Source organism: Polistes fuscatus, unplaced genomic scaffold (assembly GCF_010416935.1).
Source record: "Polistes fuscatus isolate 324 unplaced genomic scaffold, CU_Pfus_HIC Scaffold21, whole genome shotgun sequence".
NCBI classification, from domain to species: Eukaryota; Metazoa; Arthropoda; class Insecta; order Hymenoptera; family Vespidae; genus Polistes; species Polistes fuscatus.
Genome location: NW_025113098.1, coordinates 2,696,203 through 2,768,291, shown reverse-complemented (window position 1 = coordinate 2,768,291; position 72,089 = coordinate 2,696,203). Strand labels below are relative to the sequence as shown.

At 33.4% G+C, this 72,089-nt stretch overlaps 2 protein-coding genes and 1 long non-coding RNA gene across 3 annotated transcripts; 1 reads left to right on the top strand and 2 right to left on the bottom strand.

The window, feature by feature from the left end:
- Positions 1-28,637: 28,637 nt before the first annotated feature.
- On the bottom strand, positions 28,638-29,970 carry LOC122517636. Its single transcript, XR_006303900.1, has 2 exons — positions 29,509-29,970; positions 28,638-28,981 (listed from the first exon to the last, which is right to left on the bottom strand). It is a non-coding gene; the product is annotated as an uncharacterized LOC122517636 (long non-coding RNA).
- Positions 29,971-32,247: 2,277 nt separating this feature from the next.
- On the bottom strand, positions 32,248-63,685 carry LOC122517658. Its single transcript, XM_043636169.1, has 5 exons — positions 63,293-63,685; positions 38,974-39,117; positions 35,040-35,374; positions 34,578-34,852; positions 32,248-34,376 (listed from the first exon to the last, which is right to left on the bottom strand). The coding sequence occupies exons 1-5, from the start codon at positions 63,603-63,605 to the stop codon at positions 33,587-33,589; spliced, it is 1,857 nt and encodes a 618-aa protein (XP_043492104.1). The 5' UTR covers positions 63,606-63,685; the 3' UTR covers positions 32,248-33,586.
- Positions 63,686-69,070: 5,385 nt separating this feature from the next.
- LOC122517862 (piggyBac transposable element-derived protein 4-like) lies at positions 69,071-70,312 on the top strand. The gene has a single exon (XM_043636459.1). The coding sequence runs from the start codon at positions 69,071-69,073 to the stop codon at positions 70,310-70,312; it is 1,242 nt and encodes a 413-aa protein (XP_043492394.1).
- Positions 70,313-72,089: the final 1,777 nt, after the last annotated feature.

Here is a 72,089-nt window from a genome sequence, read left to right as displayed (position 1 = left end):
TATTTTATATTGCTTGAATTATATTGATTGTTTATGATAAAATATCTTTGAAAGTGTGCAATGCCTTCAGGAATGATTTACAGGGAATATTGTACTATAATATAATCTTTAGTATGTTTCAGCTTCTCAGATTTTTTATTTTATTTTATTTTATTCATCGTCATCCTAAGGGTAGGATACCCATCCTGCAGTCATCAATGAAGACTAAAAGTAAGTATATTTTTTTATCGAACACTTCTATGATAACTTTAATGGATTTTTATTATAACGATGATATTAATTGTTCTTTTTCTTTTCTGTTTCAGAACATCATTGCAATCGAGCGCGTAGGCAATGAGGTACTCGTGTGTTGCATCGTAAAAATAAAATATAAAAGAATCGGAAAGTAGAATCAGTGTTGTACGCCGTATGTAAAAGTTTCGTTTGCTCGGTTAAGAACTCCGTAAGTTTCTTTTATTCGGTTTAAAAGTGTGCTCATCGTCATCCTAAGGGTAGGATACCCATCATGCATTCATCACTGAAGAATAAACGTAAGTCAATTTTTATATTAAACATTTTCTCAATACTTATAATAATTTATTAAACTTATAAAAAATTATAATGTTTTTATATCAATGGTCTATATAATCTTGTTTTTATTTTTGTTTCAGATCATCGTTGGAATAGTGTTACAATTTATTAATTAAATTCATTTGGAAATTCGTTTAACACTAGATTTTTTCATTATTGTTTTATTTACTATTTTTTAAAAACTTACAAAAAATGTTTGCATGAAGAAATGGGTAGAGGGGAGAAATTAATATTTACATATATTTCATTATGGTATTAAAAATCAACGTATATTTTAAAAAAATAATATTTAAATTTTATATATATATAGCATATGTAGCAAAGAAATTTGATATTAGTCAAATTGGTTTATTGTTAGTTCATTTATCTAGTGTTAATTGAATTAACTGCATGTAATGCAGTTGTAGAATCAGTGTTGGTGCATTGTCATCGTCATCCTAAGGGTAGGAGACCCATCGTGCATTCATCGAAGAATATTCGAAGTGAGTATATTTTTCTATCCAATATTTCCACAAACATTTTAATTGTTTTCAGTAATAGTAATGATATTAATGGTATTGTCTTTTATTTCTGTTTCAGATTGCAATCGTGCGCGAAGCAATATTCGGGAGTGTTGTATCGCTTAAATATATAATTAAAATCACGGAATAGAAGCACGTTCGTTCGTTAATTTAAATTCGGTCGCGTTCGCGTTATTTTTTAAATTCATATATTAAATTAACTGCGACCAAAGCAGTAATTGTATTAGAATTTGTACGATCAAAGTTGTATTTTTATCTAAAAACAGTCGCACAGACTGTTCGCGTATTAAAGTCAGTGCATCAATGAAGATTTTTAAACTTGATATGACTGTGTGCAAAGCAGTCTTTGAATTAGTTGTGTAGAATCAGTGATCGGGCGTAAAACAAATTAAAATCAAACGCGAATTAGAATCAGTGTTGTTCGCCGTATAATAAAATTTCGGTTTCGCGATAAGAAACTCATCTATAGTTTCTTATTTTCGTTAATAACGCGTTATTAGATTCACGCGAGGTGCATTGCCATGATGCAATTGAGTTTCATCCCATTGGAATGCATTGTAAGTATCTATTTTTATTAATATTTTATTTGATTTTATTTGAAATGATTTTTGATCATATTGCAGATAACTTAATTTTTATTTCTATTTTATTTTACAGATATGACCACGGATTGTCTTCCTTTTCTTCGATGGATCTTCGATGGATCTTCGATGGATCTTCGATGGATCTTCTATGGGTCTTCTATGGGTCTTCTATGGGTCTTCTTCAATAGCATACCGAGGAACTTTCCGATCATTAGACTGCTATACTTGCTACGAAGTAGGAGTGTTTTGGAGCCATCGTAGAACTTCTTACGCAGTGAGTCAAAAAATTTAAAGTCCCTCCAGTGCTCAATCATGCCGAGGATGAAAGGTCCCAATCGGCACGAGCTACTGGTTGTAATTATTTAAATAAATTATTGACGAGCACATGATAATTCCTTTCTAGGAGTTATACATGAAAATTGTATATTTTATTGTATATTGTATTGTTATTTTATATTAGTTCAGGATAGGTTTTCTTGTCTCACCGGTTAAATTCATTTTTTAATAATGCAATTAATTAATGCACTTTTGTTTTCATTACGTGTTTTGTTCGTGGTTAGTAGTGGTGAAAACGAGCATTTATTTACTCGTTTCGTCCAGAGAAGCATGTAATAAATGTCTTACATGCGTTGCTTCGTACTTAGTTTATCTAATCGCGATTAATTTCGATATATCGATACTTCGATATTATAAATAAATGAGCAAGAAGACAAACTCATTCGCGACGGACAGATTCTAGCAGTTAAGTGGTGGCTCAAAGCCCAGTTCTTTTATAAGAACAGCCAACTTAATGAAAGGAGTCGTCCGAGGTTTTTAAATATATTAAAAGATATTAAAAGAGATATTAAAAGTTATTTTTATCAAATAAATTGTAGAGTCCTTAGCCGCTTAGATAAATTTTTATTAAAATATATTTATGTGTTATATACTTATGTGTCTTAATCATATTTTTTAGATCAGGATTTTCAGCTTCTAATGTACTAATCTCCCGTTTCTCCCCCTATACTTTCTGCGTTCTCATCTATGCGTGTGCCCAGGTGCTACTCGTATGGGTGAGAAACGGTTAGTATGGGTTTAGTTTTAAGTTTTTCTCCCCTATTGGCGGCTGTCATTGTGCTAGTGATTGCACGATGTACTTTACACCTGTGTGTGCGTATTAGGTAAAGTGTTTTGTACATCGTTTCGCGATATTTTTTAATTAATACATCATTTAATACTGAGAACACTACTTCTACATATCACGTGTGATATGACAAATACGAGTATTTCTATATTTTTATATTTATATTAAATTTTTCTACTTTTTTTTTGTAATAAAATCGTTTTGAATTGTAGAGTTACCGCATTTATTTGTGGAAACTATGATATACTCGTATATAACTAGTATGCAATATATACTAGTATATACTTGTATTTTTTCATTAGTCATTTTTGCAATAATCACTAGCCTTGACAGACGATTACAGCATTGGTACGTACTCCCTTAAGTTTAGAAAACACGCGTTTGAACTAGGGTGTCGGAGGTGCCCCGGGGCATGCTCTCTAGTTTAGGCTTTTGCACCCTGGTGGTATGTGAGAGAATCGTGGAGTGAGTGGGTGGGTACGTATGTGTATTTGCTCTTTTAAATATGGGTAATCGACAGGCAGGTAGCATACTTATTTGAGCGAATGTGAAAATTTTAATTTTAAGTAGGTAGGATCCAGGAAAGGCACTAGGCTTGCTTCCACTCCGGAGTGGAAATTCCGCCACCTGGTTTATACAGAATTGTTACAAAAATGTTTTTTTTTTTTTTTATTAATTCAATTATGCTCCCTTTGTAAATTTATTTTGTAACTCTTCTGTAATCTTTATTATGTATCATTAGATTCAAAGGAATTTGCAACGATTTGAAGGATTCATTTCTATTTCGATTCTATCTCGAACGAGATATAGTCGAACAAATTCGCAAATACTTTGATGAATTTGATACTTAGTTTTAAGTATAACTAGCACTTCGCACTGTCGCGATCTAGTCTTTAAAATATTGGATATAATTCAGTATAAAGAATAGATTGAATAAAAATATTGCAAGAAAATGCATAACATTTATTGCATTGATTATTTCAATTCTATTTTATTTTTTGACATTACAAGTGCGACGTGTCATTAGGTCATCGATAATTATCTGCTTGGACATCCGTTTAATTGTGCTCGTGTATATGTCAATGAACTCTAAGTTCATTGATACTTCACGAGCTTTACTATAATGATCAGAGAATATAAATTAATTTTGTAATAATTGAGAATTAGAATCGTAACATAATACGAGTTAATTTGCAAAAATAGTATGAAATATCTCTTATTGCTGGCACGTAGAAAATGTCCAATGCAGTTTTCAGGGAATGAAGAAAGAAGAGGCTAAATGCCGAAGAGGCTAATGCCGAAGAGGCCCCCACTTAATTGTGGCTGAAGAGGGCAACTACATAGACTATTGAGTTATTTTCAAAGGTTCAACAGCAAGTTCGAACTTTTCGAGAATAGCTCTCTAGTCATATTTTATATTTTATTATATATATATATTTTCTTGCTCGTCATTAATTTGTAGTTGTAATTGGAGATGATGGACCATTCCATCTCCTTGGGACACCAAATTTGTGTCCATCAAAATCGTCAAAAAGATGCATATGTGTTTAGTTAGAATCAGAAATATTTAAATTTTTGTATTATTAAATTTTAAAGCCTAAATAACGTTCGGTAAATATTACAGTAATTTCTCTTTGAGTGTTTCGTCTTAAAGATTTTTCACTGCAATCGTATTTTATTTAATTAACAATTTTCTTTTATATATTCATAACGTATAGTTTAAAAGTATTTTATGAGAATTAATAGATATTATTTTAATTAGTAACTTGTTATTTTGACTTTTCCTATTCTTTATTATATTACATTTTATAATTTAAAATCGCGCTTTTAAATTTAATTTTTTTTTCTACGGTAAATAAAGATTTAATAAAAATAAATATAGAATTCAATTGAGAAAAATGCATCTCCTTACTGGACGATTTATATGTTAGGCTTTTTTATCACTTGATTGTATGATTAATATATTTTTCTTTTTGTTACAGGTGACCATCGTTGGATTAAACATCAACCTTGTCTGATTGATTTTTACTCCAGTGTTTTAAATGACTGTTTTTTAATATATATGTATATATGCATTTCTGAAGGCACACACATAACTATATAAAATACTAAATATAATGATTAAAAATAATTAAAAGAGATATATCTCACAATTTGAAATATTTGTGAAATGTATCAATGATTTTAAAGATTTTTGTTGATAAAATATTTAATTTTGGTTAGTATTTGTTTCAGGTCTACAAATTCGATGCATCTGCATTTAATTTTCTTCAGGTAATAATAATATTAACAAACACAGAATAATATTGCTTACTTCTGTAATTTTACTCCGTTTATTTCCACGATTTATTATTTTATTGCGCTTTTACATTATATATATTTAATAATATATATCTTTATTTTTATATACATTTTTATTATGGTTACTAATAATTTAAAATTAAAGTAACAATCCTTAAATAACGTGATTCTTTAGTCTATCTAACAATGATATATTTTGTCCATTCTTGCGTATATTTCCGAGATTGTAAATGAACGGGAAAATATTAGGATTGAAAAATAGATAAAAAGAAGAGTAGAAACAGAAAGTTTGTTAGAGAGGAAGAGAAATAGAGAAAGAAAGAAAGAAACTGTTATATAGGAAGAACGAGTAAGGAAAAAGCAGGAATAGAGGAAAGGAATAAACGTTCGGAAAGAGAAACAGGACGAAGGATATATTCGATTAGACTTTTTGCTGTGGTTAGCTTTGGTTTAACAGTAACAGAGTCCGTAACAGGATTACTGTTTTATAACGTCTTGCGCGAGAACACGTGTAACTCTACGTCCGGTTTGCTATTCGTTCAATAATCGCAACGGTTGTTTTCTCTTTCTCTTGGTTTCTCGATGTTAGGAAAATACGAACATCAATCTGGAGTAATATAAGTTCAAGAGCGATCATTATGTGGTTATCGTAAATAGTTTCCGTAAGTACGATTGTTTCTTCCATTCGTTATTTTATTTTTCCTCTAACATTTTGAAAACATTTTTACGTACGCATCGTTAAGCTTAATTCGTTCCAATCGTCATAAATTTTCGATAGAATCAAGATTAGTAATATTAATCGTAATCTTTGTTTTATGAACTTTTTTAAGAGTGCAATAAAAACTGTTAGAAATGTTTCTACGAAAGTGAAAATCACGGTTGTTCGCGGAACAAGTGGATTTATCGTTCCACTTTCTAAAGATTTGTAGAACGATTAATCGATTGATCGATCTAGTAGCACCTATCGTCTCGATTTATTCTCTACATCTTTGTACTTTTTATTAACTTGTGTATTTCCGTTCGATTCCTAGATACTTCTTATACTTCAGGAAATTTCGTGAAAATATCATGCGATGATTGAAATGATAGTATCGAGAGAAAGAAATAAAACAAAATTAAACAAGAATAAAATTATTTCCGTTTCTTGTAATTTATCGGACAAGAACGAAAGAGATTTTATTTTGAATGAATTTAAAAGCAACAAGATAATCGAATCGCAATTCTTTTTAAGCGAATCACCCTTTATTTTTAAAATTAAAATGCTTATCGTTACTCCTTGAAGAAACATAAAATAAAAATAATCTTCGTGGCAAGTAATGCGTTAATAATTTAATTACTTCGTGCCGACTGTAAATACGTCGTAGTTTTGTTTCCAAGATAAAGAAAAACGGAAGAACATTTTTTTTAAAGAATATTATGAAAAAAAAAAAAAAAGAGATGAAGGGTACTAACGTATTTTGCGTCATCCGTTTTATGTACCTACGATAGGATCGTGCGAAACGTGACTTAATTATTATCACCTTCTTACGATCGTCTTGTAGAAGCATAGTTATCTTTGAAAGTCTACAAAACGTGCGAAAAGGCAGACTTGTAAGAGGCAAATGAAGTTGTCGGTGACCCAGCGGCAACGCATACACTACCTTAGAGTCAAAGTAGTTAGACAGTTATCTCGCCACGTTCAATTTATAGTTCGCTATTTTGTGATCCCCACGTATGCCCGGAGTCTCTATTTAAGAGCTTGATCGGTCTATTATTTCGACAAGATAACTTGACTCCTCTTACGAACGATACAGGTTTGTTACGATTTATGCGTTGAACGGGTCAAACAGATCGTTTATATCCATTTTACTTATGTTCCAATCGATCATCTTTGTTAGATAATTATACGCATTGAAAATTATTTATTTGACTTTATTTTAACGTTAGATAATTATACAGATTGAAAATGATTTAATTGTGATTTTATTTTAATAGGTATTATTTGATATCGTTCTATTTAATTTAAATTTTATTTTATAATAATTTTTGTAACGATTAATATTAGATATACAGATTGAAAATGATTTATTTGTGATTTTATTTTAATAGATATATTATATCATTAGATATCATTCTATTGAATTTATATTTACAAATTTTATTTTATAATAATTTTTGTAACGATTAATATTAGATATACAGATTGAAAATTATTAATTTGACTTTATTTTAACGTTAGATAATTATACAGATTGAAAATGATTTATTTGTGACTTTATTTTAATAGATATATCATTAGATATCATTCTATTTAATTTATATTTAAACATTTTATTTTATATTAATTTTTATAACGATTAATATTAGATATACAGATTGAAAATTATTTATTTGACTTTATTTTAACGTTAGATAATTATACAGATTGAAAATGATTTATTTGTGATTTTATTTTAATAGATATATCATTAGATATCATTCTATTTAATTTATATTTACAAATTTTATTTTATAATAATTTTTGTAACGATTAATATTAGATATACAGATTGAAAATTATTTATTTGACTTTATTTTAACGTTAGATAATTATACAGATTGAAAATGATTTAATTGTGATTTTATTTTAATAGATATATCATTAGATATCGTTCTATTGAATTTATATTTACAAATTTTATTTTATAATAATTTTTGTAACGATTAATATTAGATATACAGATTGAAAATTATTTATTTGACTTTTTTTAACGTTAGATACTTATACAGATTGAAAATGATTTATTTGTGACTTTATTTTAATATAGATATTATTAGATATCATTCTATTTAATTTAAATTTTATTTTATAATAATTTTTGTAACGATTAATATTAGATATACAGATTGAAAATTATTTATTTGACTTTATTTCAACATTAGATAATTATACAGATTGAAAATGATTTAATTGTGACTTTATTTTAATAGATATATCATTAGATATCATTCTATTTAATTTAAATTTTATTTTATAATAATTTTTGTAACGATTTATATTAGATATACAGATTGAAAATTATTAATTTGACTTTATTTTAACGTTAGATAATTATACAGATTGGAAATGATTTAATTGTGACTTTATTTTAATAGATATCATTAGATATCGTTCTATTTAATTTATATTTACAAATTTTATTTTATAATAATTTTTGTAACGATTAATATTAGATATACAGATTGAAAATTATTTATTTGACTTTATTTTAACGTTAGATAATTATACAGATTGAAAATGATTTATTTGTGACTTTCTTTTAATAGATATATCATTAGATATCATTCTATTTAATTTATATTTAAAAAATTTATTTTATAATAATTTTTGTAACGATTAATATTAGATATACAGATTGAAAATTATTTATTTGACTTTATTTTAACGTTAGATAATTATACAGATTGAAAATGATTTAATTGTGACTTTATTTTAATAGATATCATTCTATTTAATTTATATTTAAAAAATTTATTTTATAATAATTTTTGTAACAATTAATATTAGATATACAGATTGAAAATTATTTATTTGACTTTATTTTAACATTAGATAATTATACAGATTGAAAATGATTTATTTGTGATTTTATTTTAATAGATATTATTAGATATCATTCTATTTAATTTAAATTTTATTTTATAATAATTTTTGTAACGATTAATATTAGATATATATAATACAATTTAAATATTTCACGTGCTACTAGAGCTATTATCAGTTGTTACATATAGTTTACATTGTCTATGAAAAATAATATGTAAAGAGTTTGTTAAAATTGAATTAAACGTAAATTATGAATGATATTTGTTTGTCAAGAGGAATCAAAAAAGGATGTTTTAAGTTGAAGACGTTTCTTTGAAGGTGAAGACGTTTCTTTGAGGGTGAAGAATACTTAAGTCACCTAAGAGTCGTGGGTCATCTCCATTATATTGGAATTTTGCAGACTAGAGGTTAGTGCCAAGAGCATGGACCTTAACCATCGTCTCGACAGCCGTGCACGACGATCACAATAGTTATTAACCTCGGTTAGGTCGTCACGGAGTTGCCGCAAGTGGTACACACGTCGTCGACTCGAACAATTTTTCTTTTCTTTTTTTTGTATTCTTTTTAATCGTCGATCGGTTACTCACGTGTCGTCGAGTTACTTTGCATTTTACCTTTTCCTTACTCTTCGTTAAATTTCGCGTAAGCGCGTTTCATGGATGATCGCGTGACCGACGAAAGTCGAAAGATTTAATCGATCGATACAAATTTATTCGGATTTTCGTAGCTCATGCGTGACGTTTCTCCTTTCTAACTTGTTTAAACTCTTACGAGCTATCATAAATCATCACATTAACGTTCGTTTTGATGTATTCCCAACATAATTTATTTTACGATAACGTTTTCATTACTTTAATAGCACTCAATAAGTTATAGTTTTGTCATTTTTCTTTTTTTAAATAATATTCAAACAAAATTCACATAGCAATTCTTGTTTCAATTCGCGTTACATTACATTAAAAAGAAACAAAAATTGATATAATATAAATGTATTTATAATAAATTACTTTATCGCAATATAACGTATAATTTGCAAAATCCAATTATCAAAGATATTCAATCCAATATATTAAAAATATAGAAAAATCTCGATAACGTATTTACACGAACATGAATGATATTGAAGTTGAATAAAACCCCCCCCCAAAAAAAAAGAAACGAAAGAGTTAGGAAATATCGAAGAAGAAAGAGGAAACATCGGAATCAATGATCTTCTCTTTCCGTTTCTTTCTTTTGGATAATTTAGTTTGATTTTGTTTTGGAAGTATAAGAAGAAAAATAAGAGGATCGAAAGGTAAGAAGGAATCCACGTCGTTCTCTCGAGCAGTTGGTTCGTTTGTACGTTCGTTTATACGTTCGTTCGAGTAGCTGCTTAGCCTCGAGGCCATCGATGGGGCCCAGTCCTTCGGCAAACGATATATCAGAACCGAAAGATCGGGGCAGGTGAGCAGCGCGTTGCGCCTTACCAATACATTCCTCGTAATACCGTGTCCTACGTACTTTCATACACACATACGTACATTCATACATACATATATACGTTAGCTATAGAAAGAAGCATATCCGCGCCTTGCGGATAACACGCGCGAGCGCACCATCTCGTGTACTCTCTAACACGACGCCTTAACAACGCAATTTATCAAACGCTCCTTTCATCCGAACCGTTCTACGTAGCAATTAACGTGTCCATCGCGGGAACATCGTATTTTAAGCTTTATGGCATTGCTACGCCCATACAAAATTCACTAGGCGTAGTCTACTATAAGCCCTTTGCTTTTTATATCCTTACTCCCTTTTTCATTCTTTCCATCTTTCCATATATTTTCCTTCTCCTTAGACTTCTTCTTCTTTAATATATTATTCTTCTTATCGCGGCGAGAGTGTGTTTGAGTGAGAGAGAGAGAGTGTAACTTAGACAGAACCTCTCCTCGTGTTTTCGAGTTATATTATATCTCTTTGTATTATTTGAAGATAAAAATGAGATAGATAAGGAATAACCGTATAAGGGATAGACGAAGTAACTAGATCTTTCCATTAGTTTTTTTCAAGTATTTCGAATTTGTAGAAAAATGTTCTTGCGTGAGCGTCTCTACGGGTAATGTAATAATACCGTTCGTTTGTTTCAATCTTAAAGAGAACAAATATAAACGTTATTATCGCTTTTATTTCCTTACGCAAAGAATACACACACACACACACACACACATATATATACACCACCTATTAAAGGTTTTAATCGTGTCGTATCTTATCCGTTTTTAGCATTAAAACAAAACGGTATTCGTAACGTTCTTCCGATAAGTTTTAACCGCGGTGCTATTGAATAGCTTAGGTATGAAAGAGGGAATGAGAAAGAGAGAAGATAGTACCCACGCTTTTCTCTCTGTTAGACCGACGAAATAAATCGATGCCCTCTGTTTTACACTGCGACGAAGGCGCAGCAGCATTTACAAAGGTGCAGCAGCAGCATCGTCTAACGTTCGACCACGAGCTTCTTCTATCTCTTTCTCTTCCAGTTTAGGATCGACGGCCATTAAGCGGTACGCTTCCAGAGGAAACATACTTTAGACATTAACATTGCAGTCGTTTAGCGTCTATACGCGTTAGGAGAACAATTTTTAGCATCTTCGACGAGCTCACGCTTCGTTCCTTTTCCTAATGGCGCCCCATGCCAAAGGACAATGAGAAGGAAAGATAGAAAATAAGAAAAATAATGAGAGAGAGAGAGATATAGAAAGAAGCAAATAGTATTGCATTCGAATGCATTGAATTCCTATTGCATTCGTTCTCTTTATTCTCTCTCTCTTTCTCTCCCCCTCTCATTCTTTTTATCCTTATTTTTCTATCCTTCTCTTTCTATTTCTTTCAAACATGTTTCGCGTAAACGTTATCAATGAGACGCCGAGTTCCAATGAGAAAGGCACTTCGTTCCTGGATTCCTTCTTAACGCGTCCACGACTCACCAATTACCGAGTTTATTCTGTGGACTCGAGGACTCCATGAAAACTGGGATTTCACGAGCTAGCGTTCCTACATTGGTGCAATTACTTCGAACCTCGATTTACTCTTAGCCATTCTCAAACGGTTCTCATGAGACGATAGAAGGTTCTACGTGACACGAGAGACACGAAGTTACTTGAAGGTTTCAAATCTATCACGATTATCATTAACCATCTATAGTCAGTCCCGTGTAATTTTGAAATAGCATACCGATGTATCGATTTTTTTATTACAAATGTAGCGTATACTTTTGTTCTATAATTTACATTTATAGTTAAATTATTAATCGAGTTAAAGTGACGATTAATTACAATTTTTTGTTTTTATTGGAATAATAAATACACGATAAAAGTGATCAAATCATTTTGCACGGAATACTTAATTTTTTTATCTGCTAAGGGTTTAACGAGGTGATTCAACTACACGCGGAGAAAAAGGGTTTACAATTTCAGTTTCGTTATACAGCGATCCACGGAGGTCTTCATCCGCAGTGTCTTTGCAGTGAAGCATCATTCACCATTGCCGAAGTAGATCTCTTGGGCGAGGTAAATTCACGAGAAAGGAAGCATTGAAAAGTCGATCCGAGAAGAATGTTAACGAATCGTGGAATCATGAATCCATCGAATAACGGCTTTGTGTCGGCTGCTGTAGGGGATTCGTGGGGCTCGACAACACGGGTGCTGCTGTTTGGTTGATCCTTCCATCTCTCTTTTGGCTCCTTTATTCGTCTTTCTTGCAAGTACCGAAGGAGCCGGTGAATAAGAAGGGAACGTGTAAGTCTTGACATGTAAGGTCGTCGAACTCACGGAACGTTCGAATCCTTCTTCGTGGTTCGATGATGCCAATGGGATACGGAGGATTGGTAGTTGTAGTGGTAATACCTCCGTACGCGGAAAGAAACCACTGAATATAAGTGGAATACGAACGGGGAACACAAAGTAGTAGCTGGGAACCATTCAGAGCGATTCGCGTTGTCTCCAAAACTTGCTCAGATAAGGTTGATACCCTCTCTCGGGCAAAGACCAGAGAAAAAACTCGCCTTACGATTCGATGTAGGATATATACACCGAGATGTACTCCCAATGTACCTTTTCTCTCTTACCTAACCTTACTTATTTCTCTTCGTTAGCTCTTTTCTTCTTTTTTTTATTCTCCCCCCCATCTCTCTCTCTTCTGTCCGTCCTCCTCCTCCTCCTCCTCCTTTTTCTTTTTTTTCTACTACTCTTCTCTCTACTATCGTAATTTTCACACACGGCACGCATACGCGAGAATTTTTCAAGTAACACAGGTGTCGAACGAAGAGATGTAAATCACCTTAATCTTACCAACTCTAAACTCGTTCTGTCACAACTATAATAATCACCATTAATTTGCAATCTCGTGGAAAAACATCGAGGAGACCTTCTTCGACTACACCTTGGAATGAATCTTAAAAGGATAGGTATAATTATTCTTGATGATCCCCTATGCGCGATCATACGAAAGTGGAACGTCTCAAATTGGTGCATTAAATGGAACACGTGTTATAGAACGACGATTCATTTATCGCAAACCTAAACACCTCGATTTATTTAGATTTTTATTTCCTTTTTTTTCTCTTATTCATACTTTATTACTTTATTTTCTTTTATATCTATCATTTTTACTTTTCTTTCTCGTTATCTTATATTCTCTCTCTCTCTCTTTCACTTTCAAGTATCCGGTTATTCAGGAGTGTAACGCGAGTTCTTTCGATATCTTTCCTGGGCCGTCGTTTCTTTACTATTTCAGTCTACCCCTTGACCATAGACACGAATCCGATCGGCATTGCACTCTCTCTCTCTCTCCCACTCACTCTCGAAGAAAATAAAGTTATTGTTTATGCACGACGGCGAGAAATTTAACGAGCGAACCGACTATATCTCTGTAATACTGGCACAATATAATTAGCATAACCAGACGCGCGTACTAGTGAGAGGATCAACCCAGCATGATCTCTCCTTTTCGTATTACTCTCTCTCCCTGAAACGATCGAAAGGGAGGGAGAAAGAGAGAGAAAGAGAGAGTCAATGGTTTTAAACATTTTTCCTAAGTATTCTCACTTCCAACCTCCGCATGTTCGGGCATAAAAAGATATCTCTTACAATCGAATGTGGATCATTATATCGAATCGAGTTGCCAGACATTCCTTCTACTCGATCGATTCTCCTCCCCCTTTTTATTAAAAAATATTCGATAAAATTCCGTGACGAATGAAACATCAAAATAAAGAACAAATCCTGTTTGTGTTATTAGTTTATTTTTCGATATGCAGAAATTCATTTCCCACTTCCTTCTTTGTATTTTTGTAATTCCTTCATCTTTCATCTTTCCAAAGAAGATAACATTCTCTCTCTCTCTCTCTCACTCTCGTTGAGCTTGTTAAAGCGTTGCCGCAAGTTATGCAGGAATTCGCGGTTCGGATTACGCGGTACGCAATTTCGTTGGTCAAAGGTTCTTCTGGTAAAAGAAAAAAAAAAGTAAGTATTTTTGTTGTTGTTGTTGTTGTTGTTTCTTGCATATTTCTTTTTCCGATGATCCAGGGAGACGCGTGATCGTGCCGATCGTTCCGATATCGCGTGTTATCGATTGGTAACGCCTGCTTTGCTTCAGTAGGTAACTGTAACTTGATGGATGGACGGATGAACGATCGGCACTCGATCGTGTATCATAGACACGGGAACGTAGAAGTTAGCTCGAGGGGGGATTCAGTTCGAACAGGATGTTCCCATGTCGATAGTAGTCACCTTCTTCCATTTCACCTTTTCCTTTTTTTACCTAGAGTACTAGCTATATAAGACTACATATATGAAGAAGAAGAAGAAGAAGAAGAAAAAAAGACTAGAAAAGTAGAAAAAAATTCTATACTCACGTGGATGTCTTATTGCGGATAACCGTAAAGCTGAATATCTGTGAACATTACGTTCACGAACTCTTCTATATCGGATAAGAACGATAACCCTTCTCTAAAGTCTAAGTTTATTTCCTCGTTTACTTAGAGAAACGTAAGATTTTTGTATCTTTCATTCGAATACTCCATTATTCATGTCCAATTGATATCAAAAATAGAATTAACGAAACTCGGATATACGGTATGCATATACATTTTTCCTTTTTGAAGTTATAGTTCTTTTGGCGCGTTGGGGAAAATGTAATGGGGAGTGATTTTTTTCCGAGCGACACGAAAAAACGACACCATGAAGTTTGTCGGTATTTACGACGCGCGGCAAAGCGATTTCAAATATACGGCATGAAGTTGTCTTCTTTTCTTCTTCCCGCCTTTTTTTCTCAAGCGGGTCACCCATCCAAATACTAATCGTACTCAGCGCCGCTTTACTTAAATGATCGAAGCGAGAACTAATGCTGTAACCGCGCCATGACAGTTGACGCGTGAATTAATTCGATATATCTTTGTTATATTTAGCGTGGACTGATATCTATATTTTCATATTTTCTTTTTCTTTTTTTATTCTTTTATATATATATATATATATAATAATAATTGTTTTTTCTTTTTAAAGTTTTTTTTTGAAGTTATTTTTGAGGTTATTGAGGTTATGTTCGTTTTGGTACGGCAAAGAAGTATAACTTCATAAGTACACATACCAGTTTTTTTTTTCTTCTTCTTTTCTTTTCTTTTCTTTTCAAATGTTACTCGATAATAATATAGTCGAAGAAAATCTAAGGATCGATTCCCGTGTCTCTTACAAACGTCGAAGAACCTATTTTAAGTCGAACTATCGTATCTCTTCTAACGTTAGTTCAACAGTCAGTCTTTCCAAACGTGATCTATTGCTAAACTCAAGACGGAAATAGACGTGCGAGGAGGCTCATTATGCCACGACGCGTTATGTATCATTTCGAAGAGTGGTCCACTCCACTCTTGTGAGGACTTCGTTCAGACCATATGGTAAAGTAACGATGGGAAAACGTATGGCAGAACAGTACCGTTGCACTTTGATGCATGATCTAGCATCGAGCGTACATTCTCGTTGTATCGGCAGGTTACTGGTCAGTAGTACACATTGAAGAGGATCTTTGCTAAGGATAAAATATATATATATATGTGTGCATACATATATGCATAGCACACATGCACACACATGTATAAAAACATCAAGGATGAAGTTATATGTATTCACACTAGTGTACAAAGTGTAGATATCAAGCACTCAAATATATTCCTTACAAATTCAAACGAGCGTGCCGCTAGGAAGGGCAACGGTGCGAATCGATAAATAGGAAAAAATTTATTCCTACGAGCGTTCTCGAATAGAATTTATGGTATGAGATTTTCGAGCACCATCTTGACGGAGAGCATACGATACTCTTTATGCGATTATAAACTCAGCGAGATAAGACTTCATTCGCGATAAATTAGAAAATAGTATTCAAAGTTATTCATACATCGTTTAACAACGACATAAATATAAGTACTTCGTGTAAATCTTTCGTCATAATTCTTCCAACGATTTCGTTTGGAGATATTCAAAGATATGTGTGTGTATATATATATACTTAAACTAACAGTAGGTATAAGTAGATACTTAACGTGAGTAATTCCAATTACATTTGAAATTTTTGTTTTCTATCGATAAAATTAGTCATCGTGGTGTTGAAATTTGATCATTCATCGAACTACTACGTCACACGCTCGAGTAATTGGGCGATGACGATGACAACAACGACTAATAAAATTCTCGATTACGCTTACGCGTACGCAAACATGCATGACGTTGGTTGATACGTGCTCTCATGTGTGTCAAGGAGCACAGGTTTTCCCAGACCGCATTCCACGATGAAAAAAAAAAAAAGAAAAGAAAAGAAGTTAAATGTATCGTATTGCACAATGTCTCCTTAAACTCTCATCTCTCTCTCTCTCTCTCTCTCAGTATTTGCATTTATTATTTATTTGCATTTATTAAATCTTATATTTTTAATCCAAGAAGAAGAAAAATAAAGTATAATTCCATAATTCTAATATCTCGTAAAATCGTTTCTGTACTAACCATGTAATTTAATCTAAATGATTACATTTCTCATTATAAGTTAAAATTAAGAACAACTATTTGATATAGTTTGCACGGACAATGAAACATTTCTTTTCTTTTCTTTTGAAGTTATACTTCTTTTGGCGCGTTTGGGAAAATGTAATGGGGAGTGATTTTGTTTTGAGTGTCTGTAAAAACGACACCATGAAGTTTGTCGGTATTTACGACGCGCGGCAAAGCGATTTCAAATATACGGCATGAAGTTGTCTTCTTTTCTTCTTCCCGCCTTTTTTTCTCAAGCGGGTCACCCATCCAAATACTAATCGTACTCAGCGCCGCTTTACTTAAATGATCGAAGCGAGAACTAATGCTGTAACCGCGCCATGACAGTTGACGCGTGAATTAATTCGATATATCTTTGTTATATTTAGCGTGGACTGATATCTATATTTTCATATTTTCTTTTTCTTTTTTTATTCTTTTATATATATATATATATATAATAATAATTGTTTTTTCTTTTTAAAGTTTTTTTTTGAAGTTATTTTTGAGGTTATTGAGGTTATGTTCGTTTTGGTACGGCAAAGAAGTATAACTTCTTACGTGCGTATTTTTTTTTCGATTACCCTTTACCGGAAGATGTTATTTGATCAAAAGTAAAGAATAATAATGAGAATTCGTAGAAGGGTGTTGTCTATTTACAATGGAACATAACTAGTCAATGTAAAACTGATTAGGGGGGTCACGTTGTGTCGATTGTTAGAAGATAAAAAAAAGAAATCTTTGAAGGCACGTGTCTCTTGGACGAATCCGTTATGTAGAAACGTGACCTACGTATTAGTCGTAGTCTAGTAGTAATATTAATAGTAATAGTAATAGTAGTAGTAGTAGTAGTAATAGTATTCTTAGTCGTATTTGTCGTTGTATTATTCGTAGGTTAACAAACTGGAGGAGAAGAAGAGGTAGGAGGATGAGAGCCAAGGATCAATGAGCGATCGCTTCTTGGAAGCTAGGATTATGCACGTTGCACTATGCATAATGCGCTCTATCGGCTTATAGTAGTGACTCATAACGGTCCTACTCGCATACTAGTGACCTGCAACCGTGCTTCGTTGAAAGCCCTCCTCCTACTCCTCTTTTCTCATCTTCCTTGTCTTCCACCTTCTTCTCATCCCCCTTCCCATTTCACCTTTTCATCCTCCTAATCGTCCACCTCCTTCAGGTCTTTATTCTCTCTCTCTTTCTTGCTATTTATTTCTTACATTAGTTTTTCTTTTTTAAATTGAAAAGAGGTAATGGGCTTAAGGGGATCTGGATCTCTTTCTTTTATCCATCTATCTCTTCATAGATCTATCAGATAAAATCTTTTGTTCGTTAGATTTGTTACCTCGAAGATTCCAACCAACTTCCTCGTTGTTGTAGACAAATTTTATTTATCTGTATTAACGTTAAATCTACACAGGGATAGTTTTTTATCTAAATTTATTATTTATGCATACAGTAATAGGTCAAATGAATTTTCTTTGCGACAATAGTTCTTCATAATTCGTTCCTAGATTTATGCGGATTATTTATTTCATGCAGTTTTGTTTCTTGGATATCTATACGATCAGATAAATAAATTGACATGTTAAAATTTAATCTTAGAACACGAGGCCTAAGATTTCTTCTAAAATACATTTTTTTATAATTTACCAAATACCATTAAGCCTAAATTTTAGTATACTAAACGAGAGGCGTCGTTCTGTCGGGCTATGAGAGATAAGACTTAGTTCTGAGTGCTAAGGAAAATTAGAAAAATGTGTTTATGTTTTAAAACATTTAGAAAATGTCATTTAAATTTGTATACTTTCGGTATACACCAGGTAGTAGTCGCCAGTTAATTGTCTAGGAAAGATAGGACATAATATGCTTTAACATAGATCCTAAGTGGAAGGAAAATATTATCACAGATACAGGACTTTGCATTTATGTTTTTTATGCATCCTACAAACTTGGGTTTCAAATGAATTTCGAATAGACAAAAATATCAGGAAAGGTAGGATAACATCGCAAAACGTTTGATAAGACTGATGCTTAGAGTATTTACACAATTTTGAAGTTACACTGTCTTCCTAAACAATTTTTTTTTTTAATTTATATTAATAATTTAAGTAAAGTGTCAAATCTGATATAAGCAGGCTTCATAATGTAAAGGTTTAAATAATTATTACAAATAATATTGGAAATATTTCATATAACAAATATCAATAATTGAATAAACATATTTATCATATCAGAATTGATACGATAATGAAAAATATGGTTTTAAATTACTTTTGATTTGAATTTATTTCAAAGTACCTGTTCGTGAAAAGACGAGACAGATTCACGGGTGAATGCACTTTGAAAGGTAGCCCGAAATGGATCATTGTGAAGAGGACGATGTCCCCGGGACGCCCACTCGAGCTTTGTCGTTTGTAATAAAAAGAAAAAAGAGAAAAGGGTAAAAGAAAAATTCTCCCATAGTCGGGAATGAAGGGGGGAGGGAGGGAATATCACTACATGCGCGTGCAAAGCGAATAAGGAGGTACACGTTTCAAAGAAGAATGCATGTAATCCTCGACAAATCCTTCTATAAAGCGATCTCGTTGATAGAAGAGACAGGTTTTCGGTTAATCGTACCCTAACGAGGAACACGATCCCGTACTCCTCTGGTATTTTTCGTTAAAGTAACATCGACTAATCCCGATTAGGTTTTGATAGTCGATCAATCAAGGAAATAGGTTTTCTTCTTCGTTTGCTGTATCGATTGGTAAAATAGTAAAAGCAATGACTCTCACCCGTATCATCGTGAATTATATTTCGATTTCTATAATAAAGGACTGGAAAATAAAATGATAGATATTTTGTTTGAATTCGCGAGTTATTTAAATACATCGCTACTCTTTGGAAAGACGGTAGGTAAGCCGGCACGGCACGCCAAATAAGGTTGCTCACCTCGGGCACAACCTTCGTTGCACCAGCCCGAAGAGAAAGAGAAAAAGAGAGATAGAAAGAAAGAAAGAAAGAAAGAAAGAGAAAGAGAAAAAGAAGGTTGACTGGCCCTTACGAGATATCCTTTGGGCCTTCCACAGGCTGTCCCTTATCTTAATCGGCGAATCTGACGAAGGACCGCGGATACGATGCGGGGAAAAAGAATAAAAAAAAAGGAATAAAAAGAGAAGAGAAGAGATTGGACGACGGGAAGAGAACGACAAGGAGGCGGTGGACGGATCCGGAGAGAGAAATAATAAAAAGAAATAAATATATATAAAAAAAAAAAGAAAGAGAGAGCAAGTTCGTTTACCGCGAGTACATCGAATTAGGTGGACACGTCCAATCGGAGAAATTCAGATAAGCAAAAAGGGAATATGAGGGATAGAAACGAGACTCTTGCGAATTTTGTGTTGTCGTTGTCGTTGTTGTTGTTGTTTTATTCTTCCTTTGATTCTTCTTCTTCTTCTTCTTTTTATATTTCCTTATCTCGTTCTGCTATGCAGTTCTCATATCGTCCAGCACGCGTTGTCTCGTCATACGTCTTGATTCATGCCTATCACACCATGTTGTAACATGAAAGCAAGCGTTGCGACTAACTTAAGAACCCGATCGTGATTACTATCAGTTCGTACAATGCCTTTCTTCGAACAACCTCGATCAAAGACCCAATGCCTCCGAGCATCGTTGCGTATATATGTATTCCCCCCATTGCTTACGCAAAATCTTACCAAATCTTGTCTCTACAGCGTGTATCAAAATTTACCGACACGTTTAACTATTTTTCCATTTTGATATTAAATCTGTATCACGTGCGCGTCCTGTAATTTGTATTATACAACATATAACAATACTTGATATTGCGAAAAGAACAATTTCTATCTAAAATTGTGATCCCTTAAAAATGATGATATAATATTTAATCTGCATATCGATTATATGGGTAGCGGGTAGACCCTCTCTGCGATCCTGGCAGAGATAGGTCTACTTCAGGGATGCACCCCTGCCCACACGCGAGCTATGATTCTTCTCCCACCTCCTTAACATGGGGGGGAGGAATCATATCCTATACCTTTTCCCTAACCTTTAACCCTACATCATTACCATTCCTATATATAAACCAATGTGCAGGAATATTCATACACCCAAACGACCCAACCAAACCAGATAGAAAGAACTTCAGCGAGCTTAAAGATTAAATAATCTCTAGAAACGTCTTTGATAAAATGCAAAGAGGAAATCACGGTACTACATTCTCCAAGAAAGATACTGTTGACGTTAACACAACGATCAGTCTGTTAAGAATCTAACGACTAAGAAAAGAAGATATCGATGATCCTTAAGGTGACCATAACATTAGAACAATCGGAATTCCTTAGGTAGGATAGTAAAACTTCATGAAAAAGTGGAATCCATTGACAATTAACTTGGTTAGTTCCTATATTTCTCAACGTGTTCCCGAAGATACAACTATATACCTAACGTGTAGCTGATACTCGTGGTGAGTTAGTCTGAAGGATCGTCGTCGTCGTCGTCGTAGCCACGATTATCCGTTCCGAGTTTCTCCTATATGGACATGCAGGGCAAGGCGAACGATGCAGTGGCACGTGTCGACATTCTGAAGTGTGGCACTCTTTTCCGGTTTGCTCTTGTCGGTTCCGTTAGATGCGTTAACTCGAGACGAACGAGACGAAGCTCTGTGTGATTGTGCTAATGGGTCAAATCGTGTCTGTCACAACACAATGACAACGAGTAAGAGAACGATCTCAAACCAGCCCCTCTCCCCCTTCCCCTACCCCCCCCTCCTTCATCCCGCGTTCGTCGTACTTTTCATTCATTCTTTTAGAAAATGAAAGCTGTTTCTCCATTCCATTTTATTACCAACGAAAGATTTTCGATCTTCGATCGAACATTCGATGCTTTTTCTAATTTATATTTTAGATTATCTTTTAGTTTTTTTTACTAATATTTCTATCTTGCTAGATTGCTCATGTAATTGTACATAATTATAATTTTGCTATTGGTAATGTAGTTTAACGTGATTTAACAATTTTAAACTGAGTAAATATTTTTGTATAAATTTTTTCACTTTTCTTCAATTTAAATAGTAGACTTTTGAAAATTGTACTTTTGATGTTGTGTGCTAAAAATCTCGATTCGAAATCGATGATATCGTGACAATGTTAACGCAATTTGAAACCGGATCAAATTAATTCAATTCGCAAATGAAGTGTTAACAAATGCAATTGGTTTGTTTGTTTGTTTGTTCGAATCGTTTCAAACGAAATGTGCGTTAAATTTATTTCTTTCGCAAATATACATCGAGAGGAAAAAATAACGGTGCGGTTGGTAGCACGAAAAGATATCGAATCAGAATATTGAAATCCCATTAAGATAAACCAGGAGAGCAAATAAGTACCGCCCTCTAGCTCGAACGAGGTTGCTGCTGCTGCTGCTGTTGCACTGCTGCTGTTGCACTGGTGCTCCTGCTGTTGCACTGTTGCCGTTGATCGGTTCGATCGTTCCCCCCTTCTTTTCCCCACCCCCTTTCCCCGACCCCCTTTTATTTCTCTCATTATTCACAGTCGCCTCTACCCGAAACGTTGTTGTTCTTCGTATATACAATTACCTCGCGTACGGTTGTGGTTTCGCTCCTTTATAAGGAGTATATATATATATATTCCTCCTTCTTTTTTTTCTTTTTTTAAAAACTTCTTTCGCGAACACGCGATGACGGTACTCCAAAGGTGTGTATCAATTTGTTTCGATACGAGCTGGTTTTCCCTTTTTTTCTAAATAATATAAATTCAATTTTGAAATAAAATTAGTATCAACTCTCTTTGAGGTATTAAAAGTGTCCCTTTTCCAGTATAATTATTTTTAATTTGTTTACTCGAAAGAAAGAAAAAAGATCAATACCCTGTTACAAGTTTTTAGAATCACCCTGTAGTATATCTACACCCACAGCCACCCCAAATTCAATTTCAAAGTCCTATTGTTTGTGAATATTGTATATAAGAATTATTGAATTTGATCTTTATTTATTAATTTGTTTAGCTATCCTGTTGTTTTTGGTTGAATAAAAAAAATAGTTATCTGTTATAAAACGTTAGGCCTCGAAGCAGAACTTTAAGATCTATCCTTAATCGAATAAATTCCGTAGAATGGAGAAAACAATGGCCCATGAAAATTCACGAGCCGAGTTAAAGAGTACTGAGGAGTACCGAGAGGAGGACTAGATAGATAGGTAAAGAAAGAGAGAACGAAAGAATGAGAAATAAGAAGAAGAAGAAGAAGAAGAAGAAGATCGTAGGTTTTGCTTTAGCGAATGGCTAATCGTGATCATGAATAAACATTAACCGTGGAAATTATGACATCTCCCGAGGTTAGAGAACCGATGTCGGTGGTTACGACGTTGCATCTCGTTGTACCAAATTCATTCGATTACCCATCTCGTAAAAATGCAACGAGAAGCTTAATTCCACCCTTCTTCTTACGAACGATCACAACTACTCCTCCTACTCACCTTCGAAGGATGATCCTTGCAACCGAAAGAGGATCGAGATGGAATGATGATCGTTTCGCGGAGGATGACGCGTAAGAAAATATATTAAAAGAAAAAGAAAACAAAAAAAAAACACGTATTTCTCTCCTACGACAGATGTTTTATTGAAAATTCAATTTACATCGTATAACAACGATCTTTAAGTTTATTTCATTTTATCTTAACGCGTTCGCAAACTTACTCCTTCGAATATTGTATATTCGATCGTGTTCTCATTTTACGAACAATTTACATTCAATATTAATTTAAAAATTGATACATATGTATTAAAACAAATGAATAATAATAATATTAATTACATAAGTTTCAAATTCATCCATCGTTTTCGTTAGTGGTATAAACGTACAGAGTGTGTTACTTGGATAGGACATAGAGGGTTAGAAGAGGTGGATAAAGGAATGGAGGATAACGCGGACATGTCGAAGGTGCAGCCAGAGTGAAACGACCGGTAGGTAGGCTGTAAAAGGTAAACTCGTCGTACCGGCACCGTTCGTGGTCCGCGGGCATTCCAGGCGACGCCAACATGCTCTCCTCCTCCTCCTCCCCCTCCTGGCCCCTTACCCTCTTACTACTCCTCCTCCTCTTCGCTCCTTTCCTCGTCTTTCCACCACCCCCTCCACCACCACCACCAGCATAGCCTGGCTGGGCCCCTCCGCCTCGCCCTTCGGGGCCTCACCCATCGTGGTATCGCAATAATGCACAACCGTGTGCTCTTGCGTTACCCCGACGAACCATTACGCGAGTACTCTCCAACAGACGCTGAAAATTTTCTGCTTCTTTCAATATATATATGTTACCAAGACCGAAATTGGAGAATATCAAGATTCGCATAGTGAAATTAGTAAATTTAGAAATTGACTTAATATATATTTTACATTCGTTTTAGTTATACATTTTGATATAATAATTATAGAATATTTTAACAAATTACAGGACGCGCATGGTTAGATTATGTGTTGATCCTTTGAGGCCACGGAAATTTAAAAAAATAAAAAGATCAACGTTGCACGAAGTTGGCTTACTTTTTTGATTTACAAAGGAATAACACATGATAAAAATTGTTTTGTATTAATAGGATAGGACTCCTTCTCGAATAGTCTCACAGTGCACATTTATGCATCGAAATAAGTTAGGGGGCTTTGAATACCATCGTGTCTCAAACATTTAAGTTAGATTATTACGATTGAAAATAAGATGCTGTAACGCGTTGGAACTCTCTAGTATTGGTAGACCTCAAGCGTAGAGACCTCAAGCGGAGACCTCAAACAGGGCCGGTTCAGCGTTCGCGCAAGGCCGCTTGAAGAGACCGGCTGATTCATTCGATTCTAGCGGATAGTAGCTCGGCTAGTAGCACGACTTACCGACTATCTAGTCTCTTAGATCGATTTCCCACAACTATAGTATTGGAAAGTATTAACTATGAGCAGAGTTAGGTGACTACTACAGTGTGAGAAGAAGTATGCTGTTTTTCTTCGAGATTTTGTATCAACCTTTTCCTTCGAATCTTTTTTATTTTTATTTTTGAAGTTATACTTCTTTTGGCGCGTTGGGGAAAATGTAATGGGGAGTGATTTTGTTCCGAGCGACTGGAAAAACGACACCATGAAGTTTGTCGCGGTATTTAACGACGCGCGGCAAACTTGATTTCAAGTATACGGCATGAAGTTGTCTTCTTTTCTTCTTCCCCCCCTTTTTTTCTCAAGCGGGTTACCCATCCAAATACTAATCGTACTCAGCGCTACTTCACTTAAATGATCGAAGCGAGAACTAATGCTGTAACCGCGCCATGGCTGTTGACGCGTGAATTAATTCAATATATCTCTCTTATATTAGTGTGGACTGATATCCATATTTTGATATTTTCTTTTCTTTTTTATTCTTTCTTATACATATATAATAATAATTATTTTTTTTTTAAGTTATTTTTTTCTTTGAAGTTATTTTTGAGGTTATTGAGGTTATGTTCGTTTTGGTACGCCAAAGAAGTATAACTTCTTCTTATTATTATTATTTATTATTGATAATAATTTTATATATTATATATTTATATTAACAATAATTTATTATATTATTTATTATTAATAATAATAATTATTTAATATTAATTATTTTTTTGAAGTTATTTTTGAGGTTATTGAGGTTATGTTCGTTTATTACGCCAAAGAAGTATAACTTCTTATTATTATTTATTTATTATTGATAATAATTTTATATATTTATATATTTAAATTAACAATAATTTTATTATATTATTTATTATTAATAATAATAATTATTTAATATTAATTATTTTTTTGAAGTTATTTTTGCGGTTATTGAGGTTAGGTTCGTTTTGGTATGGCAAAGAAGTATAACTTCTTACGTGCGTACACAAGTACACACACCAGTTTTATTTTTATTTTTATTTCTATTTCTTTTTACTTTCTCCTCCTCCGGTTCCTCTTTATTCCTATTTCATCGTCATCTAACGGGAATTTCTTCGATCCTGTCGTATCTTCAAGACTACTAGCACCCATTCTCTTCTTTCTTTCTCTCTCTCTCTCTTTCTTTTACTCTCTTTTTATATCTTTCTCTTTCTGTTTCAAACTCGTGGATTACATAGCACTCGATTATGTCATGCACATGCCTAGCGGGCTTCCCGTAATCGTATATGAACACACACACACACACACAAGTTTATATTCATCAAGATTATATACCTATGTATATGTTGTCATTTGTAACATTTATTTATTAAATAGAATTAATATTATAAATTTGAATAACATTTTTCCATAATAGGCAACTTTATGTTCGAGTGTTTTTAAAATCGATTATTATTAATTATATTAATAATAAATGATAAACGCGACGGTGAAAGAATCAAATGTTTAATTAAATAGTCGAGTTATGAGAAATATTAAATTAAAGGATAATCTAACAATTTATAATTCGTTTATTAATCGATATTGAGAAGTGCAATATTTATTATTTAAAAAAAACACTCGAGTATATTAAGTTGCCTGAAGGCAAGTTCAAATAAAATGAACGAAACGTTTGCATAATTAATAATTTGTCTTCATTGACTTAGCCAGAAACCTGTTGAATTATTAACTATATTATAACAATATATCGGGGACAATAATTAATAACAAAAATTATCAATTTTATTATTACAAAATAAAAGAAAAAACCAAGGACGTCCTAAAAACGTCGTCCTTAAAGGATTGTCAAGCTCATAAAAATATAAATTGTCCTTAAAAGTAAAGATAATAAACGATGATCGAAAAGGAGCCAGAGATGGAGGTGAAGGAGGAGGAGGAAAAGGGGTTTCTTTGGAGTTGGTGTAGGCGTAAACATTTCCTTTTTCGGTATCGCTTCTCTTCGTACCGATTTTCCGATCGAACTAACCGAACGTACGAAGTAACGAACGAAGGAACGAAGGTTGCGGGTTTCAAACAGGTACATACACACTCGACAGCGAAGAAGTTGTGCTATAAAATTGTAAAGGTTGCTTTGAAAGACTTCAAAGAACATAACTGGGAATAAGAAAGAGAAAGAGAAAGAGAAAGAGGTTTATTGTAATTCTCTTAGTCAACGAGCGTTTAATAAATTATCAGTAAGTACCAATTAAGATTCGTGTCCACTAATAGGTGCTCTTATTCTTGGAAAATATAAACCACACTGTTAACGATATTGGCCTAACTAGCCAACGGCTGGATAAACGGGGTAAGGTGGGGGGTGGGAGGTTAAGGGGGGGTAGAGGATAGAAGGGAGGGCAAAAGGGTGAAACCCTTTTTTTACTACACTTTGCTTTTATTATTCCGTACACGTCGTTTATGAAGCATGACGATTAACGTACGTCTCAGGTAATTTGAATAAACAAGATCTTTCTGTATTAAAGCAAAAGCCGACGACGCTTTTATTCGGTTAACACTTTTCTTCCCTTTCTTTTCCTCAAGTGTCCTAGGCGCACCGTGTGTACCTTCTTTTTTCTTCACATCGTTTTTATCCGTTCGTGCGTAAGCAAACGAACCGGAGAGTTAACTCGTTAACTCTGCTGCAACCAAAGTGTATCTGACATGGATGCATTTCTATATACTTCGTTCTCTCTCTCTGTCTCTTTTTTTTTTCTATTCAATGTTAGTCGAGAAAGAGAGAGAGAGAGAGTGTGAAAGTTAAGTATCTTACGTTATATCCTATGTTAACACATTCCCGTCCAATTACTTATATATGCGTAATGCGTGTAGTGTTTTCTATTAGAGACCGGATGACGCGAAAAAATAAATGAAGTAATTAAGATTTTCATATATATAATATTTATCTTATGTAATAAATAGATTATAAGTTGAAAAATCTCATAGAGATGATTGTATTTTATATATTACAATGTGATAAAAGTTAATTTACTATGTTCCAAGAAATAATCGTTAAATAAATTCATTCATACATAATAAAATATAAATATATGAGCCGTTTATTTTGAAAGTGGCCTAACTTCATATAACCTTAAATTGAGATATTTAAAGGTTTGCGTTTCAATGCAATTCAAAATTATACGTAAAGAATAACAATGATTTATGTTGCTTAAGTGTATCTAAAGGTATTAAATTTACAGTTAATATTAAAATAATGGCAATTATTAAGTGAATAATATGTGTCCAGAATGACCGTATTTACTCGGAATAGAAAAAATCTTAAATGCTTTATTGATAGATAATTTGAAGCTGTGTACATGTTACCGTGGGTAACCGGAAAATAATGAAAAATGGAGTTAGGCCACTTTCAAAATAAACGGCTCATATATATTATTTTATAAAGAAAAAATATTAGATCAATTAAAAGATCGTATTGAAAATAACATTTAGATAAACGATAAGATATAATTATTATATCATCACGAATAGACTCTCGTTAGTTTCGCTTCGCGTATTTTTTAACCGGATTTACACTTGTCAACTTTCCTCTTTACTCGTACATACTTCGAATGAAATAAGAAAAATAAGAGATTCTAAATGAAAGACAAGGTGTACTTGACACTTGGTCGTCCGTCCATTCGTTCGTTCGTTCGTTCGTTCGTCTGTCGTGTAACGCTCGAGTACCTCCGGTATTACCAGCGGTATCACCGGTACCATACCAGTCAACAACCATCACGTAGATCAGGACAAAAAGCTTGTCAGGAAAGAAGATGTTATCCGAGTTGCAGGCAAGAAGAAGAAGAAGAATACAAATAAAAAGGATAACGACGATCAACGATCTCGTTTCGTAGAAAAGGATAGGAGAATGCATCAGGATGCGGGGGTGTTCGGTTACCTTGTACTCGATACACGAGAATATCCTAGTCCTCCCTATATTGAGTCCCTTTGAACTACTTCTTCTTACCGCAAATACCTATTTTATTTTTCTTTCATCGTTTTTCCACAAGAGGAATCCTTTTGAATCTCATACGCGTTAGAAGTCTATCGTTTCTATTGAAAGACGACGACATCTTTATCGAATCATCTTGAATAACACTTAGGTTCGATCTTTTGTATCAATTCGTTGCACTCTAATAAGATCTTTTCTTCACAAACCTAATTATTCTTTTATTATATTTATATTAGGGAATGTAATGTCATTTATACGCATGTCAATATTTGTTTATCATTTATCTATTCATCGTGTACTTCAAAATCGTTTTTTAATAACACTTAGGTTCAATCTTTTGTACTAATTCGTTGCACTTTAATCAGATCTTTTCTTCACAAACCTAATTATTTTTTTATTATATATTATATTATATATTTTAGGGAATGTAATGTCATTTATACGCATGTCAATATTTGTTTATCATTTATCTATTCATCGTGTACTTCAAAATCGTTTTTTAATAACACTTAGGTTCAGTCTTTTGTACCAATTCGTTGCACTTTAATCAGATCTTTTCTTCACAAACCTAAATATTCTTTTATTATATATTAGGGAATGTAATGTCATTTCTACGCATGTCAATATTTGTTTATCATTTATCTATTCATCGTGTACTTCAAAATCGTTTTTTAATAACACTTAGGTTCAATCTTTTGTACCAATTCGTTGCACTTTAATCAGATCTTTTCTTCACAAACCTAATTATTTTTATTATATATTAGGGAATGTAATGTCATTTATACGCATATTAATATTTGTTTATCATTTATCTATTCATCGTGTACTTCAAAATCGTTTTTAATAACACTTAGGTTCAATCTTTTGTACCAATTCGTTGCACTTTAATCAGATCTTTTCTTCACAAACCTAATTATTCTTTTATTATATATTAGGGAATGTAATGTCATTTATACGCATGTTAATATTTGTTTATAATTTATCTATTCATCGTGTAGTTCAAAATCATGTTTTAATGTAATGTAAAACTTTCGAGTTCCTCTAATATATTATACATATTTAATTTTTGTGTTCTTTGAACGTAACACGTTATACATTTCAGACGAATGATCGATCGATCGATCATAAATATCATTTTTAATTTGATTCTCGTTCTACTTTTACAACAACGTCAGACGTTCATTACCTATTACCATTGTCCTCTTCTAAATAACGAAAGAAAGTGTACCAAGTTGATTCTCAAATATAACAGAACATCGTTATAGCGTGTAAGTGAGCAATCCGCATGATAAATATAACCCAGATATACTTACTTGGAGTAGTTACATGGGGACCGAACAGGGACAGGAGAAAGTAACACATATATGTAACGTGCAATACACCAACGATGGACATGCGAATATTAAACGATCTATTTATTCACGATATTGATGGATAACAATGTTAAACGTATCAACTTCGTACTAGAAACTTTCCTAAATCATAATTTAAATCGTTTAGAGAATTTATCTGTCTCAAAAAAAGAAAAGAAAAAAAACACACACACACACAGACACACATCATCTGTTCGATAAACCGGTACATCTCTGTTGTAAAAAACAAAAACGAAATAAATAAGATTAATAATAAAAATAGATTAGATATATTAAATCGTCGCGATAATAAATCGGTTTTACATTCATTTTTATGGAAAAAAGGGAAATACACATGGGACATAAATTCGAAGATTTACGAAGAATATGTCCTCTCCCCATATAGTATATCGGGTTCGGTTATAATTTCATGATATATATAAAAAAAGAAAAAATAATAGGTGTTGGCATTTAATCAAGATTAGAAGGGGGGCTTATATAGGATAGTTCTAAATCGTATTAGAGTACAAAATGGGCAAATAGAAATGTCGCGAGATGTTTAATAAGATAAGAAATATGATTTCAAAAAAAGGAAGAGAAAATAAGATGACAAAGAACGTAGATAGAATAAGAGAATAAAAATGAAAGAAAAAGAAAAAGAAATAGAGAGAAAGAGAGAGAGAAGGGGAATAAGGGGGTGAGGGGGTGAGAGAGTGAGTGAGAGAGAGAGAGAGAGAGGGCGCCGGTATATTTGCATTTTAATTTGCATATTAAAAACATGCCTCGTCGATCTGTGGACCATGGGCTGCTGCGAAATACGATAGCCTGCACTCCGCGCCCGTCGTATTAACGTTATAAACGTGAGTTACACGACCGCAAGGCAACCCGACGGCCATGAAATCGTTCACGCATGCCGATCTTGAAATATGCACCCGTGGACCAAGATTATCGTGCACAGATAGTAGGAGGAGGGGGGGGTGGGGACCCGTTGTCTTGTCTCGAACGATACCCAACGAAGATCGATTCGTTTGCCCATTTTCTACAAAACATTTTTCAACCATCAACAACCATTCTCTCTCTCTCTCTCTCTTTCTCTTGTCTCTTGGTATTTAAATTTTCATGGGGGGTTTTTTTTTTTTTAAATACTTTAAGTGATTTTACAAAAGAACTCTAATGATATGCGTGCGTGTGCGTGCGCGAGTGCATGCGTACTTGCAACATCTGTCGCGAATTTATTCTCACGGAATGAAATGGATTCTTATCTTCTTAACGTCACGATGCAATTTAATTAAGGATCTTTCTTTATCTCATCCCAAGTCATCGCGTATATCTATGTATATGTATTATACATTGTTCATATATTAGGTTGTAATGTAATGTAGTAATATAGGGAAAGTGGAATGTGTGATTTGAATGATGATGGATAATAAATATGCTACGAATGGGAGACTGTTGTGATAAAAAATATAAGTATATTTTGTTTTTTTTTTTTACTTTTATTTTCAATTCTTTTCTTTCTTTTTTTTCTTTCTCTATTTTTCGAAGTTATACTTCTTTTGGCGCGTTGGGGAAAACGTAATGGGGAGTGAGATTTTGTTCCGAGCGTCTGGAAAAACGACACCATGAAGTTTGTCGCGGTATTTACGACGCGCGGCAAAGCGATTTCAATTATACGGCGTGAAGTTGTCTTCTTTTCTTCTTCCCGCCTTTTTTTCTCAAGCGGGTCACCCATCCAATAATAATCGTACGCAGCGCTGCTTTACTTAAATGGTCGAAGCGAGAACTAATGCTGTAACCGCGCCATGGCTGTTGACGCGTCAAGTAATTCGATATATCTCTCTTATATTTAGCGTGGACTGATATTTTCATATTTTCTTTTTCTTTTTTTATTCTTTCTTATATATATATATATAATAATAATTGTTTTTTTTTTAAGTTATTTTTTGAAGTTATTTTTGAGGTTATTGAGGTTATGTTCGTTTTGGTACGGCAAAGAAGTATAACTTCTTACTTGCGTACATAAGTACACACACCAGTTTATTTTTTTTTCTTTTTCGTTTTCACTTCATCGATGATATATCTATCTATCTATCTATCTATCTATCTATTTATCTATATATCTATCTTCTCTAGACGCTCGGAATATACACAAAACATACAAATATTACAGTAATATTACAGCATTCGCGTATACGCGTACGTAGGAGAGAGGAACATCGAATTAGAGAAGATTACACATCTTCTTCGAAGCTTTAACTTTTCGATGCATATTTCTCTCTCTCTCTCTCTCTCTCTCTCTTTCGTATCTTCCCAGCGGGCTTTTTCTTCTCCCAGCCTTTTCATTCGACCTTCGTTCCACTCATTCTCTTTCTCTTTCTCTTTCTTTGCATCCTTTCTCTGTTCCCTTCTTCTTCTTCTTCTTCTTTCTTTTTTCGTTTCGTACCTTTTTTTTTTTTTTTCGTTATTGTCGTTTTTTTTCCACAATCTCCATTCCAACGTTTCATCATGCAAAGGGTTGGCAGTTTCCTCGAAGCGCTTGAAACTGTGATTCTAGAAGAAGAAGAAGAAGAAGAAGATGAAGAAGACCGAATAACACAAGCAAAGCAGCCGGGTTTGGCCTCTCTTCCTTCTTCCTTCGCGAAGTTATACGTTTGAAGAAACGAACTAACCAATCGCGAGCCGTCACGCGATAATACACTTCGGTTGTGTATAAGTGTACTTTCAATCGAGCAGCACGAACCAGAAGAAGAAAAGAGGAAGCTAACGTTCATCGAGCATGACGAGTTAATAGATTAATTGTCACCCTTATCCCCGGTTTTTTCTATCTCTCATTCGATTTACTCTCTCTCTCTCTCTCTTTCTATCTTATTTTTATTGAATTTTATTTAAATTTACTTTTCTTTCCTCTGAACGGATGATCATAAAATTTATTTTCTTTCGAACAAATCTTCCAACGAAAATAATACGTTGGATAATTCTAAATGCAATTAAAAATATTTGCAAAATCTTGTATCGTTAAAATTACTTTTTCAAACGGTTTCCTTTTCTTTTCTTTTCTTTTCTTTTCTTTTCTTCCCATTGGATGTAACGCGTTTTTCGCACGGACAAGAAATTCCCATAAACTAAAACGTAAATGCGCGTTATTCTCATTGAACTCTTATGAGGTAGTCTCTCTCGACGACAGTATCGCCGTAATACCGGAAGCCAGATTGCGAAAGCCATCTTCGGAGAAAACCGCTATATCCGTTGCGCTCGTCCGCGAGTCTGTAATTACAGGATGATTTTCTTCGGTCAACGGCCTTGCAAATCTTTCCTGTTCTTACTCTCGGACCATCTCTCTAGTCGAGGATGTCCACGTTTCTAGCAACAACCATCTCATCGACTATCCAATCTCATTATTAATTTCTCTCTCTTTCTATCTCTTTCCCATCCTTTTAGGGTTTTCTTCTATTTTCTATGTTCTGGCCAATCTTCGATTAGCTAACTCACTAACTCACTCAGTCATTCATTTACTCCACTCACTCACTCATTCTTCTTCTTCTTATTCTTCTTCTCGTAATATTCTACTTTACCGATTGTTAATCGAGGAAGAGAAAAATAATTATAAAAGAAAATGTTGTAAAGTTAGTATTATATCAACAGACAGTGTTGTAAATTCCTTCTTCGTCTCCGTTAATTGTATTCGTTGAAACGTCCGAATGTTCCGATCGCGTTGGTGCCAATTTAACATAACCCCTGTCTTTTTCCCTGGTACCACTACCACTGGAACCACCACAACCACCACCACCAGCACCCTGCGATTGATGTTTACTTATCGGCGGAGGTGGGGGTGGTTTTTCTTCTTTCGTAAAGTCACGAAAAATCTTTCTATCCGGTGGCTCGCAGATTTCAGCGTAGATGTCTTCGGTTCTCGGTGGTGGTGTAGGCGGTGGCAATGGGGTTAAACTATCCCTGACCTTGGAATAAGGAGGATCGGCATCAGCCTGTGACTGAACTTCTAGCACACTGGTCGAGATCGATCTTTGAACTTGGTGCCTGTTAGAAGCCGACGCGTGCGTGAGATTCGTTTCCGACTCGAGACTCGCGTATCTCTCTGGCGATCTCATGCCAATTTCCGGTCTCACGGCGAAGGTGAAGGACGCTGACTTTTTCGCTGGATTACGGCTTCTACCGCCTTGGGCTATCCTAGAGATTTTGTCGAGGAAACTGTGATTGTTGCCGGTATTAACGTTTCTACCATTGCTACGATCCCGTATCGTACTTCTTTTGATATTTTCTAAACCTTCTTTGAGACTTTGAAGTATCGGTTTAGGTTCGGGCTTAGATTTGATTTCCTTCAAGTGTAATTCTTTCAATTGGCCACCGTTGATGCAAGGTTTAGGCGGTGCCACTCGCGGTTCCGTTGCTCTCTGATCCAATGCTCTTCTGTAATAAGAATAAATAGCCGTGCGATATTTTGGGGTATTATTTGTTCAGCACATTATTTGTTCAGGATCGTGATTTCGTTTTTAAATGTTAAATGTTTAATAAGTTCCATCTGTTGTCTTTGCCGAATAATTTTTATTCGAGTCATTTGATCTTTTAATCGTGTTAATAATAAAAGATAATAAGTAACAATTTCATTACCTGCATGCCGATAACAATCGTTGCATTTTCGGAGAAGCCAATAGTCTCGCTTCGGAAGGACACCCTAATCGTGCTCTTTTCACCCTTGGCGCAGTTGGACCGGTAGCTACGAGTTCCAGTAATTCCGGTACCGTTGAATTTGGCAAAGGTCGTTCAGGCATTAACGGTACTGCACATCCCAATACTATTGGTCCCTTTGTTGCACCTTCCAATTGCATCAATCCACTATAATCTCGTGGCAATGGTATTGGTAAAGGCCCAGCTACTAAACGTACCTATGAAACAAAACAAAATGAGTGGTTAACATTGTTTCAAATTTGTTTAAGTTCAACTTGATATGAAACATTTGACAATAGAAAATAGGTTTTGTTTTTTATTCATTCAATCAGAATTTAATATATATATCTCTTCATAGTTTTAGTTCTTGTTATTGAGATCGAAATGTTGTGAAAAAAGGTTTACCCTAAGTGGTAGGTCTCTCCTAGCTAATTGATGAACTCTATAAAGAACTGCGTCACTTCCAGTATCAAGGGAACCACCTTGACAGGTGGCATAAAACTCTCCTCTTGCTGAGAGCTGTGCAAATAGCTCGTGTCCGTGAGAATCTAAACATTGGGCGTACTGATCTCTCTCAGACGATCTTGAGCTTTTGCCATCCGGAATGCCAGCTATCACACCGGATATGCCACTGTTGGAAACTGGTGCTCGTCGTGTGTCTTGAAAAACAGCGGTCAAACGTAGTACCTCGCCAGCCCTTACGGTGGTCTTCGTGTAATGTGCCCGTAAATTTCCATTTTCTGGATGGGGGACAAACAAACATACAAAAAAAAAACAATTCCTATCGTTTCTTTTGATAATAACAAATCAATCGTTTAAAAAAAAAGATTTAATTCATAAAATGTTGATTCATTTAGATATTTTGATTAACAAAATACACTAATAATCCCAATAAGGAATTCGTAATGCAATAAATAAATAAATAAATAAATAAAGAAGTACGTTATATATACAGGAGTTCTGGTGCATCGGGAAAAAATTAATCAACCCTTTTCTAATAATATTAATCGAATTATTCATATATATATGCACGGATAATTTAAAGTAGGAAACATTAAATTACTCGACACGTAAATAAAACATAAACAAAACGTTGAACCAGTATCAATAAATATAAATCTGACATTAGATTAGTACAACGAAGTGGTGTGTTGGATAAGTAAGGAAGATGCATGGAATAGAACGACCGTTCCTAATTCTTGCTTGTACACAACACCATCCTACTTGCAAGTGTGTAAGAAAATAAAAAAGAGAGAAAGAGAGAGAGGGAGAGGGAGAGAGAGATGAAAGAAGAATGGAGAGCAATTAACGGCAATAAACGCGCACGTAGGCGACGTGATAACGGACATCGAGACGACATCGAGGGAGAGTATGGTTGGAACACATGAACCAACACAGCAGCCACGAGAATATGTTCCACGCCCAGCTAAGAAACGTTCGAGAAAATAACTCGAGGCAATAACGCGATTCTCCACACATGGATATATTATGTATTATATTATATATATACTATATATATATATAGAATATAATGTAATATATTCTAAAGGAAAATTAATTCGTAAATATATTAGAATTTTTTTTTTAATTCTACCTTCTAGGGTTTTATGAAAATAATTACAATTTGTAATAAGTTATGTACATCTCTAAGTAAATCTATGGTATAAAAGATTGTTGTGTTAATAATAATAATGTTATAATAATATATAATATAATAATATATATAATATTATAATATATATTATAAATATAATATAATATAATAATAAGTTATAAATAATGTATTAAAATAAAAATATAAAATGTATTAAAATAAAAAAAATTATATTAATATAAATGTAATTATATTATTATATTAATATAAATTATGTATAAGAATTTTATATTATTATATTAATATAAATGTTATAAAATAATGTATTAAAATAAAAATATAAAATATATTAAAATAAAAAAAAATTATATTAATATAAATGTAATTATATTATTATATTAATATAAATGTATATGTATATTGTATCGTGAAGACCGAAATTGGATTGTAAGAAATATATCTCACATAATTTAGAAAATTTATAAACGCAGAACGAGAAATAGGAATAGAGCCCTTTAGAATTTTTCAATAATTGTTTTAATAATTAGCATGCAACATAAACATATGCACATAAGAAATTTATTTAATATATTAATATATATATAATGAAATTAATAATGTTAATATTTTATTAATAGATTTGAATGTTTTTCAAACACATAGGAAGAGAAATTGGATTGTAAGAAATAATATATCTCACATAATTAGAAAATGTTTAAACGCAGAACGAGAATAGGAATGGAGCCCTTTAGGATTTTTCAATAATTGTTTTAATAATTAGCATGCAACATAAACATATGCACATAAGAAATTTATATTAATATATTAATATATTAATATATATATATTGAAATTAATAATGTTAATATTTTATTAATAGATTTGAATGTTTTTCAAAACACATAGGAAGAGAAATTGGATTGTAAGAAATAATATATCTCACATAAATTTAGAAAATTTGTAACCACAGAGAGAAAGAGAAAGATAGATAGATAGATAGATAGATAGATAGATAGATAGAGAATAGGACGAGCCCCTAGCATTTTCCAATAATCGTTTTAATAGTTAATGGCATGTAACACGAGTCGTGCGTATCGTAAGAAACAAGCACCGAGAAAGAACGGGCTTTCACCGTGCTCACCGCCAACACAACCAACCCAACACCGAAGTAACGTAATAAGTACACACACGCTAGTGAAGTAGTAGTAGTAGTAGTGGCGACTGTGGCTCGCCTACATTTAAACGCACGATCGCAAACTGGCTGGGTTTGTTGAAAAGGGAAGACAAAAAACAAGAAGAAGAAAAAAGAGAAGAAGAATAAATAGAATAAGAAGAAAAAGGGTTAGAAGAAGAGGGGAATGGAAGGGAAAAGAACGAAGTAAAGTCGTATTAACAGACACATTGACATTCGTGTCACGGTTACTCGCTGCACCCAAGAAAATAATAGGCTCCTTTGGGACGACGTGCGTGCAACCTAGCCGCATTGTCGCGTCTTAGTTGTCCTCGGTAGATGAGAAAGCGAATAGGTACACCTCTGAAGTGTCCTGTCTTGTTCAATACCAAGTGCAAATCCTATCCAGTCTTGTCCAGTCCTGTCCTGTCCTATCCTGTCCTGTCCTGTCCTGTCTTGTCTTGTCTTGTCTTGTCTTGTTTTAACTTATCCCAAGTCCTGGTACCAAGTCCTCCCTTATCACGTTGACGACAACGACAACGTGTTGTCCGATGTAAGATGTACGTTGCCGATTCAGACACGTGCCTCTTCTTCTTCTTCTTCTTCTTAGTTTATCTCTATTTCTTCATTCGTTTACTTTTACCTTTCTTTTCTTTTTTTTATTTTTTTGTTTCGTAAATCTTTTTTATTTTACCCCCCTAACACATTGACACACCTTTTACCGTCTACGAAATCGACATTTAAATCTATCGATAGAATGGGTTCCCCCTCCTCTTCCCCCTTTTCACTCCTTCTTTTTTTTTTCTTTTTCTTTTATCCAATCTCAGTTATACGTTCCCATCTAACGAGTTTCTTCTTACTTTCACACTTTGATATTCAAATTAACAGGCTAGTCAATTTTATTCGTTTAATTACTATATAACACATAACTCGATATAATACTCGAGACGAAGTATTTTAGAAAAATTGATATACCTGTATACTCGATGGAAATGATAAAAGGGCCGGTTATTGGAAGAGATATTCAGTATTAATCGTGTAAAGTAATTATCTTGAAAAAATATTTGGTTTTTTTCTTTGTTTTTCTTTTCTTTTCTTTTCCTTCTTCTTCTTTTCTCCCATTTTACCGATGAATTATTAATATTAACTTGTACGATAAATTAAAATAAAAGATATTTTCTAAGTAATCAAGTTACTTACGAGTCATCCTATATAACAGGGATGTTTAAAACGTACGTAATCTCAACGTTTGGATAGTTACGTGTAATAGCTCTATCAGGAAATATTATACCCATACATATATACACATATATATACATATATTTATTTATTTATTTATTTATTTATAGTATAGACGAGAATATTATAGAGGTAAGAAAATTTAATTCCTTGGTAGAAAGAGAAAAACTTTTCTCTTTTCTTCAAGCATTGGTGGTAATCGTCGAGAAGGGTTGGGGAGAAGAGGGGGAATAGGAGGGGGGAATAGGGGGAGAGTTTACGGCATAATCGGTCTCTCTCTCCGTAGGAGGATTAATTTGCGAGTGTCGCCTGTTAATAAATCACGTTGGACTTACCCATCTTCGAGTGTGTTAGTGTGTAAGCCCTTAGAGGCTTTGCGAGTAGAAAAGCCGGCACACCGGCTCGTACCAAAGCACCGACTCTTCTGTATACACGTGCACTTCCGGTACCGCTGTTGTTTGACACGACCGAAAACCATCCTGCAATTGTAAACGTCAAATTGTTACTTTTTTTTTTTCTTTTTGAAGTTATACTTCTTTTGGCGCGTTGGGGAAAATTTAATGGGGAGTGATTTTGTTCCGAGCGACTGGAAAAACGACACCATGAAGTTTGTCGCGGTATTTACGACGCGCGGCAAAGCGATTTCAAGTATACGGCGTGAAGTTGTCTTCTCTTCTTCTTCCCGCCTTTTTTCTCAAGCGGGTCACCCATCCAAATACTAATCGTACGCAGCGCCGCTTTACTTAAATGATCGAAGCGAGAACTAATGCTGTAACCGCGCCATGACTGTTGACGCGTGAATTAATTCGATATATCTCTTTTATATTTAGTGTGGACTGATATCTATATTTTGATATTTTCTTTTTCTTTTTTTATTCTTTCTTATATATATATAATAATTATTTTTTTTCTTTGAAGTTTTTTTTGAAGTTATTTTGAGGTTATTGAGGTTATGTTCGTTTTGGTACGGCAAAGAAGTATAACTTCTTACGTGCGTACATAAGTACACACACCAGTTTTTATTTTTATTTTCTTCGAATATCAATCAGCTTCATTTTCTTTTTTTTTTTTTCTTGTGGGAAATACGCAATGGAAGTTTAACATTTATTTAATTTATTTAAAATTTATTTAATTTATTTAAGTTTATAAAATTTATTTTATTTTAAGGGAATTATATAAAGGAATCTTCATTCCTTTATCTTTTCTTTTTTTTTTCTTTTTTCTGTCTCATACTTTACGAAAATAATTATTTATCATTTAACCCTTTATCTCATTTATTTATTCGGTAATAATTATTGTTTATTGTCAAAATAATATTCTATTATTAAATAATCCTTTTTACATAAACATTATATATTATTATCGAATAATAATCTTAATTTATAATCCAAATGTGAAAAATCTGTTCATTATATTATTGACAATCTTTAAGATAAATATATGTAAAAAGGGTATAATTAATTATTCATTAAAAATAATTTAATATAATAAATTTGTTAGCGACCTTCAAATAAAGATAGTAGGTATCATTTTTATAATCTTACGAGATATCAAATATGTAAGTAAATAAAACGTTTATTAAGGTAAAATGTTGGACAAGTTGTCAGATATAAGAGATAATTTGTATTATCTAGAAACGATACGATATTATTTAGATATACTTGATCTAATAAACCTATAATTACTATAAGATCAAATCTCGTTTGATTCTTAAAGAAAACTGAGAAACTAACTGCACATACATACATACATACATACACATATACGTACACACACACGTACACATATATAAAAAAAATAAGTACTTAGGTATTTCACGTGAGTACGAGCTTCTAAACGTGAAAACGCGTTCCGGTTTTAAAAGCCTTTACTTTCAACGATATAAAAATAAAAATAAAAACCAAAAAGAAACAACAAACTAGTAGTAGTAGTAGTAGTAGTAGTGGTATCATAAAGTAAACGTGATTCGCGAGGGAGACCATTAAATTCGTGCGACTTGTGTCAGTTAATGGCGACTAATAATCCTTTTTGCGAAATAACAATGTCAATTCGACCCACTTTGCGTGGTAATAATAATAATAATAATAATTGGTGGTAAGAACTTCGACGTGTCGTGTTATTTCTTTCTTTTTTCTATCTTTCTTTAGATTCGTTTGATATTAACAAGCCAGTTCGAAGACATTTATAAATATAACGAACAAGTTTTGAAACGAATAATGATAACAGAGCTCGCGCATACTTTAATAAATAAATTCCACGAATGGGTATATCCCGTATGTGAATTTTCATTTTTCATTTAAATCATTGGAATCCTTGGAATCCTTGCAATTCTTCCTAACTGCAACTATCATAACAAACTTGTTTTTTAAACGTATAACCCCCCCCCTTCCCCAACCTATCTTGTCGTTTTGTATAGGTGTAGGTGTACGTGAGCCCTTCATTCCTTTCTTTCTTTCTTTTTTTTTATTTATATTATTTTTGAAGTTATACTTCTTTGGCGCGTTGGGGAAAATGTAATGGGGAGTGATTTATTCCGAGCGACACGAAAAATCGACACCACGAAGTTTGTCGGGTATTCACGATGCGCGGCAACGCGATTTCAAGTATACGGCGTGAAGTTGTCTTCTCTTCTTCCCCCCTTTTTTCTCAAGCGGGTCACCCATCCAAATACTAATCGTACTCAGCGCCGCTTACTTAAATGATCGAAGCGAGAACTAATGCTGTAAACCGCGCCATGGCTGTTGACGCGTGAATTAATTCGATATATCTCTTTTATATTTAGTGTGGACTGATATCTATATTTTGATATTTTCTTTTTCTTTTTTTATTCTTTCTTATATATATATATAATAATAATTATTTTCTTTTTAAGTTATTTTTTTCTTTGAAGTTTTTTTTTAAGTTATTTTTGAGGTTATTGAGGTTATGTTCGTTTTGGTACGGCAAAGAAGTATAACTTCTTACGTGCGTACATAAGTACACACACCAGTTTTTATTCTTTTATTATCTCTCTCTCTTTCTTTCTCTCTCTCCAGCAGCCTTTTCTTTTCAATTTTATTTTTCATTTTCGTTTCTTACGAAACCTTTTTTCTCAACGTTAAGGATGTTAAATTAATAATTTATCTTCGATATACGTAAGCGTGGACGTGCTACTCGTATGAAATAATTTACGGTCGAATGTAAACAGCCAACTCGCGTTATCCTTCACTTTACTTCTCTCTCTCTCTCTCTCTCTTTCTCTCTTTTTCTTTTTCTTATGGGAGTATTTGTACAATGGGGGACGTATAAATCGCACGAATCGATTTGCGTGAGTCCTTACATCGTATTTCCGCCGGCCCTTTTTCTTCTCGTCTTCTCTCTCTCTCTCTCTCTCTCTCTCTCTCTCTCTCTCCTGCGTATCTTTGTATTTTATTTTAAAATTGATTTACAACGACACGCGTCCAGCTAAATACCTCGTACTCGGACGTTTTCTTTACGATTATATTACGCCTTCCTCCCCCTTCACCCCTCCTCCTCTCATTCTCTGTATTTTTTTATCGCGAAACAAACCCAAAGCAATCCCTTTACTGCAATCCCTTGATCCCTCCCGCGGTTTTTTCCGAGAACAGAAGGCCGATCATTTTTATCTTTACTTTTATTTTTCTGTGTGTGTGTTTTTATTTATTGTTTTATTTGTTTGTTTGTTTTGTTGTTTTATTTATATTAGGATTTTAATAAAAGGTGTAGTAATATTTGTTTATTCAAACGTTTATGGCAATTACCCATTTGTTACATAACCAGAATAAATATTGAAATATAAAAATAATATATATAAATAAATTACTTAAAGTATAAAAAAGAAAAAAAGAAAAGAATACATACAAATAAATATATTTAGAAAATGAATGAAGATTTAAAAAAAAAATAGACAATGAGTAATAGCAATAAAAATGATTAAAGGGGAATAAAAAAAGGAAAACAAAGAGTTATACAATCAAAGTGAGTTTAGAGAAAATTTAATGAAGGATATGGATTGGTTGAAAAGGATTACGGTCAAGATTTACGATCTTTGGTTGGTTTATTTTCTCGGCAAACGTGATTTTCGCGTTAACGTTTAGAAGCCGTAATAACTTCTTTGAACGAACAAAAATTCGATATAATGTTGGTTTATTGTTAGTATTATACCAGACCGTAGAGTAATTGTAGTAAGAAATTTAGTTATTGTTTGTATTGTTTTTTGTAACTCTGTAAGCTAAAGAACGTAGGCTTTTAATAGCGGTGTTTTGTTCTTAAACTATCTTGAAGAAAACTTAAGGTAATCTTTTAAACAATGGATAGGACAGAATGTTATTTATACAATCGGTTGACTATGGTGAATAAAGTCATGGAGAATGATTAAATTATCGTATAATTTCATCGCAAGAGAAAACCATAGAACTTACCAGCTATATATATATATATGTGTGTGTGTGCATATCAATATGTGTTAGTAATTTTACGTATGTATTAGTAATTTATATAAAATTGCCAAGAGTAGTAATAAATTGAACATTGTAATCGCGCGTTTGATTATACCCTCTATGTATGGTTCTTTCATTACGAGAAAAACATTGAAATATTTTTCAAACGAGTTGTTGAGAAAATTCAAATTTTTATTGCTTAACTTTTTGCTTTCTTCTTTCCTTTTATTTTTGTACTCGTATTTGTACTCGTATTTGTACTCGTATAAGCGTATGCATTTAATCATTGATTTTATTTATAGAAACAAAAAAAGGGGATGAACTTTGTTGTATATCAAAAGAATATAAAGTAACAGTATTCGTCAAAAAAATTGTCACAAACTATCGTCATTAATTAATTATATATTTTTTTGTCTTATTAATATACGTGAAAGATTGATCGTAAGAATATTAACGTAAACTTTCTTCTATATTAAAAGATTAGAATGAAATATAATAGCCGTCAAAGGGGAAGAAAGAACAGAGACTATCGTCGTTAATCGGTAATATCTAACTTTCTGCCCTTAATAGATAATACGAAAGGTAATATCGTATAGGTATCGTGGTGCAATCGCTAACTCGCTTCTAATTACGGTAGAACCGCTTGCAGTTTAATCGACATTAACGACCAATTTGCCTCGTATCCACCAATACAGATAGAGATACCGTGATAGTGAAGATTATAAAATAATAGTTTGTCGGGTTATTTGCCGGTAGAGACGATCCAATCCTACCTACCATTGGATCAAAAAAAAAAAAGGGATGAGAAACTAAAAGAATGAAGAATGAAGAAGAAGAAGAAGAAGGGTCGTTTATTCGAAAACGCTTACGTAAGTGTACTTACCTAAAGGTAAAATAGTAACGACCATTATATGAAGTCTTTAACGATTTACGATCTAATCATTTTTCTTACCCTTCATCCCCCCCTTTCCTCCCACCCACTTCCCCCACCCGACCGCCCTCTCGTGAACTTTGAACGTCAATAAAGATACGAGAACTCGTTCACCTCGCTAGAAAATTCTTACGATGTAGCATGGTTTATTACTTAAACTAACCGTTTTGTGTTCGTATCTCTTCCTTTATTTTTGTTCTTCTCTCTTATTTAATTTTCTGAAGTTATACTTCTTTCGGCGCGTTGGGGAAAATGTAATGGGGACTGGAAAAACGACACCATGAAGTTTGTCGCGGTATTTAACGACGCGCGGCAAAGCGATTTCAAGTATACGGCATGAAGTTGTCTTCTCTTCTTCTTCCCGCCTTTTTTTCTCAAGCGGGTCACCCATCCAAATACTAATCGTACGCAGCGCCGCTTTACTTAAATGGTCGAAACGAGAACTAATGCTGTAACCGCGCCATGGCTGTTGACGCGTCAAGTAATTCGATATATCTCTCTTATATTTAGTGTGGACTGATATCTATATTATGATATTTTATTATTCTTTCTAATATATATAATATATCGATAATAAATTTAAATTAATAATATTAATAATAAATTTTTTTTTGTTAAGTTATTTTTGAGGTTATTGAGGTTATGTTCGTTTTGGTACGGCAAAGAAGTATAACTTCTTACGTGCGTACATAAGTACACACACCAGTTTTTTTTTTCTTCGAGCAAAAAAATAGATCTCGACGAAAAATAAGCATTTTATTTCTATCACCAACTAGATTACGAGTCATAATTTATACGACACATTGTATGAGAATGAATCTTTTTATTTTCATTACCGTATATTTTACAGTATAATAAATTATATTGTATAAATATAGGCATAATTATAATATATATAGATTTATTTTGAATCAGTCTATATCATCTATCAAACATTGTTTAAATTATTTTTAACTATCTCTCCTATTATTTATTTATCTGACATCTTTTTAATAAATTCTTAATTAATCGATTTATACTGTAAAATGTGAGAAAATAAAAATAAAAAAATATCAAACATTGTTTAAATTATTTTTAACTATCTCTCCTATTATTTTATTTATCTGACATCTTTTTAATAAATTTTTAATTAATCGATTTATACCGTAAAATGTAAAAAAATAAAAATAAAAAAAGTAAAATAGTAATATAGTATTAATAATATAAAATGAATTTACAGAATAAATTAAAAAAAAAATGAAAAAGATAAATGTATTATATATCGATTTATCTCGATTTAAAAGTCGCGAAGAAACCGATCGATTTCACGATCGATTTTCTCTGTTATGTTATTCTCGGCCCGTTAACCAACCAACCGGCGTCGTTTATACAAACCGGTAGTAATTCACGTTCGATTTAACGGCGAGTGGACGTCGGAGTCTCAACAAACAATAATTATTCCGGTATTAGGTACGTCGTTTTATTCGAGGGACGATCATTTCTTTTCATCCTTCTTTGTCTCATTATTATTTCACAGTGTCTACGATTATTTCTCTCTCTCTCTCTTTCTCTCTCATTCTTTCTTTTTTTCTGAATCTTTATATTATCTCATTCTCTCAATAGATCGTCATAAAGATGCATTTCACGCCATGGGATCACTTTCAGATTTAATTACGGTGCATAGTTGTGGATTGTAGGTAGGTTGGTAGGTAGGTAGGTTGGTTGGTTGGTTTGTTGTTTGGTTGATTCGTTGATACGATATACAGTCGGTCACGAAAATAATTTAACATCAGTATAGATTTCATACTTTTTTATATTCTGTATTTGAAAAATTTGTATAATTTTATAACAAATATCACAAACGTAATTTAACGAAAAATTATATTGAAATAAGAATGCACATGACGCGTTGTTAAGCAGAATGATTAATTAAAATTTTCTATTAGTGTTCAAAGAAGACTAAAACAATTTGAACAAGACTATAACTAATTGTAAGATTAGTAGATGATATCAAACGGGTAACTAAAATTAAACGTAATTGTAAAAAATTAGGGAAGACCTGTCTGTGTTCAGTAAAAGTTAGAAAACTAGATGAATAAATAACAAATTTGTTATATTGGTGTATGAATATTTTTGCGACCGACTGTACGTAAGGAAAGAAGAATATTGTCGCAGAGGAAAAAGTAATAAGAATAAATCGAAAAACTGTTGTGTGTATCACCCGAGTTACGGTAGTTATTTATGGGGGGATTGGTAGTCGCAAGCTGTTTCGAATAACTTTCTTGGCTTCTGTATCAGACTGTTACTTAAACTACCTGGTATAAGAAAGAGAAAGATTGAGAATGAAAAGATATGTTTGAGTTTGTCGTTTAGCAAGCCATCAAACTGCTTTTCATTCGATATCTCAAATGAAAATCATCATTCGTTTCTGTCATTTACATATATTACAATATCATTACTTCTTATGCAACGTAATAATATCAGAGTTCGGAAGCCGAGTTTCGAGACTTCGTTCCAAGCCTAATTTCGGTCTAATAACTATGACGAATTATCTCTGACATCGATCACGACTAACTTATACAACGTTGCTTTATATATATATTTACATACGTAGATGTACAAGATGTCGCAAACAAAATTGTATCATACTTTGTTAACCGATGTAACGAGTAATTATTAATATTTACTTGGTTTGGAAATTAAACGATTGAGAAATCTAAACGCTATCACAAATTTTTAACTAATATATAAGTATTAAAAAAAAAAAAAACAAAATAAAACATATACGATACACGTGAACAATACTTCAAGCTGACTATAACGCGACTAACTTCATGCTATTAATTTCATATCGCTGTGCGCGCGCATCGTAAATACCGAGACTAACTTCATCCTGTTAATTTTGTGCGCGCGCATCGTAAATACCGAGACTAACCTCATCCTGTTAATTTTGTGTCGTTGTGCGCGTGCATCGTAAAAATTCATTAAGTATAACTGAAAAGAAAAAAAAGAAGAAACAAAAGAAATAATTTTACTAGTCAATCGTTCGTAGCCGTGGGCGAAATAGAATTTGAAAAATTATGGTACGTTCGTTGAGACATTCGAGATTATCAAGCTTCTTGCAACCTTTTCGAAGGAACATTGGAATGGAATGATTATTATCTTCTCTGTCTCTCAGGATTATGTAAGTTACATGTTAATTGTTTCTTCTTGTGCGATGTGAGAAAAAATAAAGGAAGAAAGAAAGAAGGTGAAAACAAAATTAATGGGGAATGAGATGGGATAAAAAAAGGTATATAGAGAGAGAGAAATAAAATACGTTTTCGTAACTCGTTGAAATAGTTTGGCATTCATTGCTAAATGTAAATATATATATACCTGCAAAGATACTATTCTATATATATTATCATAAAGGTCCAGATTATTCAGATCACTTTCATTATCTCACAATCGGAGGTCATAGCACAAATTCCATCATCAACTTTCACGTTACGTAATTTTCTACATACACACATACGTCCATATATATTTTATATAGTACATCTGTTTCTTTCTTTATAATTTCGAGATATCGTATACGTACGATCATTAAACTTTTCACCCGTCGTTACGCTTTAAAAAATAAAATTATTTCCTCTTATAAATTTACTTTTTATTTCCTTCTGTATTTTTTCTCTTTTTTTTTTCTTTTTATACTTAAAAAAAATGAATTTTATTAACGAAGTATTTTAAAGTTTTTATGGGGAAAAACTTGACCGTGTCTTTTTGTATATCTACGACAAAGTTATCGTCATTTTGAATTAATATTTTATTTGAATAAAATATTTAAATTCGTGTAAGAGATTATTTTTTGCCATAGCCAAGCTTTTAAAGGTCAAAATTAAATATGCTAAGTCATGTGATTTATAACGAGTCGATATAAGTTTTCGACGTTCAGGTAAAAATAATAAATTATACTTTTATAGAATATATATTTCGTTAAATATTCTATAAACGATTCATCTCTCGTAGATAATTTTTTATTCCTCAATATATATGATCAGATATGTTAAACAATTGTTGTTCAAAATAACGAAAACTTTATATAAGAAAAAGTCACAAAAATTCTCAAAATGTATAGGAAAATGTTTCTCCATGAGAATAACATGTGTTACTTAATAAAAATCACGTAACAATTGTTAATAATTTATTAATTACAACTAACATTTGCGATATTATATTTTATTAATAATGTAAATAATTTCTATTATATATACTTCCTTAGACGATCGAACAATATTATCTTAAGATCGTTATTGAAATTTTCTTGTGAAAATTGATTAAGAAAATAATATATTCAACGTATAATTTTTCTCTTAAGGAATAATCATTATTTCCTTCCGTATATGTTTTCCTTTTATTCCAAGTATATATATATATAGCGTTATATATTATACAATATTGTATAAATCTGATAAAAAGAGGCTAGCAACACACACACACATACTCGAGGGAGTAGTACGGGACTTCCGTGCACGAGATATTCTACTTTGAAAGTAGAATCTATTCGAATGAATACAGAATTTCAAACGGTATTGTAACAAGAATATTCAGTCTCTTCTTTCCCGCGCTATTTTCCTTTCAAATTGATTGTTCCACAAAGAAAGAGAGAGAGAGAGATAGATAGGTAGAGATAGATAGAAAGAGAAAGAAGGAAGAGAAAATAGGGGACACTATAAAATGGAAGAAAGTCAACGAAGTATTAATCACAGTATGAAAATATTCAATCGGTGGAAGCAATACCGCGGAAACTTTCTAACGAACTATCGATTGTAATAATTCAAATATCCGATATGGTCTCTTTTATATAAGATGCCTCTCTTCTTAGAATTATGAATTACGAATAAATAGAAAATATCATAGGCATAAATAGTAAGGTATATATTTAATATATTATATATTTTTTATTATTTAAATATATTGATATTATTTTTCTTTTGAAAATAATAATATTAAATATATTGTATTAATGAAACACGTGTAGAATATGAAAAATTCAGCAGCTTCTATTACTTTTTAACTATCTAACGAAACCTAGATGATAATTTTTTAAAGAACGTTCGAATAAATAAAATAAAATAATATACAAAATTATGTTTAACATTATTTGCGTGTTTTCACGCGTCTCCTCGGTAATAACAGTTCAAGAATTATTTCGCAAAAATAAATATATATAAGTTTGTTGCACACTTGCATTTTTAATGCAGCCGTCTGCACGATGAGTGCGTGACAACACGCGTCCTACGTATAACACACACACACACACACACACACATATATATAATTCTTGCATAACTAACGTTAGTTCACGCGCAAGAGAGTAAATAATACACGCGTATAAAACCGTAATTATATTCGCACGAGGATACGTATTCTCGCACCGGCTTCCTAGTTAACCTATGAACCTTTAGAATAAAAGAGGAAGAAAAAAGGGAGAAGGGGAATCATTAAAATTCAACCATGCTTTGCCCGTTTTCTTTCTATCTCTTTTAAATATATGTTTTTTTCTTCTTCTCTCTTTTCACTTTTCTAATACACCACTTCCTCGTATCTTCTGTATTATTCTATTCAGAAATTGAGTGAAATTTTGTACAGTAATATTTAACAATAATTATAGATATTATAAAAATACAATTTTATATATATAATAATAATAATATAATTAAAATAAAATGTAATAAAATTAAAATTTAATATAATTAAAATAATATAATTAAAATAAAATTTATTTAATATAATTAAATAAAAATAAATAATAAAATATATATATATATTATTAAAATTCTTTTCAAACAAATTGGATAATAAATCCTATTGGAATAGTGGTTTATGAAGAGAGAAAAGATTCGTTTCTTGGTGATCCATAATCGTCATCGAAACCCGGTTTCTTTATTGAGGGACAAACTCGATCGTCGATACCTTCGACTAGAAAAAAAAAAGGTAAAAAAAAAATAATAAAACAGAAAGGAAAAAAAAAAGAGAGATAGAAAGACCTTGTCTTTTTCTTACGGTCAACCACATACATAAAACACGTATATACATGCATAAGTATAATACATATATACATACAACACATACATCATACAATACATTCATACATATATTCATAGATACAATATATAGAAGTAACATCGATAAAAGATCGAAATAAGAGAACTAATTTGCAATTGAATCGATCGTACCATTTTTCAAATTGCACACCCACATACGACAGTAACTCGTACGTTCGTTATGCAAGCGAATAAGAGGGACGAAAGTAGTCGTAAGTTTTGATGGTAACGAACACTCTCCTCCTCCACCACCTCCACCTCCACCACCTCCACGATCCTTATTCAATCTCTACGAGGTATCCTAGCACGAAAATTCGTGACGCTCGATTGCTTCGTCGTTGTCGTTGTCGTTGTCGTTATCCACCTCCTCTTCCCCCCTTTTCCACCTCCTCCTCCTCCTCTTCTTCTTCCTCTTTCTTCTTCTCTCTTGAAACTCCTTTCGTCCTTGGACTCCTCGTCTCTTCCTCCCCTCGAAAGCCATACAGGTCTTCGACCTCTTCTTCTCCTTCTTACACACACACACACAACACCACCCCACACACATACACATACACACATATATACATATACAAACGTATACAATATGCACATACAAACGTGTACATACACACATACACACATATATGCATATACAAACGTATACATACACACATATACACACATATACACACATACACACATATATAGATACACATTTTCTCTCTCTCTCTCTCTCTCTTTCTCACTCTTTTTAAATGTTTTTTTTTCTTTCTTACACTCGTACTCTCCCCCTCATCCTACGCATTTGCAACTGAATTCGCTCGATCCTTTATCGGCTTACACACCGGACTCTCGTAGCCCGGTGCTCGTACGGCACTACTCTCTCTCTCTCTCTCTCTTTCTTTCTCTTTCTCTCTTTCTCTTTTTCTCTCAGGTAAGGTTCTCTTTTCTCGCTTGGCTTTGAAGGAACATCGAGATACGCTTCGTCGGCGCGTTACGATATCTCGACTTTCTATCTTTCTTCATATTTTTTTTTCTCTTCTTCTTCTTCTTCTTGTTCTTCTTGTTCTTTTTCTTTTTCCTTCTTCCCCGTTTCAACCGTGCGGTATAAACTTCCACGATAGCCCGAGTTCGTCGTAAATTCGATCGTAAAGGATCTCGAGAAGAAGAAGAAGAAGAAGAAGAAGAAATAAAAATAAAAAGAAACGAAATGAAAAAATAATAAGTCCTGGAGGAGGTCGAGGTTGAAACCCTTCTCTAAAGGGTGGAGAGTAAATGGTAAAAGGATTCAAAAAAAAATACAAAAAGGAATTACGTTGAAAAAAAAGAAACAATATTACGGATTATACGATTGGATTATGCAATGGGCCCCTCCCCCTACTCACCGTTCAGCTCGCAGAATTGCGTTCGATACTTTCGAGAAAAGGTACCCTCTCTTTCTTTCTTTCTTTCTTTCTTTCTTTCTTTCTTTCTCTTCTCGTCGGGATCGAGTTAAATACTTTCTCCCCTTTCCGACCACGACGCTGGTATTACGACCTTGTCCCGGCTATCTTGCTTGCTTGCTTGCTTGCTTGCTTGCTTGCTTGCTTGCTTGCCCGAGCTACTCTCGATTTCTTCCGGACAGGTCGACCGACATTGTCTAGTGACTAATGTCTCATTTTTTTCTTTTCTTTTCTTTTCTTTTTTTTTTTCTTAACGAGATTTATATCTCAAGACTTATTACCATATCGTAGAATGAATTTTCTATTAATTAAAAACTTTCCTTAATTATTTATAATATTTTTATTTATTTATTCCTTACTCCACTCCTTTCTGGTTTTTGGAAGGCTTCTCTTACATTGTTTCTTTTACAATATTTTACAATAATATTTAATTTAACTATATACATGTAGGATGCGAGCACCTCCAAGATAAAGTTAAATAGGCATTCGTAAGGAAATTGGACGGTAGGCACTGGATAGCTCAGTGGGTAAAGAGCAGTCGTCGGAAAGCGGAAGATCCGGGTTCGAATCCCGGTACAGTCAAAATCAACGGCCCAATTTTTTCACGAATCTTATATACATATATATCATCTTATATAAATTATATTACAAAGATAACAATTCTAATTGATAATTGATTTTATATAAAAAATTATCTTAACAGTCTTCTCTCAAACCTTCTCCGTTTCCCTCTTCTCTTTCCTATCACTCGTTTTAGTATTTCTGCCTCCTTCGCATCCTGACTTTTAGTATCTTTTCTATTTCCAATTTCACTCCTCGTTATTTCGCATGTCCCCAGTATGTATTATTTATAATTATATACAACCTAATTCTGTTTTTTAGACGATAGGATACGTTCTCGAAGGATAGGCGTAAAAACAATGCAAAAAAATATATGGCATCTATGGAAAAATAGGATATTAGTTTAAGTAATTAGCAAAAGTAATACAATAAACCATGAGTTTCCATGTTACAAATAGAACGTGTGTATTGTGTGTGTGTTATATTATATTATATATATCCGGAAAACGTGCGAAAAAAAGTGTTGCGTGCAGAAAGTAAAAGATCGACTGGCATATAACAACCAAGAGAAAATCGTATGTTAACGCAATGAACGGAAAAAAAGAAATAGAAAAAAAGAGAAAAAAGGAAGAAGAGGAGGAGGAAGGAGACGTTCAGTTCGTTAAAAACTCTCTTAGATTTCTATAGAAACTTCGTGACGGAATAATAACTCTTACGCAATGAACAGGGGGAAAAAAAACGATACGTTCGGTTTGTTTAAAAAAAAAAAAACTTTGATTTCTAAAGAAACTCTATAATGAAATAGGATTATTTTTAACGATTAGAACAAAAACCTAGATGTATAGTGATGATGACGAGAGAATATTAAGAATATAGGAAAAGAAAGACCGAAATTGGAGAATGTCAAGATATACACGATGAAATGTCAGCACATATCAGTCGGTGAAAGACCGAATATTTAAGGGGGGGGGGGTTTATTATTATTATAATATTTAAACATCAAACAACCATGTGAATTTCGATCATTCATGGTAACCCGTACACGCAAATACATATACATATATTAACACAGGTGATACCAAAGATAATTAAGTGGATAATTGAAATGTTTCGAGCATAAAATCAAAGAGTATTGCGAACTTATTGTAATAGAAGAACTTTTGAGAAGAAATTCAAAGAATTAGTAGGAACCGTGATGGACGAGTAAAAGAAGGAAGAGGAAGAGTAAGAAGAGGAAGAGGAAGAGGGGGTGGCAGGAAGGAAGGAAGGAAGGAAGGATAGGACGACGCCCGGCAGTTCGTGGCGAGTTCTGACATTGCAACATAATGCACGAAGCCGCCGTGCGTTACCCCCTTACCGATCCTCATCGTGACCGGTTAGGTTCCCTCCTCTTCCTCACCCTCCTCCTCCTCCTCTTTAAAAGATTGCACTGTTGGATATATCCTCCTTATTACTGGCGAACGACTACGACGACTACGACGACGACGAAGACGACGCTCGCGTGACCTTGCGATGACCTCGTAATATTCTTAAGCTTGCACAGAACCAAGGTGTCACCATATATATATGTGTGTGTGTATATGTTAGGGATTCCATAGAACCACGAGCATTCCAGTGGCATCAACCTTTTGCGGTGAACCTTCCCCTATTGGATTTCCAAAACAACAGTGACTGCATCTTCAGATCATATTTTTTTGTACCTTAAGTAATACCTAAGTATATAAATATATATATATATACTCTTGTATTACTTATATTCTCGTATTCTGTAATTTGATATCTTTCTCTCTGTGGTTCTTCGGAAAAATCTTAATCAATCGTATCATATATTTTCTAACAATATTAAAATGAACAATGAATAAATAAACCGTTATTATTATCTGTTTTATACTTATACGTATAATCTCCATAGTGTTTCAGTATTTTTATCGTATGTTATTACAATTGAATATATATATATATATTATTTAAGATAAAACATTATCTCTCGTATCTTATTACATACTAGAAATTATGGGTAATATGAACGTTATTATTACACATTGACTCAAGAAAATATTATAGTAATGGTCGAATGAATCCGACTATCGGTTATCTCATTGTTAAATAAAATAAAAATATTTCTTTAGAATGAAATTTACAATAAAATAGCATAAGGTACTTTACTTTATTATTGTAAAATAGTTAGAACACACATATACATAGATACATACATACATACATACACATACCTATAGAACTTGGAACACGTTCAATCGAATTTCTATTGTCTCTATTTCTATTTCATTCTCTTTCAATACGAAACAGCCTTGAGTGAACGTAATATCGAGGACCCCTTCCCCATACCCCCGACCCCCCTTAACCACCACCCCTATATACACACACATACACATACACAAATGAGAGAAGGTTAAACGCATCGTTTAACCTCCACCATCGTGGGTTTTTAGAATGGATTACGTGGCCCACGCTCACTCCGTGGAATATACGGGAGAAGTCTATCATCTACGTCAGGGTAGAAAGAGAAGAAATAAATATAAGAGAATGAGAGAGAGAAAGAGAGAGAGAGAGGAAGAAAGAACGGTATAAGTCTAACATTACCTCGCGTAGCCATAATACTGGAAGCGGAGTTCGTGTTAGTGTTGAGATATTGGTGTGTTTGTGTATGTGTATGTTTGTGCGAGTGTGTGCTAGCCAAACCGGAAACGATTAGTCAGATTACGTGATCGGAGGCACCGTTGGACCGCACTGGACTTGCCCTGACTGGCTATCACGAGCGTTAAGTAAACGTTCATTCGTGTGGTACTATCATAGGTTTGTGTTGTGTGTGCAGGTAGTTGTGTGCAAGTAAACTTGTGTATATAAACGTATATATATCCTCCCCATGATGTTTTGTTTTTCTTGATTCACGGTTTGTCTCTATGGTTTTTTTAAAATAAAAAATCAAAAAAAGGATAAAGGACACGGATGAGACTGGGGTTGATTGCATTAATCTTGCATGATTATTGGATGCATCGGTGAACAACTGATGCAACAATGAGGAGTAACGTTACAGTAATAATAGGATGATCGAATTAATTCGTAAATCTTTAATTGTTGTTGTCTTACGACGGAGGATTAAAATTACAATAAATAACGATTAAAAATTGTCTAATTAAAAAAATAGATTGATAGATTCGTTTTAAAAAAAGAAACACAGAAAACTGAAAATAAAGTAAAGAAAATCCAATTGACTTTGTTATGGAAATATAAATGAATAGTTGAAAACGTAACCTTGGCATTCGTGGTAATAACTGTCGAGGAGTCAGGACGAGTGAGTGAATGTATGTGTGTGTGTGAGTAAGTGAGTGAGTGAGTGAGTGAGTGACGCGAGAAAACGGGTCAGGATCGTAGAAACGGTTTATCCGCGTTGCGCCTTGCACAACGTAATTTCTCTTTGACCGTCGTCCCTATTTGCGCTGGATAGTAGAGAGAGGGGGGAGGGAGGGGGGCTGGGGGGGAGAAAGAGAGAAAGAAAAAGCTACTCTAGAAGAACACTCTACTCGGGGTCCGTGTAACATGGTAGATGCAACCAATGCACGCCGAAGCAGCAACAGCAGCAGCAACCCACGGTCGTTGTTGCATTGCGTTGCATTGCGGTTGCAACTAAAAGAAGATGCGCAACGTAATCCTCGGCTTAACGCAATCAACTTAAACCTCTAATCTTTCTATTTTATCTTTCTATTTTTATATTCTTTTTTTTTATGGCTTCTCTCTTTTTTTTCGTCTATTTTTTTTCTATTTCTCTATTTCTCTATTTCCGTTGCTTCTTCGAACCCAACGCGAATAGAACAGTTATACGTATTAAAGATAATCGGTAGAAACGAATGCACCGATACGATAATCGATTGAGAAATTGTGTTGAAGAATTTCCCCCTCCCCCTCTCCCATCCCCTTCCACCTATCTTATCTATCATTTTCTATTTTAGAATTTGTAACTTGGAAGTTTGAAACGTTTATTATTACACGTTACGTTTAAGAATGCGTACGAATCTTTTTCTAATTAATTTTGATTTGAATTAATATTATAGGATAGAGATTAAGGGAAATAATAGTAATCCCATGGGGTCGGGGGGAAATATAATATTTAGAATATACTCATTCGTGTTAGATAATATCGATATGCAATAGATATTTACAAGAAGGTGTTTCAAAATATTTATACAAATATATAAATATTTTGGAAGTTATACTTCTTTTGGCGTATTGGGGAAAATGTAATGGGGAGTGATTTTGTTCCGAGCGACACGAAAAACGACACCATGAAGTTTGTCGGTATTTACGACGCGCGGCAAAGCGATTTCAAGTATACGGCGTGAAGTTGTCTTCTCTTCTTCCCGCCTTTTTTTCTCAAGCGGGTCACCCATCCAAATACTAATCGTACGCAGCGCTGCTTTACTTAAATGGTCGAAGCGAGAACTAATGCTGTAACCGCGCAATGACTGTTGACGCGTGAATTAATTCGATATATCTGTCTTATATTTTGATATTTTCTTTTTTTTATTCTTTCTTATATATATAATAATAATATTTTTCTTTTAAGTTATTTTTTCTTTGAAATTTTGTTTGAAGTTATTTTTGAGGTTATTGAGGTTATGTTCGTTTTGGTACGGCAAGAAGTATAACTTCTTACGTGCATACATATTTTATTTATAAATATTTTCTTTGTTTTATTTATAAATATTTTTACATATATTTTTTTTTTTTTATAAATATTTTTTAATTTATATAAATATTATTTCAGTCAAATTATAAAAGTATTTTGCAGAAATATATAAATGGAAATATTTATTTTGAAATATCTTTTAAATATTTGTCGTCAAGAAAAAATTGAAATTTCGATGAATTTGTAATTAAGAATGTCAGAAAGTGTTCAGACTCCGAGACGATCGTAACACTTTCATCCCTTCTCTCCTCTTTAATTAATAACAACCTAGATATTACTCGACGTATAATATAAGGGGAAAACTCGTATGTAACAGGATGATAATCAAACGATTTAATAATATTTTTTATACGTAATAACGTATATCATTGGTAAAGATTTATATTACAAATTATAACATTTGATGAATGAATTTGTTAATAGTTTTCTTTTCGCAAACGAGTATGATATTTCTAACTGATAATTGAAAATTCTTCTCACGAAGAACAATCGCAACCTTGGTCATTAAATTAAAACAAAGTGAATACCGTGGCCTAGATATAAAATTACAGCATAGAAAGAGAGAGAGAGAGAGAGAGATAGAGAAAAATAAAAATAAAATGAAAAAAAGAATAGAAGATAAAATAAAACGAGCACACAAATGAAATTCCCGGCATACTTAGAATCCATTCCATCGTGTGGATGATGATTTTTATTCTTTTTTTTTTTTTCTTCATTTTTTTATTGCGACGCAAGAAACCCGAGCCGTTGTTGTTCATTTGCAAGCGCGATAAATCGCACTTCGTGGAAGGACGCTCGTGCTTGGAATAACCATAATGGACCACCACCGGAACGGTGTTCGATTCGCTAAAGATAAACGCATAAAACATTCATGATACGGCAAGGTGTGTGCTGATGGTGGTGGTGGTGCTGCTGCTGCTGTTTCTGCTTGGAAAATCTTACGTTTTGTATCGTTCAAGATGAAACTTAGTGATTGCGGGGGTGGGTCTTCGAATAAGCGACAAAGAGGAAGGAAGGAAGGAAGAAACCATTTTCATGCATTCCCATATACTCGTATTGAAGTACGAATAATAATATACTTATAAGAACAATTCGAATAAATAATAATGAATTTATTTAAAAAAAAAAAAAAAAAGAAAACAAATTTGATCAAATTGTTCTTCAATCCCATGTATACCAAATTAAATCTAAAATGTAAACAAAAAATAATATATTTTATTTTATATATTTTTTTTATTATTAAAAAAAATTAAATTTTTTGAATTATTAAATAAATATTATTTTTATTATTATTTTAAATATAAAATATAAATATTTTAAAATTTTATTATATATAAATAATAATAATATATAAAATAAAATATTATATATAATATATATAATTATTAAATTACAATCTCGAACATAATTTATTTAACGTAATCTTTACAATTATTTTATTACAATTACATAAACTAAATGAATAAAATAATATCAGAAATATATAATATAAAAAAAGAAAAAAAACAAATCAACGTATATAACGATCCATCAATTACCAATGATTTATCAATAATATTAGGTTAAGGACGTATTACAATATAACAGGTGTGCAGATATAAAACGCATTCGATATAAGAAACCTATAACAATAATAATAATAATTGTCTGAGAAAATGATCGTGGATGGAGATCGAGATAAAAGTAACTCCTCGAGTTGTGTTGTTGTATCGGTTGAAATAACTTGGATTTAAACTAACGAGTGATAAACAAGTGATAAATTCCTCCCACGTTCTTCTCGACATAAGTGCATTCGTCGTCGTATTCCTATGTTCTAAAGGTATATGAAGAAAATAAGAAAAATAATAATAATAATAACAACAACAACAACAAGAACAACAGCAACAACAACAAGAAGAAGAATAAGAATAAGAAAGCAAAGTTGTAGAAGAAAGAGGAGTAGGATTATGAGTAGGAGAGGTGAGGGGGAAGGGGGAGTGGGAGGAGTAGGAGGAGGAGGTAATTTCAATGATCTTGCATGGTGCACCGGCGGACTCTCGCGGCGTAAACGTGGCCACGAAGCTGACGCATAAATACCTATAAATATGACACGGCGGGGCCCGCGGTAACGTTGCATATTAAATTACATTCTTAAGCATACCGAACAGTGCACAAGGCCTGGCAAAAGGCCTGGCAAAGGGAGAGAAGAAGATAGAACACTGCAGTAGAGTAGGAGGATGAGGAGGGAGGAGGTTAGCTCGCATCAAGTCCAACGGTGCTGATTAAAGTTAGCCGAGGCCCGCGCGCGAGTAGGATCGGCACAATGAGACAGAACTATAGTATAATAAGAGAAAATCAAATAACATGAGAGAAGATAGTTGGAAGAGAGTAGAAAAATCGTATGTTGATGGTAGAGAAGGATGGGGGTTAGAAAGAAGTTAGACTGAGAAAGAAACTAATTGTGATGGGGAGAGAAAGGGCATACCTAACGTTGCCCTAGACAACGCTACCTTTCTCTCTCTCTCTCTCTTATTCTTATTATTATTCTTATTCTTCTTTGGCCAATCGTACAGACGGGGATAGACGATAGATGAGAGGAATGAACGGGGGTGGGGTGGGGTGGGCTGGACGAAGGTAGAAGAAGAGATGGGTAGAAATGCACCGGAGGCTTGCGATGCTAATTATTCTGGTTCATGCGAGCAATTTGTCGAGTACCCGTAGAACGTATATTTAATACCCCCTAGGCCCAACCTACTACAGAGACCCCGCGGGTATTTACATCTGTGGCGAATACCCACGAGACGAGACCCGACCCCATGGTGGAGGAGATAGTAGTGCTAGTGGTGGTAAGGTGGTACTTCGAGAATTATCCGTGGATTACAAGCAACCAACCAACCAACCAGTTGCCGGCATGGTGTCTGTGAGCGCGCATGCTAGCAAACATATACGAGAAGTTTCTTCTCGTAAGGGGGTAGCAATCACTTTTTATCTCATGGTAAAATCTTAATGTTTAATTAGAACCAAGATATAATTTACTTTTTATTTTAGAGATGAGTTTCAGAATAAACGGGGGAAAAATTACGCGAAACGTTTGATCTTTCGTTTTGAGGAGGAATAACGCGGTGGTAGGGGGGAGGGGGGAGGGGGAAACGAAATGAAAGCAACAAGAGAATAGAAAAAAGAAAAAACAAAGTTTTCTATCAGTTTAGTAAATCCCGATGTAACAGCATTTAAACAGCTAACTGTGGTGGTGTTTTAGTTGGAAAGTAGGAGAACGGTGGTTGGTTAAATGAATCGATCGCGTAATAGAAGGATAAGATTGCGGTGAAACCGTGAGACTTCGGCGGCGTCTTACGTTCTCTTCCTCCTCCTCCCACCCCCCCATCCCCCCATCCTCCCCCTCCCCCCTACCCCCCGCTAAAAGGTGAAAGAGAGAAGGTGATCTATGATGCTTGTGCAACTATAAGATATGCTGGCTATGCATTTACGCGCTTTCAAGGCGGCATTTACACTTGAACCTTGAAATAGGTAGCCTCGAGTCACGTTTCGTTGCGGAGTTTATATCGTTGCTACAGTTAAACGGGGCAATTGGTGTCGTGCGTGAGAAATGCGCTAGACCTACAGCACACATATACACACATAGATACATACACATACACACATAGACAATCAGAAAATGATTTATCAACGTAATAGACCTTTAACGAAGAGCTCGCCGTATTTTATTGGATTTTATTCTACCTTTATTCTTCTAGGAATATTTTTCTGATTTTTCTTTTTTGTTTTTTTTTCTTTTCTTTTTCTAACGAAAAATTGTATACCGGTACCACCCGGTATACAGTCGTGAAAAATTTTAACAAGAAACTAGAATATTGCATCACTAAAAGGTTGAAAAATTCCTAAAAAACAAACTTTATTAGGACCCTTTCGATCCTGAACATAACCTAAAAATTTTCGTTCCAACAATACTAAGAATGCTACACCAATCAGTTTATTATTCCTGTATCATAATAATCTTATCGTAGTTTATACAACGTTTATTTATTTACGTTAGAGAAAATGAACGTTTAAACCTATCCGCATCGGACTATCTCAATTAAGATGATATACGATCATCGTCTCTCCGTTGTGTCCTACATTTTCACGATACTTCATCATCGATGTTAAAACAAATGTACCTCTATAGCGTTGATCGATCGATCATTCGATAACGACATCGTATTAATAGAAAAATTCGTATTAACTTTTCCAATACCAGAATTCTGTTCTCGTCGTGAAAATCCCATGCTGTGTTTTCTTTCGTACGAAAATATTTTTGTTAAAATGTTAAGTGAGAACTTAACTGGCTTCGAGGCACGAACTATGGCAAACCTTTGATTCCAAACGCGTTTACCAAGATTTATGCAAATCCGGAAAGAAAGAGGGAGAGAAGAAAGGGTTTAACATACCTCGAACGAAAAAAAAGAAGAAAAAGAAAGAAAGAAGATCGAAAATGGGGCTGAAGAAAATTCTTCTTTGCCACGGTAAAGTTTAAGCGGCCGTGAAAATTCGCTGGCACGACTTACTTCTAGCTGTAAATCATCGCGTTATGCATAGAATGATGGGTGAGCAAGGCTTCACTTCCGCTAAAGAAAACGACGTTCGATCATTCCTCCTCTTCCTCCTCTTCCTCCTCCTCCTCATCGTCTTCTTGCACCCACTATCAAACATTCTAGCGATGGCTTTAAGTCGCTCGCGAACAAAACAAGTTTTGTTCTTTGTATTTAAACGTAACGTTAATTATTTCACTTTATTCGTAAATATTATATAACATTATATATATAAATACGGATAAACCATCCTATAGCAAGGTATATATAAGTTTCTATATATATATTTTTTTATTATATTTATTGATTATTTTATTTATTTAATATTACATAAAGAAATGTGCCGTGTCGTGTCGAGCCTATTTTATATGAGACCCCCTAGTCTTCATTATTCCTAAACGTTTATTATTTTAAAATAATTAATTATTTTATTTCAAATATGTTAAACAAAAATCATGTTATTCAATACTACAGAAGTACATCAGTATTTTCATCAAGATATTAACAATTTTCAATTTTTCTCCACAATTCAAGTATCTCAGAACAATGAATGAGAAGAGTTCGTTAAAGAAATCATCGTAAAGATCATATCGATCATTTTGAAGAAACCATTCCATATTCATGAGCTTTAAATTTCTTACAATTACCCCATCCTTCTTTCTCTCTCTCTCTCCCCCTGTCTATCTATCCATCTTTCTCTTATTATACTCTCTAGCGAATCTTTAACTCCTGTTGACGTAATTTCAACCCACGCGGTTTTCTTGAACCTCGTACGCTTAGTAATTCATGTATTTTCATTGAAAAACTATCGCGAGGCGTTATGCTAATACGAGTCGAGGTATTATTCGCGTTCGTATGTCACTGACCACCTACCTATCTACTCGTACCAAACGTGCTTGAATAATACATACTCTCTCTCTCTCTCTCTTTCTCTTTTCTTTATCTCACAGTTGCGAGCACACACGTATCGGGGGTGTTGGCCACCATGGAAAGAAAAGGATTCGTTTGTACGTTCTCCTCGCTTCGTCGTACACCTAAACGTGCAACCTGTATATATATATGTACGTATATGTGTGTGTGTGTGTGTGTATATGTATAGACAGGCGTGGATATACGAGGTATTACGAGACTGGACGATATTAAATTATAATTCACGGCACGTTCTACTGCGTTACCTCACACTTTCCTTTGCTATTTATAAGCCGATCCCTCGAAACCTTCCCATTTGCCAATTCAGCGATGGCCTCGAAACATTCGAACTTATTCGTGTTCTATCCGTCAATCACTTTTTATTTGAAAACAAAATCATAGTCATTGTTCTGTATAAACGCGTGTATCGAATATAATTTAAATATATGTATATATATCGTTGAATAATTATTTGTTTTTCTCGATTAATTTTCTTTTATTATATATACATATATCACGTATGACGTATTTTTCGTTGTATCTTTTCATTGTAATCGATACGAGTATATTATTTTTGAACGGATTCGAACGCGACTCGAATCTTTCGCTACGATACTTTTAAACCACCAGTGTGCCACCCACAAGCATCTGTTACTCTCTTTCCGTGGGCTTAGGCTAAATCACCACTAGCAGTATGTCTACCACCATATGTTCACATATACGTACATGTATATATGTGTGTATGTTCACTGTTAAACTTAGGTAAATAAGAGAAGGTATGACGAGCTCTCGTAAGTGTTTAGATCTAAAACGTTGAGAGAGAATCTCGACGATGTCGTAAGCAATTGTCGTGTCAAAAATAAAGAAGAAGAAAATAATATAACAGTCACTTTTACGTGAACGTTTTATAAATATACGAAATAAAAATTAAAATTGTTCATTCCGATGATAATAAAATATCTCATTGCTTTTCATTTTTCTAAACGTTTTCAATTTTCAAACGAGAAATTATTAATCGAATATTATTCAATTGAGATTTTCTATTTACTTACCGGGATATCCTTCCGGTATGACAATTTCCGGTCCAACCTTGACATCGTGACGATAACGATGCATCAACAATGTTGCCGTTACCCTGAGAGATCTTTGTTGTTGTTTGTAAAGTAAAATAGGACGTCCACCTGCACCTTCGACTCTGACAACTCTCGGCAATGAAAATCTGTCCAGGAAATCTCGCAAAGGTATGAAACCACCCGTAGAACCCGCAACTTCGGCTGTTGCTTCTCGAGAACTTGGCAAGGAATCATCACCGGTACCAGTTGCCTCACCGCTCGACAATGTTGAAAATTCTCCACTCGACGACATCTTTTCATTTTTTTATTATCCTTTGACCCTTTACTTTTCTTGTTTTTTTAATCCTTCTTTACCTAAGAGACAAACATTTAAACGTAAGCATTAACAAATTTGACAAGTTTTATTATTGTATTATTATTCATTTGAATGTGAATTCTTGTTTCCAATGTTAATTAATATATAAGCATAATTTGTTTAGTATTATTTTTATCATAAAATATTTTTGAAGGATTTTTCTTGCAATATTTTAAATCATTGATTTATAAATTGTATAATACAATAGTAGGTACATTAAATAATTTTTAATGGTACAATTGGGACACAAGATTTGAACTGCGTTATTACGGAAATCTAATGCATTCGTTTTAATTATATTATTTGTATTATTGTTATTATATATTGTTAATCTGTGATAATTATCGATTGGTATCATCGTTATTAATCTTAATCATCGTTCGAACTATTTCGTAATGGCAATGATAGTTTTATATAATTTAATAGACATTTTGTAATTAATGGAACCAAGCGGAAACTTACAACATTTATTACGGGGTTTATGCGTAATATCAGGGAAAGCGGAAAAATATCGAAGGAAATGATAGAAGGTAAACTAAAAAGATAGAAAAAGAATAGTATAATATATTCCAAATAAAACTAATCAAGTGTTTACACAATAATCGTTCAAAATTATAAATAAATAAAAGTAATTGTATATTCTTTTCAAATGGTGTGTGAAATTTATAGAAACAAAATTTAAATTTATTAAGGGATTCCATAAAAGGGCTAAATAGCACCAATGCGTAATGAAATCCTTTCCTCATTGTAACTTGGTTTATTTATCCAATAACACATTATATAATATAAAAAAATATATTATACAATATATATAATATAAAATATGTAATATATAATAATGTAAAATAAAAACTGGTGTGTGTACTTGTGTACGCACGTGAGAAGTTATACTTCTTTGCCGTACCAAAACGAACATAACCTCAATAACCTCAAAATAACTTCAAAAAAAACTTCAAAGAATAATAATTATTATATATATAAGAAAGAATAAAAAAAGAAAAAGAAAATATGAAAATATAGATATCAGTCCACACTAAATATAAGAGAGATATATCGAATAACTTGACGCGTCAACAGTCATGGCGCGGTTACAGCATTAGTTCTCGCTTCGATCATTTAAGTAAAGCGGCGCTGCGTACGATTAGTATTTGGATGGGTGACCCGCTTGAGAAAAAAAGGGGGGAAGAAGAAGAGAAGACAACTTCACGCCGTATACTTGAAATCGCTTTGCCGCGCGTCGTAAATATCGCGACAAACTTCATGGTGTCGATTTTTCGTGTCGCTCGGAAAAAAATCACTTCCCATTACATTTTCCCCAACGCGCTAAAAGAAGTATAACTTCAAAAATATATTATACAATAAAATAATATTAAATATATAATATATAATAATGTAAAATAATAAAATATTAAAGTAAAGCAAATATATAAATCTATGATATAAATTAAAAAGAGAGAATGTGAGAGAGATGAAAATACGAAAAGAGATGCAGTTTTCTTAGGAGTCATCGTTCAACACCCCCGCACTTTTCCACGTGTTATGGAATTCGTCGTTCCACGAAGCGTAACAACCTTGACAGTGATTCGCCAGAGGCATAAAAGCATACAAGTTAACGAGTGATCATGCTTCGGCTTTGGTTGACGACGATTGCCGCCATTACTATCATCATCATCATCATCATGATGATGATGATAAAAGTGATAATGACGACGAGAGATGATAGTGATGATGATGATGAATTTATGATGATTATTATTACCACTGAACTACGCAGAGATATCGTTTCGCCTCACGGCTCTTTAAATATCTTCGTTGCGTTTATTCTGTCGTAAAAATGTTCAATAGAAAAATATGATATAAAAATATCAAATGATTTATATTAATATTATTATTATATTGAACAAAATAAATAACGTTTATAATAATCAATAATATTAATATATACAAAATAAAAGTAAATATTTTCTATATATTAAAGTAAAAGTAATAAATAATTTTCGTAATTATATTGAACAAAATAAATAAATCATTTGATAAATATTCGATATAACATAATATAATATAATATATATATAATAATATTTTTCAATTCTTCGAAATTAGATTTGAATAAATGATTAAATCTACGATTAAATATTTCACCATGTATCATATTTTTCTTATTTATATACTCTACACAAATATTTTTGTATTATTCCAAATTGAAAACGTTTATTACCCAACACCACCAATGTTCACAAGAACCTTTACTTCTCTCTCTCTCTCTCTCTCTCTCTTTCAAAGTACAGAATATTGATGATTAATAAATAACCAACACTCGAAAGTACAAAATCGTATAGGTATTCCGAAGAGCTTAGTTGCTATACCGGACAACGAGTAGACGTTCTTCTCTGTTAGATTTATTTCCGTGTTATTATAGGCCGATTCTGTTCGTCCATATAATCCACGAGTTTGCGGGATATTATTTACATATTCTCACAAGCGTTTCAGTATACATAATGCGTTTTCTACCAATACACATGCACATCATACCTCCCTCTCTCTCTAAATACACATGCACATCATATTCTCTCTCTTTCTCTCCCAATACACATGCACATCATACTCTCTCTCTCCCCCCCCCTCTCTCTCTCTCTTTCTTTCTTTAAATACACATGCACATCATATTCTCTCTCTTTTTCTATCTTTTTCATCTCTATTTTTCTTTCTCTTTCTTTCTTTCTTTCTTTTCTTTTTTCATTTGATTTTTTTTCTCTTTTTTTTTTTCTTCTTATTTCATAGTTACTCGCACCTGTAACATTTCCCGAACCAAGAGACGTGTTCATGGGAATATTACGGACATTGCATACGAATGACGAGAATTAATATTCCACATATGTAAGATATGATGCGTGGAGACTCTCGGGCATTATCCACGGTCCTGGTCATGAATACACATGAGTTAGAAAAAGAAAGATATATTAATGGAAAAAGAAAAATAAAATGAAAAAGAAAACGAGCGAGCGAGTGAGAGACACTTCTTCGTTTGTTCTTTCTCTTTCACCCTGTGCCTTTTCCATTTCCTTTCCTCACACGGGACAAAATGAACCTAACCCATTCCCAAGAAATAAACCTCCTCCTCCTCCTCCTCCTCCTCCTCCTCCTTGGGTTCGCGATAAAATGTTTAAACCGGTGAACGCGAGACGTTAATTTCCATGTAATAGAGATTTAATTGCACCATAAAAGTACACCCAAGATTAACGTTTCGCGCGACCCCTTTTCTTCTATTTTTGTTTTCTTTTTCTTTCTTATTTATTTCTTCTTCTTCTTCTGCTTTTTCTTATCCCATTTTCCAACATATTTTTTTACCGAATTAAACTGTAAAAAAATTAATTGTTCGATTTAACGCGAAACGAATTTGATATGTACGAATGCACGTGAAAATTCTACCTTCGTTTCTTCACTTTTTTTGAAAATATTTGAGTATTGCGTCATATTGCTCGTACATTGTACGATCCTGACGGATTAATAAAGAACTGTGTAAAATTTGTAAAAAGAAAAAAATGTCGTTGTCCTGTCAACTTTTAGGTCTCGTCTTATTAGTTAGTTATTATCGAAGAGAGAACCTCGACATTCATTGAATTCCACGACTTTCGTCCTTTCTCCACTCGCGGTGAACGCTCCGAGTTAAATCGAGGTTCTATCGTCGAGAACGAGAGTGGAATCGAACGAGTAGTTAATTCTTAATCTATCTTTTTAACCCTTTAAACTAATCCTTCGTGTCGTGGATCAAGGAACAATGATATAATATAATACGATTATTATTATTGTTATTATTATTATTATTATTATTTTGTTTTCCGTTTGTGCGTAGATATGGTTTATCTAACAAATAATTTATCTGTAATCCATGTGATATTTACATTGAATATTTTGTTAGCATTATTAGTATATTTTATGTTTAAATAAATGTGATTATATTTGATTGAATGTATAAAACAATTACGAAAAGTCATGGTCTGTAATTTTCCTATTAGACCGTAATTAGCGAACGCGTTAAATAAATATCGAACGAGAAATCGATTAGATAACGATATCTTTTTTTTTTTTTCTTTTAAATCTATGAACGATAATTTTAGTGTAAGATTTATCGATAGAAATCAAATATGGCGGAGAACGAAAAGGATCGATCGAATCGCGAGGCATGTCGCATTTCGAAAAATTCCAAACGATAAATACACTTAAATGAAAGAAATAAAAAAAAAGATTAGAAGTGAAAGTAATTGACACTAATGTTAGAAAAAAGAAAAGAAAGAAAAATCGAATCAAAAGGGAATGAAACGAGAGAAGAATCGTTATTCTTTCGTTTGAATTCGCAGATGGCGCTAGGTTATATAGATCGAGCAAAAGTGAAAGTTCAGATTTAGCAATTTACTTGGGAGTCGAGCAATCGCGTTAATCTTGGATATACGCTTTATGTTTTCCGTGCAACATAATTTTACACGTTCCGCCGCGCCTGCCTGCCTGCCTTTTACATAAATCCTGATTTACGAATAAAGTAGTACGAAATGCAAAGAACAAATTTAATAATAAAGGGAGTACAGTGCGCATGCGCATACTTTAGCGGGTTCGCGCATGCGTGCTTGCATGCTTGCGTGCGTAAACGAACACGAAGTTTCAACGAAGCGTACGGGTTTATCTAACATTTTTTTGCGTAAATATTTTTTGCGTAAACGTAATAATTAATATTAAATTATATATATATAATAATATATAAAAGAAAAAACGATATAAAAATATGATATATTCTACGTTTAAGTTACGGTATAATTAACACTAGATTGCCTAAGCAAGTCATTTTGACTGCTTTTGAATTTCAATTAAAAAAATAATTATTTAAATAATGACATAGCTTCTTATAATTTTGTGACTTTTTCTACAACATATAAATGGGTTAATTAATCATTGTTGTTGCCCCCCCCTCCTTCATTTCCGGTATATACATGTGTGTTATACCTATATTGCCGAAAAGCAGTCATTTTGACTGCTTGGAAAAGACCAGTTCGGCTCTGGATTGGAATAACATGATAACATACAAGTTCATGATAAATTGTCGATTACGATATATACTTGATAAGTTGCAGCATTTCAATAACTAAAGTTATTGTTATTGTTATTCGCAATTGTTATTCGAATCTTTATGCCAGGCCTGGCCACGCGCTTTGTTCCCTTTGAACGCGCTGTAACGTAATTCAGATGGGAAGGAGGATCACTGAGTGTATGATCAAATACTATAATCGATACGGCTCGTCTTTTTTTTTCGACGATACGTGTCGACTTTTGTCAGGCTTGCTATATGCACTGCCAGTCGTTCTAACACGTTGTTTAGCTGATTTCTTTTGCGCTCTAAGTTCATAAAAGAAATGTCCAACAGAAGAGAACTACTTGAAAAGCTAAGAGAGATAGGTGAAGAGTGTTCCGATATAGAATCAAATGCAACGAGATGGGAACTATCATCTGAAGATGAATCGGATCATATTCAAAGTGAGACATCTGATGCTGAAGAGAGCGACGAAGAGGCGATCACCAACGATGAAAATGAAAATGTCATCAATGTGCCCAGGAATAGGCGTAGGGTGCTAATTAGTTCAGAAGAAGAAACTGAAAATACCTCTGAGGAGACCGAAACAGCTGCAGATGGTACTGTGTGGTCGAAGATTGACGAAGGCGGTATTCCCGGAAGGCTACCATCTACGTGTATTTTCAAGGGTGTGACAGGACCAACAGGCTACGCAAGAAGAAACGTTATGGCAAATAATCTTGTCAGTGCATTCTCGTTGATAATAAATGATTATATTATCAAACATATAAAAAAGTGCACAGAAGAAGAAGCCAGCCGAATTTTGAATTACGATTGGACAACTACACTACCGGAAATACGTGCATTTATTGGCATTTTATATGCTCGTGGAGCCTACGAGGCAAAAAATTTAAAACTAAGTTATTTATGGTCAGTCAAGTGGGGTCCCGAATTTTTCAGAAGAACTATGTCCCGAGATAAGTTCAAGCAAATTCTACGATTTATTCGTTTTGACAAACGAACTGAAAGAAGTACACGTATCCGAACAAATAAATTTGCCTTGGTTTCGGAAATATGGGAGAAGTTTATTGAAAATAGTCAAGCTTGCTATCAACCAGGGCAAAACATAACAGTTGACGAACAATTATTTCCAACAAAAGCTAGGTGCAGGTTTATACAATATATGCCTAATAAACCGAATAAATTTGGCATCAAATTCTGGCTTGCATCAGACGTTACTAGCAAGTACGTGTTGAATGGTTTTGCTTACTTGGGGAAAGATGAACAACGACCATCGTCAATGCTTCTAAGCGAATACGTTGTTCTGAAACTTATCGAACCATATACAGGCTGTGGAAGAAGTGTCACGACCGACAATTTTTTTACGAGCATGTCACTAGCGACGAAATTATTGAACAAAAAAACTACATTAGTTGGAACTATTAGAGGAAATAAAGAGAATTACCCAAAGCAGCCAAACAATCGAAGGATAAAATGCCTCGTTTTTCCACTCTCCTATATAGATCAGAAAATTGTGTCCTTACAATATATAAAAGCAAACAGAACAAAAGAGTGGCTGTTCTAAGTTCCAGGCATAAATTTGTAAAAATTGATAAAAGTAATAGAAAAATGTTACCAGATTCTATTCAGTTTTATAATCAAACAAAATTTGGAGTTGATATGACAGATCAAATGACCAGAAAATATACGGTGAAATCTAGTTCTCGTAGATGGCCCCTCCAAATATTTTTTAACATTTTAGATTTGGCTGCAATAAATGCTTGGATCCTTTATAAAGAAGTGACCGGAATAAAAATAGAACGAAAACAATTCCTGTTTCAATTAGCAGAACAGCTTTCCGCCGATTACACAACTGAAAGAGAGAAACATTCATCACAACAGGAAGACCCACAAGTATCAACTGCAACATCTTCAAATACAACAGATTCTACCAAACGAAAAATTTGTCAAATACGACTTTGCCACAATAACAAAACAAATAATATTTGTCAAAAATGTAAAAAGTATGTTTGCGGAAAATGTACATCCAAAAAGATTTGCACTTTCATTTGCTTAAAATGTCAAGATAATGTATAAATTATTTTTTTTCGAACTAAAATACATTTTTTTATTGTTAATACTTATTAATAACTTGTTATATGACTGTTAGTGATATAAAATATATTAATAATTACTGTTAAACAAATTTCTTTGCGCATTAGTTATTTTTTCACAATGCAGTCATTTTGACTGCTTTCAGGCAATATAGGTATATACTAAGCTCCCGTCTTTCTAGTGTTAATTAGCTTAAGTTTCTTTTTTCTTTTTTTTTATATATTGGCAAAAAATTAAAGGTAGAATGGAAACTTTTTTTTACAGACGCACTCCGTATTTCGATTATCGATTATTTCGTCACGCGGCCATTTCAAGCGGATTAACCTTTCCCGGGTGTTTCTGTTAGGCTAGCAGCACGCCATTGGTGGTGGTGGTGGTGGTGGTTTTGTTGCGTTCACTCGAAGAAACGCTCGACATTTCGTCGATTATTATCGATCCATCTATCCGGTCATTTCCTTTTGAATTAATACTCCCCCTCATAATCTTCCTCTCTCCCCCTATTCCTCTCTCTCTCTCTCTCTCTTACATTATGCCTCTTCCTAATATTTTTCTTATTTTTTATCTAAACTTCGTTCGTCGTTAACAATCTTTAAGAGCAAAAACTAGAACGTTAATTATACACTCGTAGATAAAGAAGGTAAGTTTTTCTTCTGTAACGATTAGAAAATCGATTAGACACGTAGAATCATGCTAGGAGTCGTAAAACGTTGGGATGCAACCCAACCCCTTTTGAAAAAGTTTGACCTTGAAGGGATATTAAATATACCGTTAACAAATTATCGCATTTTGTCTCGGGTTACGCAGAGGGATAAAAAAAAAGAAGAAGAAGAGAAAGAATATGAGAATAAAAGAAAAAGAGAGAGAGAGAGAACTAGAAATAGAGAAAGAGAGAGAAAATAAAAAGATTGTCCGTTATGGCAAGGAAGCTCGTAAAAGATTCGATCGAGTGTAGAAAAAAAAAATTGGTAGAAAACATATAAGGGGGGGGGGGACTTTGATAGAGTTAACGGGTTTAACAGGTGACTAATTGTCAGTATTTATACATGCATAATGATTCTCAGGAATACTTATATAATATATGCATGGTACTTATATGAGATAGGAGGTAACGAAAGACGATCCAGTATCCGGATTAAATTGCGGTATTTATTACGCAAGTAAAACGATTTCGAACTGGTAGAGTGAGATTCGACCTGCGCAAGAATTCTTCCATTATCGTTTAGCCGTGACGCGGACACCAATGCACG

Excerpts from the sequence above, each read along its gene's own strand:
- LOC122517658 (XM_043636169.1), bottom strand. The coding sequence starts at position 63,605 with ATGTCGTCGAGTGGAGAATTTTCAACATTGTCGAGCGGTGAGGCAACT. Across the intron at positions 39,118-63,292 it reads CATACCGGAAGGATATCCCG|GATGGTTTTCGGTCGTGTCA; the intron begins GTAAGTAAATAG and ends TTACAATTGCAG. Across the intron at positions 34,853-35,039 it reads GGAGAGACCTACCACTTAGG|GTACGTTTAGTAGCTGGGCC; the intron begins GTAAACCTTTTT and ends TTTGTTTCATAG.
- LOC122517862 (XM_043636459.1), top strand. The coding sequence starts at position 69,071 with ATGTCCAACAGAAGAGAACTACTTGAAAAGCTAAGAGAGATAGGTGAA.